Source organism: Empidonax traillii, unplaced genomic scaffold (assembly GCF_003031625.1).
Source record: "Empidonax traillii isolate 1590-97213 ecotype Southwest subspecies unplaced genomic scaffold, ASM303162v1 scaffold836:size348770, whole genome shotgun sequence".
Taxonomy (NCBI): domain Eukaryota; kingdom Metazoa; phylum Chordata; class Aves; order Passeriformes; family Tyrannidae; genus Empidonax; species Empidonax traillii.
Genome location: NW_020956029.1, coordinates 206,293 through 269,263, shown reverse-complemented (window position 1 = coordinate 269,263; position 62,971 = coordinate 206,293). Strand labels below are relative to the sequence as shown.

Genomic DNA, 62,971 nt, shown 5'->3' with positions numbered 1-62,971 from the left:
TTTATCTGCTGATAAAGGGACATTCCTTCAAATGCTTGGAACCACTGGATCTGTAAACTGCTTGTTATCCTACTGCAGGGAAATGGGGTTGGTGAGGCATGGAATATCATGGAAAAAATGGAATATGTGTGTGAAACAGGAACTGCTTTCAGCCCCCCCAAAAGGCCTAGTTAGTGTCTGCCCTCGGGCTAGTAACCTGCCTGTGCTATGGGAAAGGAATTCCAGAACATGGATAGTTGTGAGATTTTCTGAAGAAATGCTGGCACTCATGAGAAAGTCCTGTTGTCATATTTAAAGTCATATTCTTTGAGATTGGGTTTGAGGAGAGAAGCCTGGGCTGATTTTTACACTATCTGGCCACCTCTGTGCCCCAACGTGGATTTAAGAGAGAATCCTGCTCTCTCCTTCCCCCACTGGTCGTATTTTTCCATCTCCTCCAGGCTGTATGACTGGTCACCCACCCTTTCAGTGAAGGAGGATTAGTGAGGATGACTTTGAAATCTACTGGAAGTGCTGGGGAGTATAGGGCAGCTTTTGAAAGCCAAGATTTGTGAAGCCCTTTGGAGAACACTCCTCAAGGTACAAGACATGAGTGTAGGAAAGATGCCCACATAGACTGGGAAGGCCCATGCTGGGCAAAGCCCTGAGGTGTGACTTTAACCAGCAGTGAAAGGACCTCTCAGTGATTTATGATGTGCCCCGATGACGGAGCACACACCAATCAGAGAGTGATTAATATTCTTGTCATAAACGGAAAGAAATGGGCAGCCTGCCAGGGAGATTTGTCCGTGAAAGCAGAAGACCAATTCAGTGCCCCAGGAGTGACTTGGTAATATGAGACTGATTGAACGCAGGGAGATTTTTATTAAAGATAAGATCCCTCCAGGGAAAGGTGTTTTCATAAGCCAGGCAGGCCTCAGAGTAAAGAAGAATTTGGATGTGAAGAAGACACGACTGACAGAATGGATTTTTAGGGAGCACTTGCTTTCCAGCCACTCAGTGTGGGGATTTGTATTTATTTCAGAGCTTTGGTTATTATATGATTATTCCTAACAGAAAGCCAAAAAAATCATGAACCCTGTTGTTCTAAGGGCACCACATCTGACCTTTGTAATGCTTCTGATGTGTTCAGCCCATCAGAAGGCAGAAGATATCTAGAAAAAAAAGGAAATATATATATATATATATATATATAACATCATGGTAGGTGTGAATGCATTGGCAGTCTCAGACCAATTACTGGACACATTAAACCAAAACAAAAGTAGGGGCAACTAGTTCCTTCCTTATTAAATTAAATTTCAATCTATGATGGTAAGGAGGAAAAAAGGATCTGCATAAAAAAAACCCCATTCAGATCACTGTAAAAAAATTTAGGTCCTTTGTTATGGAAATAGGCCCAGTGTTTCCATTGGAATTATATGCAAAGGAAGACCTACAGTGTGGAACTGTAGGAAAATATTAGGTGAGAGAGAACAAGAAAACAAACAACTAAATTTAACAAGTTATGTGTTGCAGACAACAATTACCTGGCTGCAGCCCCCAGGGTGTGAGCTCAGGACATCTGGCAAACAGCAAGAGAACTGTGCTTGCAGCCCTCCCTTTCCTTACATATTTACACACATCTCAGTCTTTAATCTTTGCTTGGCTGTAGCATAGTGGACGTTTTTCATGGAAAAAAAGCAGGCTTAATAGCTAAGAAATGCCTATTTCTCAACAGGGCTTCGGAACAAACAAATGGTAAGACAATTTTTCAGAAACCGGCATCAGTTCTGAAAGGAGAGGGTGTGAAACGTGCATGGAATGTTTCTCAGCTGGTAAAACGCCACGTGCACATTAAAATCAGTTCCATACAGAAGGGCAAATCCTGGATTCCTTTCTTGATATTCTGCAGAGATTTGCCTCTTGCTGAGTTAGGTGGGAACGCAGCCCAAGCAGAGACTTTGGCATTTGTCTCTCTCCTCCTTTCAGCTGTTATTTTTCTGATAGATTGAGAAGTTTCTGTAGCACTAAAACAGAATAAATAGCATTGTCTTACAGGAGCTTTCTATCTACCCTTTAGTATTTGGCTTGGGCAAACAGAGTGGGATTCCTAGATCATACACCACAGCATGCAGAGACAGCACTGATGGTAATAGTGATCACTTCCCACAGCACACAGAGGCAGCACTAGTGGCAATACTGACCACTTCTCCAGCTCTGAAAAAAAAAAAAAAAAAAATCCAGGTAAAACTGCCCATAAAAATCACCCTTTGGGTATAAAAAGGAAACAGCCAGCAAATCTTTGCCACAAGGGGAGCCAGAAAGTTATTCAGCTGCAGAATGAGTTGTAATAATCAGACAACTGCTAAGATGAGGGCTGTTGGAAAGAAAACCAAAAGACAGAAAAGCTTGTCCTGGCTTTCATGATGAAAATGCCTGTTTAAGAGGCAGACAAGGAAGCTCTGAGCCTGGTAAGGGCAGAAGGTTCAGCGTAAGCCTTTTGAACTCTTTGAACTTCCAAGTCTTGCAAATAGACCACCAGTTATGTAATTAAAATTCACCTTCCCCCAGTAAGAGAAACCCTGGAATAGCTAAAGACTTCAGAACTGGTCACACAGAGACTGAGTCAGGCACTGGCTCAGTTTGGTGCAGATGGAACTGAGTAAGCCAGAGGCATTCCTGACAAGCTACACTACGTGGCACTGCATCATCCCGTGGTGATGCACAATGCATTTGGGGCCACAGCTTCCTCTACTGGAACCAATCAGCTGATCCACCAGATCTGCGATGATTTATTTACAACAAACAATAAGGAAAATATATATATATATTATATATATATATATACACTTAAGCACCGGATTCTAAAATGAAACGAAGCCTAAGCTCGGTGATGTTCCCTGTGGAATAGAAAAGGGATCTGAATCAAGAACTTGATATTTTTAGTTGCATTTAGAGATCACAGATATATTTTAATGGGTAGGTTGAGCTGAGTGCTTTGGCCCGAAGTGATCTACCTATGTGATATGCTGCTCTTCCCCCCTCCCCTGTGGAACACAACTCAATCACCATCAAGATCATTGGCAGTGCCCTAAAATAAAGCAGGGATTCTCCTGTCATCTTAAATTATGTGCTACTCTAGTATTTCCAGGGGAGAAGGAACATCTAATGTATTCCACAAATTAACAAGAATAGCATTTCTGTCTTTTGATTCCCTCAAAACCTTTTACAGTCTTTGGTTTTCCTTTGCATCTTGTGGTGAGAACAAGAATATTTTTCTACCTTCAAACCCATGGAGATGTTATCCAAAAAAGTGTCTAGCACTTCTTAAGTATTTAAAAAAGAAGGAAGACCTTTGTGGTTTATAAAAGGCAGAGAAATTGTTTCTCAAAAGGTGCAGTAGTGTTAAAGATAACTTCTGCCATTAATGAAACAAGAGATCAACACAACCAACAACATCTAGCACTGATTGTTTCAGTGTTTTCTAACAAAATGAGGTTTATGTTTCTTTGTGTGTGTGTTCATTTCCCTTTACAGTCACTTTTGAACCCATTTTGGTCCAATTTGGAGGAAACTTAAACGTGCTGGAGTTACAAATTCCCCAAAATATTAAAAAAAAAACAGTTTACCAAAATCAGTTTTGCAAAGGAAAATAAATGAGGCACAATAAGGAAGAAGGAAAAGGCATGACAGGAACTAAGGATGCTGGCAGGAAAGCATGAGAGAACACCCTGACCAAGACCTGGTGTAAGGAGAGGGTAGTAGAAAATTAGGGTCACTCAGAACAGGAAGCATCGGGGAGTCAGATGCATTCATTAAAAAATGGGCTCAATTACCTTAGAGGTCTTTTCCAACCCTTATGATTGTATGATTCTATGTTTCTGATGCTCACAGAACAAGCAATATTTGATTTTATATTATAAATAAACTTCTGGGAGTATTTTGATTGAAATACTAGTCTTTTGAGGGCACACCAGCTTTGCTAGCTTGGATTAGTGCCACCTGATGCAGATACAGATGTATGACACAAGAAACCTGCCCAGATTCCTTATTTTTCTATTTTGGATCCATGCTGGAGACAATGTTACTAAGTTAATTCCAAGGAAATTTAAGACATTAAATGGACTACATTCAATCTTGAATTCACATGGTGGTTGTCAGCTTGTCAAGAAATGAAACTATAGGACTGTAGGATGAATGGAAACCTCCCCCAGTGCAAAGCAAGGTCCTGTCTTGGGAAAGCACAAGAATCACATTCTACAGATTTCTGTAGATTTTTTAATCCCAAACATCAACTAAACGCAGGCTTCCTCCTTATTTACTTCTGGTTAGAGCTATAATAACTATCTCAGTAGCCTCCTACACAGAAAAGCAATGGTGCAGCACTTGAAAATATCAAATATCAATACACAAATATCCTTATATTATCCTGGAACCTGTTCTGGCAGAGTAGTGGTGAAGGCACAGTGTCTTGGGTCTTCATATCACTAGTAAATTATGCTTTGTGGAGGTAGATTCTAATTGCAATTTTAAGTGTATTTTTCTCCTTAGGGAAACCACTTTACACATGATAGGATCTGCCTTCAGCATTTAAGGTATTTTGTGTTAATTTGGTCTGTTGAAAAATCAACATTTGTCCTAAAGATGGATAATTCTCTCTCTTTCATAACCGAAAATCTGAGGCATATTAAAACTGAGTGACAAATTTAGGCTGTAATGTCAATCCCAGACCTGATACTGTAGTCCAAGAGCCCACACCACCAATTCAGATGTCAGTTTGCTGCTGTGCTAAGAACAACTATTTCCCAAATATCTGTTATGAGTCATGTTGGGTTGTTTTTCTCCCCACCAGGAATAGTTTCCTGATCAAATGACCTACCTGATGTTACTTCTGGTCCCTCTTTAAGTGTTCTCCCAGCAAATGAATGCCTGTAACAGATTAAACCCCCCTTCAAATCAGTGCAACTTGTGCTCTGAATCAACAGAAATTCCTCCCCGAACTTCTCTTAATATATTTTAAAATAATGCCAAGAGACAAGTCAACAGAAAATAAATGACCACTGCAGCTTCATAAAATCAGCTTCCAATTTTCTAATTCTGGCAATAAAAAGGCTCCACAGCACAGTCTTCATTTTCTACATTTCTCACAAGGTTTCTCATGCAGTGAAAAGAGACCTGACTGCCACTAAGACCAAACTGCCTCTTCTGTAAAAACCTTTTGTAAGCTGTTAAACAATCCAGTGCTGGACATCCTGGAATAATAGAGTAATGACAGATTAATGATGCACAAAAGATCATTAATCACCATGTTAGTAACAGATAGGATGATGTGCTGCAGTCACAAATCCTTGGCTAAATTTCGTTATGGGTAATTGCATCCCACTCACCAAGTGTTGCTTGGCTGTCCTGGGCACTGAGAGGATTGTCCCTCTGTCACAGCCCCAGAGGTGGGTGCATTTGTGCCTGTGCAACGTGACAGATGGCTTCAAGTCCTTTGGGACACGTTGCATGTAACTCATGGAGCAGCACTGGAATTCAAAGGAACAGATGTTCCTGTAATATCTGGGAAGAATATGAGCATCTCCATTTACCTTTAATATAAATGTATTCAAGGTTTTTAAATTTCCCCACATATATTAAAAAAATAAAATTAATATCATTGCTGTCATGATTTAAAAGGCATTTGCCATTGGGTGAATTTTTAATATTTGGTTTGTGGGGTTTTTTGCTTTTTTTTTAATCTGCCTGCTAGTATTAAAAACAAACTAGATTTTAGACAGGAAAGGGAGCATGGAAGAAATAAATAAATCTTTCTGTAACACAGCAGGAAAATTTCCAGCCATGGAGTAGTCCTACATAGTGACTGCAAATCATCTAGTCATTTGGGTTGTTTTCACAGTGAAATCCGCAATATCAATAGAACATAAAGATTAACTGCAATTCTAGTGCTTTGGTGGCTTTTACCACTAGAGGGCTGAAGGAACAGCTTCAACAGGAGCTGGATTATCTGAAAATTAGGCATTGACATCAGAGTTAATAACAAGAATTTACGTGCTTAAAAAAAAGGTATTCCTCCATTTAAAAAAAAAAAAAAAGTGCAGTTTTCAGATAATTCTACGCTGTTTTGTTTTGTTTTGTTTTTTAAATTACTCTTGTTACCCTCTCAGAAAGCAATAGCAGCTCTCCAAAATGGACAGATCCCTGAGCAAATTACCTCCAGTTCGGCCTAAAACTAGAAATCACCCTGAAAAACGAGTGTGCAACTTCCGTCCTCAACCACATTTCACTCCTTGTGCTTTATTAGGCTGTTGGCAGAGCAGTGCAATAACATTCTGGCAACTGAATGATGGCATCTGAAAGAGCAGCCCAATTTTACAAGCTCTGAGCTGCCATACATCCCACTTAGCTGAAGCAGTGGAAAAGCTGCACGACTCTGCTTGACAAAATCCACAGGCACAGTTGAAACTGTGGCCAGCTTCCCTGCTAGGTTTTTCCATTTGCCCCTGTGATCTCGGCCCAGAGTTCCAAATCCCTGTTTCCAAAAAGCGCAAGCCGGTTGAGAGGGGGATCGTGTGGATGTGTGTGTTGTGCCTGGACAGATGCCCTCCTCAGCTTCAGCTGGAGCACGTTCTCCTGGGGACACAAAAGGAGGAGGATGAGCAGTTTTTGTGGTGTTGTGGAGATGCAGAGCCGAGATCTGATCCAACCCATTCGACTCCCGCCGCGCTTGTTTCGTAACGTATAAATTACCTTGCACAGCAAAGAGCAAAGGGCATTTCATAAAATACGTGTTTGGACACTGCTGGACAGACCTCCAAAGGGCAAAATAATCTGTAAAGCACCATTGACCCAGCTCTGTGTAGTTTGACCTGGGACTGAGGAATCTTTGAGTGCTGGTGGGCAGAATTTGGCAGGGACACATCTTTAGTTTGTGTCTACACGTGGACACTGCACCTAAATCCTCAGATGGATGGATTGTGTGAATTTTTTTCAGGAGAATCGTCGAGTTGTTGCTGTGAATCATCACGGCTCTGGGGGAATAAATCAAAACCTAAGCTTTTCAGGAAGTGACCCTTGCAAACTCTCAGAGGGAACGAGGAATTTTGTCACATATTTCTGCCTCTTAAGCCAAGGCATGGCACAAAGTTTTATTTAAACAATTTTTTTTAATTATGGAATAATTTTTCAATAGTTTACTGAGAAAAAAAAAAAAAAAAAAAAGTTTACTCTTTTACTCTTTTACATTGCTTCTTCCAGACAGCCTTATTCCTGGTGGCTTGGCAAGGAGATCATTATTTTGGCATTGCTGTGTGATTTTGCAGTTTCATAGTCCCAAAGAAGGTAAAAAATTGCTTTGTTCTTAATGTGACACCAAATTACTTTGGATTTAATGGACAGCTACCACAAATAGGAGTGAGAATTAGATCACAATTTCTGTGGCATATTTATGCTGTCCTCAGTCCCAAAAGACTCTGTATTACAGACATGCATTTCATGGCATAGCTAAGATTTTAAGCACATTTTTTTTTCCTGAAGATGATTAAGAGCATTGAGAGCAGTATTTTGTCACCTTCGAGTAGATAATAAAGGAATATTAAATATTATATATTATATAATATATATATGTATGATATTTGTGTATTATATATATTAAATAGATAATAAGTAGATAAAACAGGGATAATAAAATGTCTTCGATTCTATATGCATGATCATATGAATTTAAAGCAACACATATGATTATTTTTCAAAATGGATCACAAAATACATATTCATTTTGTAAGTTTTGCATGCACGACACTTGGGAAGGGGAAAATCCATTTTTTGCAGTCTATCAGCAGCAAAGATAAGATCAAAAATGGAATTTAAATAATTAGTATTCTTAAACCACTGGTATGTACCACGGTGAAAATTTTAGGTTTTTCTTCATAAAGACTAAAACTTTGAGAAAAAGAAATTTACACTGGTGTATTGACTTTGTAGTCCTTTAAAAGAATGATAGTATATTTAGGCACTCTTCTGAGAGTAATTGTGGAAGATTTTGAGATTAGATATACAGCAATAATTAAAAAATGAGCTAAGAAGCACATCTGTAATTCTTCATCTCTGAAAGAGATGTTGAAATATCTCAATTAGAGGTTTGTAAAAAGGAGCTATTTATAGAAATAAAAGGGCAGGTAAGGACTCAATCCTTTAGCCCTCACATGAGCAAAAGGAAAAGAAAATCTTGTGAGGTGAAGAAAATGGTATTTAACCACAAGATTTCAGGATGAAACAATAAGCTTTCTGCTCCCTGTGAGAAAACCCCAGAGTCATCTGCAGCATCCTGCATCACACCATGTCACCCCCCAGATATTGTCAGAGCCTTTTCAGAACTGCATTTTTTTAGTGGGCAACTTTGGGCTGAATCTCCTTCCTCCTGGTCAATCCCTTCAGCAGTGATTATCTGGGCTGGAACATTCTGCACAACTTCCTATTTCCCCTGACACCAGTGGAAAGAGCTCACAGTGATTTCACTCGAGTTTGAATTAGGCCTTCTGTGAGTGAAGTCTGTCTGTGACAGGTATTTTCTTATAAAAATAATTATTGATCGTTTTAATTAATGTTATGTGTTGTTTCTTCCAGAAATGGCTCATTCTACCAACATTAAGTGCTTAATGTCAAAAAAACCTAACAAGACTGCAGATATTTTGTAATACTAATGAGATTAGCTTTCTGCTCCTCCTATTAGTGCCTCATGTGAAACCAAACCAGCTGAGCTTGATCAGGGTGTGACTCAGTAATGTCTGGATATAACATCTGATAGACATAGAATTTCTATTTCAGAGAGCTACAGCAGCAGCTTAGTCACTCTAGGATTTTACTGTACCAGGGTTGTTTGCACATTTGCATATTCTATCCCATTAAGGACTAACTAATTCTAGCAAGAGCCTGCAACCAGGAATGTCTCACCTGGACTTTTGGTCCATTTTCGTGTGATGTGATATGATAAATTATTTCTCTTTCCCAAATCCATCACCACTTATTTCTTAAATGCCATTGTTTTACTAATAATTATTGCTGCTATTTAGTGGCCACAGCATCAGTGCTGAGCTTTCTTGAAAAAGGGGCCAGAGCTCCCTGCACAGAGCATTTAAATAAACAAGTCACCCTTGCCCTGCAGGCTTTACAGTCTCAAATTCCAGCTCAGGAAAGAGCTCAGTACCTTTTTGAAAGGCTTGAGTTACAGAATCCAATCCCATTTCATCCATCCCTGCAAAACAATATTCTGTTCCTGCTGCCTCTCAGAAAAAAAAAATCTATTAATATGGGTTTCCTTTGAGCATCTGCAATGGCACACTGGAGCCATGAAACACTGGGAAGACGGGCTTATATAACTGTGCAGCTTTTCTTCTTCTGGGAAAAATTCCTTTCGGGTTTGTGATGGCAGTGAAGATCCTGTAAACCACAATCAGTGCCTACCATGATTTATAAATCAGGTCTGTGATATGATGCTAATTAGCAACACTTCAATTACGCATTGTTTTAATTTATTTTCTATTTGTCGTTCTTCTACAGCTTTGAAAGGGAACACTGAAATTCTACATGGATCAGTCATGATGGGAATTTCAATATTAAAATAATTGGTCAGGCGTAGATGTGCTTTGGCGCCGTGAAGCTTCATTAACCCTCCAGCAGAGGGCAACATGTGAAAAAAATATTTATATAAATCCAAAGAGCAGTTGCTTTTAGGCTATTGCAGCTACCACACACCTTTTCATCAGGGAATCCTACTTTGGAAAAACACCATTTACATTTAGTCACCAACTAGGCGAGTGAAGGATCTTAATAATTCTGGAAGGATTTGTCTGGAGCACAAGTTATAATTTTTAAGTAACACAGGAACTTTAGGATTAGCAGGAAACATAAGAGAAATATAATGGCTACGACTTAAAAAAGAAATACCACGTTTCGCATCCTCAGTTTGCTCCGGTGTGATAAAAGGTGGGAAATTACGTTCATTGCAGTGCTGTAAATACCACAAATCAAGGCCGAGCTGCACTGGCCTGCTCAGAGGGCACGAAAGAGATGGGAAACACAAAACGCTTAAGAGAAAGCGGTCACTAATGGGTCCTTAGCATGACACAAAAACAAGAAGCTGCGCGGGTAAACGCGGACCTGGAGGATAAACACACCTATAGAAAGGATGTTCTCCGTTCATCAGCGCTGCTGCAGCAGCGTTACCCGCAGTTCTGCCCCGTTTCGCCGGGAAGCGGGACCGGCCTGCACCCACCCCCTGGGGGCCACATCCTTCCTCCCGCACCCGCGGGTCTGCGGGCACCGCGTGGGGCTGGGCCGGAGCCCCGGGGCTTGGAGGGAGCGAATCCTCCCGGTGTTTAAAGGCGCGGCCGCTGCGGGCTTGGGGGCGCGGCGCTGGCCGCGGTGCTGAAGGGCCGCATCGCCCGGGGCTCCGCGCCGCCCGTGGGGGGTTCTCCCGTGGCGGGGGGGAGGTTCTCCCGTGGAGGGGGGAGGTTATCCCGTGGGGAGCTCCGTGTGTGCCCGCCGCGCCACCCCCCGCCACCCCCACCCCGCGCCAGCGCAGAGCCCGCACCGCCTCCGAGCGCTCCGCACGGGGCTCCTCCGTCCCCTCCCTCCTCCTCCCAGCCGGGCATGGCTCTGCCTCCGCCACCCGCCGCCCCCGCCGGAGCCCGGGGGGACGGGGAGGCTCGGTGACCGTGCCCGGCTCCCCCGCGCTGCCCTGCGGCGCGCTCGGGCTCCGCGCACACGGGCGCGCTCCCTGCGCCCTCTCCGCCACCACCACCCCTCCCTCCCTCCCTCCTCGCTCCCCGCGGCTCCCCCCCGCTCACACACGCGCGCACGATTCCTCCCCGGTCCGCCTTCTCCCCGTGTGAGCCGCTGGATGAGGGAGAAAAGTTAAGGGATTAAACCAACATGAACCGCCGCCGCTCGTAGCGGTGCCCTGCGCAGAGCCGAGCGGAACCCAGCGAGCATCCCCCCGCAGGGATGGAGTCGGTAAAACAAAGGATTTTGACCCCCGGCAAGGAGGGATTGAAGAATTTCGCCGGTAAATCGCTCGGTCAGCTCTACAGGTAAGACTGAGGTCTCTTACAAGGGCTCTACTTCCTGGAAAAAAAAATCGGAAGGTTTTATTAAGCACCCGCTGCTGAAGGAGGTCGAATGGTTTGGGGGGGTTAGGGTGGGAGCTGCTGAGATACTGCTGGATATGATCTGGATCCTGGAAACTAGTGCTGAAACTGCTCAATATGGCACCCTCGTAACTTCTCTATCTGATTCGTAGATGGTGTCAGCAAATATGTAGCGAAAGATTACCCTATCTTTCTCCCAAAAACAGGATCCCATCTTGAAATCATAATCGGGAGAGGGCAGCAACCTGTATTTTTGTTCTGTCTTAATTTTGTAATGCAGTCACAGGATCTTCCCCCTGCCCTTAACAAAGCTTAAAACAAAAACAATTCTGGTTTTGATTAATATTGTCTTTTGTGTAATTCGTCGTCAGAGGAAGATGGAGATATATAAATAATTGATATCTGAACGATTTTTTTTTCTCCTGGAGCTGAAACATATAGAAGAATGTGTTTAATTATTTATCCATCTGCCCTGAGAAGCATCTGCTTATCCTATAAGCGATACAGAACTGCAATTGCTAAACTCAAAAGCATCACTTCTGTGTGTAAGGAACATTTCTACCGTCTTCGAGCCCTGTGCAGGCAGATAAACAAGCCCAAATTCTTGCATACCTGAGAAGTGTATGCACTAAAGTTCACACGAGTGCTCCGTCCAATCTAGCGACTTTAGTGACCTCCAGAACGTTTGAGACTGGTCTGAGAAATTCCGATATATTTTCAAATTGTACCGTCTGCTAGAAATTACCACGAAGTGTTGCTTTTGGTTTGTTTGCTTTGGTGTTTTGCTTTTTTTTTTTTTCCCCTCGAATTACAGTTATAAGGTAACTGCGGATTTGTCTGCCCAGGGTAGGTCACGTAAATTTTTTTTTTTTTTTCCATACCTATGCGGCAGTGCTGGGCACAGGCACAAGGCTGTTTCACAGCATGAGTCACAACTTCTGCTGCCATTTTAAGGAAAGGGGACATATCAGCGAATTGATAAAGACAAGATTGAGATTTCAATTTTTGTAAGAAGTGTACCATTAAGAAAAGGCAAAAGCAAAATTAAGGTCATCAACAACACAGAGAATTCCCTACAGTTTTTGGTCGTGTTTAAGTCATTTTCCATGGTCGAAAAATAATATTTTTTTAAAAAGGATAATCCAGAATAACCGTTTCAATATAATTAAGGAAATAAACCTCTTTTTTTTCCCCCTTTGTCCTAAAAAAGTCCACATCGTATGAATAAAACGATTATTTCTACTGCTTCTTATATGATCACACAGTGAATAATGGAGAAACGGTGTTTGTATTTTCCAGCAAAACTCCGTTTCAATTCACGCCTCTGTTAACAAACTCGCGATTTGCTGATCTTTTTCAGCGCAGGGGAATTAAGTACTTTGTTTTCGATTCTTAGAATTAAAACACTTTTCTCGTCCCTTACACATTGATTTCCAGTTCTTCCCGAAGACAAGACACCCATTCAGGGAGAAAACACTTCTACATTATCCTTTATCCGCACGAACGAATTTTGAGCACAAAACCAGGGTGGTTTATTTTATTCACAGTTTTAAAACCTTTCTTAGAGCCGCGGTCTTTAAGCATGGAAATAATTCATCAAAAAAAAAGGAAAAATCAGGAGAATTTCGGCTGCATAGCTTCTGGAGAAAATCCCCGTATTTTCCGCAAAACACGGGTAATCTTTTGAGCCTTATTCTGCTAATTGTTACTGCCCCATCAGCCGGATGAATTAACCTGAAAGAGATGCTCCTCCGAGGAGAATTTCTGACGTGAGAAAACACTCCTAGAGCAGGGGTGAGGGCAGCCGTAGGAGATTCCAGAGTATCGGGAAATGGTCGCATACTTGCTTCTCAAGACGATATAATTGGTTCGTTTTCCTGTCTTTTAAATATCTCAGTGACTACAGAAGAAGATTTAGGGATTCAGCGTGGGACACTTGCTCGATAAATCTGATTTTTCTTAATTCCGACACAGCATTTTAAAAGCTTCTCCAAAAAAAAAAAAAAAAAAAAAAAAAAAAAAAAAAAAAAAAAAAAAAAAAAAAAAAAAAAAAAAAAAAAAAAAAAAAAAAAAAAGTTCCAAACCACCTTTCGAGGTACCTTTATGTTGATTCGAAATAGCCACAAATAACCATTTCCCTTCAGATTCCTGCAGATCGTTTTCTAGGAGACAGGATTTTTCAGGTAAAACCTAAAACCAAGCGAGTGGAGGCAAATGAGACAGGGCTTAAAGCTGCACCGGGCTGTACCTGCTGGGTGATCACACGCTCGCAACGTGTAGCTGAGATCTTTGGGAAAGCCTTCTCGGGAGATGCCAGTTCTCTGAAGACGGTCATGTTTTCTTTCACTGCATGTGACAGCCATTTTGCAAATCTAAAATAAGTAGCAATATCGCCCTCTCCTCCTTCTCCTCCTCCTCCTCCTTCCCCACCCTCTCCAACCCCCACCCCCCAGCCCCCCTTTCTGTTAACATTCCTTTTGTTCCCAAGACCTTAAGCACACCAAGATCATCCCCCACCCCTTGGTGCTTCTAACACGGCAAGGAAGGAATAAAAAACCTCCGAAATAAATTTTTTTTTTTTTCTGTTTCCACACCACGCGTCTTGGGCTGCCCAACATGGCGCCTCTGCAGTGGTTACAGATGATGCCTTCTTGGAGCGTCCTACATATTTAAGCAGAAGTCTTTAATGATAGATGAGCAATTCTCAGCTAGAGCTCCTCCCTGGGCCGCTGCGGCGGGGTGGGGGAGTTGGGGATGACTAATCGTGACTCCCACAGGTCATTGCTAAAGAACAGTTGAAGGTGACTGGGAAACAAGGAATAAATCCTCCAATCCAACCCAAACCAAGCCGGAGGAGCGGGGGCGAGCGGTCAGGTTTAAGCCTTCAGCTATGCGAAATGGTTGTGCCTTCAGGCGGCCGGGGCTTGATTTTCCCTTCTTGTGTCGGGCAGAGTCCTAGAGAAGAGGCAGAAGCCCGGGGACACCATCGAGCTGACGGAAGATGGAAAGCCCATGGAAGTGCACGAAAAGAAAGCCCCGCTGTGCGACTGTACCTGCTTCGGGCTGCCCCGGAGGTACATCATTGCCATCATGAGCGGACTGGGATTCTGCATTTCCTTCGGAATCCGATGTAACTTGGGAGTGGCCATCGTGGATATGGTCAATAACAGCACCATACACCGAGGAGGAAAAATTATTAAAGAGGTGGGAACCCTTCCCTCGTTAATCCCATGTCCCCCCAGTACAGCTCCCAGGTCAAGCACCTCAGCTCAGGGTGGGACGGGCTCCTGATGATTTCACGGCATTCCCTGAGCCCCGACGATGCCCGGCCCCGGGGCGGGCCGTCCCCTCGCCCTGCCCTGCCCTGCCCGGCCACTGCCATGTCTAGGACAGAAATCCCGTTCTTGAAGTAGAAACATTTTTTCTATCAATTATTTCTACAATTTCTTTTCAATTCCCAGCCCCAGTTTGCTGTACTAATTTGCGGACACTTCGCCCCCCTTCCTCCCTTTTTCCACACAACCTTGAAAAACGCGGATATCTCGTTAAAATAAACGCAGGGGAAGGAGGGCGTCGAATAAGGAGCTGCCAGCGGGTGCCCTTCTCAGCGAAGGAGGCAGGAAGGTTTGGCAGGAGGGTTTGAAAGCACCGGGGTGAATCTGCTTTGATAAAAGGCGTTAAACGATAAAAGCCGTTTCAAAGCGAGTTATAAGGTGGAGAGAAAGAGGCGAACGATAAGTAGAGATGAGTATTGAACACCCAGGTCCAGAGACAAACCCCTCACGGCTTTGCTGCCTGCACAGGCAAGAGGTAAGTGCGGGCAGGGATGGCGAGCCACGCCTCCGGACCTGGCAGGGCTGTGTCTGTGACCGAGGGTCCCGCGGTCCCCTCTGCCCGGGGGTCCCGTGCCTCGGGGGAGCACACGGGGCTCCGGTCACTCAGGGAGACCCTGCCCCTCTCTCGTGTCCTTGGGAGGCACGGGTGGTGCTATTTCCACAGCTATTATTGATTTTGTTTTGCTGTTTATTTATCTGGCGCTGAGGGCATTAGAACCCCCTCAATCGCCCCGTGTGAAGCCGCTGCGGGTGAGAGCTCCAAAGCGGCACAATTACAAACCTCCCTCTTCTCTTTATCTCCTTCTCTCCCGCTCCCTTGCGCTGGAAGAAAGCGAAGTTTAACTGGGATCCCGAAACAGTTGGCATGATCCACGGCTCCTTTTTCTGGGGGTACATAATCACCCAGATCCCCGGCGGGTACATCTCATCCCGGCTGGCAGCGAACAGGTAACCACGGCCTAAAACAGCCCGGGGGAGCCCTGGACGAGCCCGAGCGGGGCCGGTTTGGCCGGGGGGTGGTCGGGATGGGGGGTAAAGCCCCCAGGCAGCCGGAGCCGGGGTCTCCCCTGCACCTCAGCTTCAAATGCAGAGCCTCAAAAAAAGAAAAAAAAAAAAAAAATGAAGGACCTCCTGTATGCGACCCGCGAACGCGGCTGCGACGGTGCATTGCTCACCCTCCTCCAGACTACCCTCAGGTTTCGCAGGGGGTATCCCACGCTGGCTTCCCTTTCCTTTTAAAACAGTCACTTAGGGAGGTAGCGGCAATGATATTCAAACAACACCTATTCAGAGGCAAATTCAAAGATTCATTATTTCGTCAAAGCTTGAGAGATTTTTTTCTTTTCTTTTTTTTTTTTTTTTTTTTTTTTTTTTTTTTTTTTTTTTTTTTTTTTTTTTTTTTTTTTGTCGTGATGGAACAGAAGAATTTTATGATTTTTTTTTAATGAGGAGGGAAACCATCAGCAGGAATTTTTCATTAGCGCACAAATGAATTTAGAATGGTCGAAAAACATGCTTCAATGAGACTTCCGCAGTGAAAAGAAAGTGCAGATGGTCCAGGGACTTAAGGACTCGTTTCTATGGTGTCTGGCAATTTTTCAAGCACCCAGGGTGCGATTCTACCTGTTAATTAGATCCACTGAGTATTGGAGACACATGAGGCTTTCACACGCGCGCTTAATGCCACAGGCTCATCGTTTGCAGAAGGAGCAAAGGTCCTAGTGCCACTCTTCAAACCAGTACTATACTGAGTGCAAATGGGTACTAAACTCAGCAAGGCAACATCAGAGGCAGGGCTGCATGGCCAGAGAGGCTTTGCCTTTAGGGCAAGATGACTTGTGGGTGAAAGAGAGGGGAGCTACTGCGAAAATGCTCTCCTCAAGGTCCTTTTAGACAGAGAGCTGCACTAGAAATGAGTATTTATGAATGGAGAGATGCTCTATAACTGAGAAAAAACCTAAAATCCCACACTTTGGAGCAGATAAATCAAAATACATTTTTTTAAAATGAGGTATCCATTGCCTCTCTGTTTACTAAGTGCCATCTTTCTGATAACGGTTTAGCAATGTAAAAGGTTATTTGAAATAACAATTAACAGCCGTTTAAAGGATTCCCTTTTCTTCCTCTTCTGATCATCAGTTACAGAATCTGCAACTCCTCAGGATTAATTGGAGTTTTGCTTGAGTAAAGGCTGCAGAATTTGACTCAGAGAATCTGTCTTCATTCACCCAAACAACATCAGTAAAGACAGTTGAATCAATTCAGATTTAAAGTGATGCAACTACAAAGATTTGCAAGACAATGGCAAGGACATTGCCAAGAAAACTCAATAGGAAAATACACAAGCTGGCACGTGTGAATGAAATTCTCCTCCTCTTCACAAACATTTACATTTATGGCTGCAAATGAGGACTAGCTCGAATTAAGCTTTGTGTATTTTAGTTACTACTCTTGTGGAAGTGCTTCATTCCTCAGGTGTGTTGTGTCATTCCCACAATATTAATCTCTCCACCCGTGTATCCTACAGGGACCCCAGGTATTTGCCCTGGTCATCACACAGTGTGATGAAACCCCTTCTTCTTGTGGGTCTGCACAACCAGGGGAGTGCCTGGAACTGGAACCAGGGATATTTATCTCTCTGGGATGATCAACCACTTTGGGAATATGAATAAATGCTGATAAAATTGTGGGTGCAAAAAAAGGTCCTGTCAGTCAGATGGTATATTAAACATTTGGTAGACTGAATTCTGTTCAATATGTGTGACATTGAAGTGCAAAGTGACGTCAGAGATTGGTTCCCCACTCTGGAAATCAGTCACACTGAAAGGAACCTGAAGCCATGCTGGACTAGAAACACATCACAAGCTTCCAGTGTGATGCTCTACTAAGGGAGTTGGGGTAATCCTAGGCTATTTATTTTTCTTTATTTAGTGCAGTGAGTTTATTCAGGTCGATGACATAGACTTTGGATTGTTGTGGTCAATTTGGACACGTACATATTAATATGAGTGCTGAAAAAATTAGAGATTGATTTAGAGGTCTTTCATTGCTTCAGAAATGATAGTGTAAAATGATGCCTAGTGAAAGAAATAGCAAGAGCTATGTATTGAGGATATAAATATATAAAGAGGCTGACTAGGAGGCAATCTGATAACTAAGTATGCCCAAAATTCCACTGAAAAAAATTGCTGGGTATAAGTGTGTGTTTTAGTCCTCTGGAAAGCTGTAACAAGAATCAGCACAAAAGCTTAAATATTAACAATGCTGACAGCCTATCACTAGTCCAATCAGAGAAATGATGGTAGATTCTTTCTCATTGGGTTTTAAATTCCTGTACTGGAAGTTATGTTTTAGTTGCAGTAGAGGGATATTTGAACAAAATATAAGTCATAAAAGGGTTAATGCCATTGTGAATTTCAGGCTAGATGGCCCTATAACTAAGCAGATTTTGTTTTAGATCTAAAAATAAAATAACTTTATTCAAATTAATATTCCCTTTTCCATATTCATGCTACTGCAGCTGTCTCTGAATAAACTACCTGCTGTGCTGTCACACACATATGGAAAGGTGTGAAACTGTACTGGTTTTTACCACCTCATCTCAAGATAATTTAAATATCATTATATTTTAAACTTCTGATACACTCTTTAAATATTCTTTTATGTTGGAAATCTTTAACCAAGCCCTTGCCCTACCAAAAGCATTACCAAGATGCTGTGGCAGCATTTCCTCACTGATTTCCTAAGTGAGCAGTTTAAATATTTACTGTAAATCAGGAAAAATTCTTTGAAATTAATAGGGTATTTTTAGATTACACAATGGGGAATTAATTCTCAGTTTTGCAGTTAAATATTTAAAATAGAGATGCAGGTTTAGACTGTATGTGCCAAGCACTCTTTCAAAAATAGATCTGCAACAATCACAGACTTTTTTTTTTTTTTAATAAATCAAAGCTGAGTGACCATTTTAGTTCATCTGTATCTGTTCAAACATTAGAACTTTCTTACACAAAGAAACACAAAGGACAGGATAGAGTGACAATTTTTTAAAATATTAAAGCCACCTTACAGTTCTATGGTGATGTTTCCTATTTCTGTGAAACTTCAAATCCTGGGACTACTCACATTAAAAATTGGAACGACGTAACTATACTACATTTCTCTACAATGCAATTATCTCTCATCTATGTCGAACCCTTAGTCATTGTCATTCTAATCTGAATGAAAACATACAAATCAACCTTTCACTTCAAATCCATCTTTGTTTTTCGAGTGCCATTCTTCTTGTCATTATGGGACTAAATCCCTCTTCCCAGCAAGTAATCCAATAGGATTATTTGCATGAATAAACTGAATGATATTTCAGACAACTGTCTGTCAGCGCATCTTTTCTCAGAGTCCCACAGATTTTCCCTAGAACTGTCAGTGAAATCAGAATGCTTCTCTGTAATTCAGCCCTAATGACAACAACCACAGAGGTGTAAGGGAAAGGATTGGTTTAGGAACACAAGTAGAAAGATTTCCTACAGGTTTACATCTTTTTTGTTTTTCTGTTTTCAAAAGAGAATTTATTCCATTCCCTTAGCAGGCAGACACATTGAGTTTTCTGATTTGCAAACAATGATTAACTCCCAGCACGAGCAGGGGATTTGTGGATGTTTAGACAAGAGCCAACTTCTGAACCTCTGAGAACATGAGCTGACCTCGCACTGAGAGAGAACCCCACCCCGAAGCTGCACTTTGCCATCCACACCTTTCGTGTTCAATTCCAAACCCTGCAGATTGAGCTGGGCTCTGATCCCGGGCGCTGGTGTCGGGCTCATCTGTTTCCAGGCCAAGAAGCCAATATTGCACGAAGAAAACCCCAAAACGATTTTGTCACCCTACTGCATTGCAGGCTCTGAGAAGTACCAGCCACCACAAGAAGGAGGCTGGAGGAGCTGGTGGCTGGTGCTGCTGCTCCCTCTGCCATATGGCTCAGGCTCCTTCCATTTTTCTGTCATGAGTGATGAAGCTGTTTTCACAATTTAATGATGCAACAAGGGATTTAGATGGGGGTTTTGGCTGGTAAAAGGGGGCCTCAGATGTGTGACAAAAATTAATAATGTACCCAAGCCCTTATTAAACTAGATTAGGTGGCGGGAGGTCGACTTTTACATATTAATGCTTCATGAAGGGCTTATAATAGGATTTAGTATGAAGAGCACAGAGACACATCCCCCTCCTCCCTTATACACATATGAATGAAAATAACCTGTTTTATCACGATTTTAAAAAGCCAAATAAAGCTGTTATACTGCAGCTTCTGGCCACAGACTATTACTAAATAGGATTGGGTTTAGGTGATCCTGTCATGAAGCACATTCAGCCTAAGACTGTGTTTGGGAATAAGTGTTTCTCTCTCTAATGGCAAAGGTGGATTATTCTCTGTGTTTTGCTGGGCAGATGAGTTCGTCTGCCACTCTAATATTCATGGCATAATCCCAGCTTTGTTAGCCCTGTGCCATGTTATGCAAATTAAGGGCCCAATTCAGAAAAAAAAAACCCAAACCACTACATTCTGTCAATCATTTATGAAGCCATAAATCGTCAGGGCCAGCATTTCACAGGAATATGTTTACAGTAGAGGGGTCATCAGGGTCATCAGGAAACTAGCCTGTAGTAGATAAAAATCTGAATGATTATATATGTCACTGAATATCTAAACAGTGTCTCCCCATACTGGATTCATTTCCAGTTAGTCCATTAACATATAAGCATAAATAAAAGCTATCCTAAGAAGGGGTTATTAGTGTGATTGCAGGTTGAAAAGACAACTAAACTAAGACAAATATTTAGGTTACAAAGGAGATGAACAGGTGACATGATAGGTGTATAATTAAAAAAAAAAAATCAGTATAGATAACGTAAATATTCCAGATGAGTGGTGAGTCACAGTTTGCAGTCAAGGAGGTGGATATGGGGAACAGCTGAAAAAAATTTAAAAAAATAAAAGTTACACTATATTACTGAGCAAAAATAATCTTTTCAGCGTCATTAAGGGCACTGCTTATATTGACATAAATTAGGAGCAAATAAACCATCATTAATGGTGTTTAATTTTTATCTTCCAAGGCAGCTCAAGCAACAACATTATAGGGTAAAATACTATTTTCTCTGTTGCTGCGAAGCATCTGTATAGCTCTATGTTGACAAACATGGAATTTTGGAACTATATGAATACAGAATGGCAGTAATCCTTAGGATACTAAATGCAGAGAACTACATTTATTATTGACTAATTATTTCAGGAATAAATATAAAAAAATTCAGAATTTGGACCTGTTTGTTCGGATATGACTGCAAGAGTAGTATTATGTCTGAAGTTTGGACTTGTTTTTGCATTCCATCCTCCACTGATCCAAACCCTTTAAATCTGTATCTGTACAAAATTTGCTACACAGTTTACATAAAATTACAGCAGATGCTTTCATAGAATCCTATACTGACCTGGTTTGGAAGAGACCTCCAAGATCATCCAATTCCAACCCCACTGCCATGACATCCCTTTTAGAACAAACTGATAAAGAAGCTTCTTATTTATTGGGATTTTATCATCCAGATATCTCAATGCTGTCAAACATCTTTGCTCCCCACTCTCTCCTGAGCCCCCAGGAGCCCTTGCTGCACAAGCAGTGATACCTAATAAAAACCCCACTCTCTGAAACAAAACCCGTGTGTGCTTCCAGCACGGTTAATTCCAGGCACTCTGCCCAACAGGTATCCCTAATCACCTCTACCTGCCTCGATACCTCACCCCAAAGCAATCTGTGCCACTGTCACTTTGCTCTGAAGGAATCTGCCTGTGCTCTGAGCAGTCCTGATACAATCAGTTGGAACATATGTCAGAAAACACTCCAAAAAAGCAGTGCAGCTGTAGCCTTTGAGTCCAACACATAGTAGCTATCCTCCCAAACAGCTCCACAAAACATTTTAAAATTAAACCCACAGATGATTCCTCTGATAAGTGTATTATATAGCTCTAAATCAACAGAGACAGTTGAATCTCATTGAAGCCCTGGATGTTGGTAAGGTAATTTGAATGAGACAGTCTTGGTTTGAAACATTATCTAGCAGATTACATATTTAAAAAGCAAGCTGTCCCAGAGCTAATGAGCTAGAAGGAATGAGTCAGAGCTTTATCTAGACATATATGGGTATAATGAGTTGTAAAAACGAAACCGCAGGTTGGAGAGATTCCCCAGCTGAATTCAAACAGGAAAGAGGGAGGACTGGGAGAGTGAGCTAATGAATGAAGCAAAAAAAAAAAAAAAAAAAATAAGCAGACAAGGTGAAGAGGGCCTGGCTTGCTTAATTGTGCAAAAGAAAGAAGGTAGGATTGCTGTTGGGGTAAACTGCAGAGATGAAAACCCTTAAAATAAAACAGCATGGGTGGAAGAGATATACTGGATATATGAGGTGAAAAGCTGGAAAGGCAAAACTGCCACTAAGTAGGGCAAATGCTTGTTACTTCTGAGGTGGAACTTGATCTGCTTGTGAAAGGATGATGTAATGCACTTGCTGAATTTAATGACCCAGGAGTCTTTTGCATTCAGCATCATTTACAATGATACTGATACCCAGCAGTGCCCAAGTTCTCCATGAAATACACACTGACATATCAAAAATGGGTCTGTGGACAAGCAGTGGAAAGTGAAGCCCGAAAACTGTTCGGGGTCCTGGTATCAATCAGTGGCATTAGTGGGGTTTGAAGAGGGCAGAAAGCTCAAGGGACTTGGAGCTGCTGATACACTTTGAATTAGCCTCTGCTTGGAATTACACACCAGTGCTTGATCCAGACCTTGTATGGTCTGTTTTGCTAAAAGACTCAGGAATATTTGGGATTTATTTATCTTCAGACCTGGGAGATCAAATCACAGCAAATTCAGGTGGCTGAAATGTTTTCTGCATCAGAGTCTGAGAAGGCCCTCATCACACCTGGTGTGGGCAGAGATGGGCTTGGTAAGAAGGGAAGTGTTAACTGGCAGCTGAATCTATGAGATTTCTATACATTCAAAGAAAAAATTAAGTTAAAAGGTTGATCACAAACTGTCACTGCCAGGAACAATTTGCTGAAGAAAGGGTTCTGAAAAGCTGCTGTATGACCACAGCCAGCTCCTGTCCTGTTCCTCCCTAGATATTATGTCTCACTGGAAAAAAAAATAAACTTTTAGTCCAGCACTGAGCCCTGCAGCTCTCAGACAATAAATTCTTTAGGCTGTATAAAAATACATCATAATCAATTCTGTGTCGTGTTGCTGGCCCTTTGCAGGAGGAGGTGTGTCAGAGATGAAAGATAGTTGGCAGAGTCAAAGACAGTAAATTTTAGAGATCTTGTGCTGACAGAATGGTCTAAAAAGTCACACTGTGCAATACCCGCTCAGCTGCTCAGAGCTGCTGCTGCATTAGGACTCTTCCAAGCAAGCACTGTTCAAGGAAGAGCACCAAAGGAGGGTCAAAACCCAGTTTAAATTTTTTCAAATACGATTTATAAAATAAGTCTCTGTTCAACGTATTTTATATGGTTTCTGTAAGGAAAAGGAGTGGCAAACCAGCTCACCAACTGGAATCCCAATAAATTTATTTTTTTTTTTTATCATGACAAATCTTTTTTTGGCCATTACACTTAAACTAGGTTGGGAAAACTTCACAAGAAAACTCATGTTTTTCACTCCTCTTTGGTTTCCACCCTTACCTAACAGACTGTTATCTAAGACTAGGAAAAAAATGTTTTATCACTGCTTAGAAATAAAGTACCTGCTCAATACACACACTTTATCTAATGAAAATAATGTTCTCTAGAATATTATAAGTATTACTGTAAAATTGTCAAATGCAGAGGTTGTATATCAGCATTGGGCTACATTTTCCATAGGTTCCTGTTTACAGTCAGAATAAACTGCCTTATAATATTATGATTTAATTTACTGTAGGGATGTGAAATGCTTTCACACCCCCCCCCCCATGATTTCCAAGAAAAATGGCAAAAAAATCAAACTTTCCTATTCAGTAAATAGATCTTCCATGAATTGATGATCAGTAAAAACTATTCAGTTAGAGTTCTGAACTAATTTTCTGTGCAAGCCATTGAATACTTTCTATGCCCTCACATTTCTTAATGCAAATTCATTACAATATATGCAATATTGTAGCTATCAGTGACCAAGACTCACTAGCCTTTAATTATTTTGGATTTTAATTAAACAGCATTCCTAATTCACTGATGCAGCATCTTAAAAATGCAGCATTTTCTTGTTTAAATAAGAATTTAAAAATTCTTGTTTTGAACATAGAGAGTTACTTGTTATTTTTACTTTTTTTAATACAGAAGAAATTTAGTTAAGGTATTTAGAAAAACCACATTATTTGGCATCCAGACCAGTTTCATTTCCTCGAGGTGGGATCACTCCTTCAGGGAACAGAGACATCGATAATCGCGGAGTTTTTGTCAATCACATCAAAAATTTTCAGGGTAATTTCCTCCCTCTGCTCCCATCCCCAGCTTCTCGTAGTCAAATATGGCTTTGCTGTCGTTACTACTTGTACTACAGGAGGACAAAATCAGAGTTCATGACCCTCCTGCAAGGCCAATGTCAGCAAAACACTAAAGAGCAGTGTTAGATTCTGCCTTTTGGGACTGAGTCTACTGAATCTAGAAACAGAAGTAGATAAGTAAAGCATAATTTTTTGTTTCAGGACTGCTTCTGGTCACCTATGAGGGAGGACCAGAGAGGATCTATCCTTTTTCCATCCCCTCACATTAGCGTATTACTGCTGTATTTATTAATTTGTCTTCTGTATATGGCTTTTTTTCTTCTAGGTATAGTTGCACAGTTGCTGATTTTGGGTCAGAAAGGATTTTTCCCGCAAGACTAGGGGCTCCTGAAGGCACATCAGGGCATTTTAATTCCATCCTCATGCCAGGGCCAAGAGTGATGGCAATCTCTTTATCCTCTTCTGCTTATTCTCTGTGATTTACTGTAGTTTCTCCAGAGTTTACCTTCTGATCCTTTAAAGCTCCTAATTTTTGCCATGGTGTTAAAATACGTAAGCACAAAAAACAAAACAAAAAAAAAATATGGAATTTGAGGGTTTGACATGCAGGTCAGTCAGCTAAGTGTTTTAGAAATGCCTTGGGAACAACCAGAATGTTCCATTTCCCAATTAAATATATTCAAATGCGTGCTGCATTCAAATATATTTTGTTTGACTGTAGCTCAAGATCATTCTCATCTGATCCAAAGCATTATAAATACTATTGGCTGAGATATTTAGAGCAATTAAACAGGAAGTTTAGACAAAAAACAGCACTTTGTCACAATATTCTGTTGGGTAGAATTTCGTGTTTATGGAGGTGATATAAATATAACAAGATAAAAGAGCACAAAGGAGAAATATTGATGATATTTATGAAGGTGCATCGACAGATACAAAGCAAACATAGGAAGATTTATGTGCTCTTGATTAAGAGTTATAGAGGAAATGAACTCACCAAAATAGCCTTGCACCAAGTACATGGTGCCACTTTTAATATATATTGAAGAGAAAGGATAAAAAAAGCCATTACTTGGAAGAATCATAATTTATTCTACCTTTAAATCGTTAGATTTAAGGGAGAAATATTTCTATTTTTGAAAAGATTGTTTTCTATAAAGCATAGTTCCAGAGAACTGACTCACAAGTGACACTGTGGAATTATTTCATCATCTGTTCCCTGATGTAACTAAATATTCACTGGTACTTGTATGTCTAAATACAGGCAAGAGTTTAACCTGGAAGAAGCCTGTCTCTGATCATTCCCTCAACTTTCAGCTGTGGCAAACAGAAGCTGATTTCAGATACAAAATTAACAAACTAGAGTAAGTTTCCCTGAAGAAACAGTTACCTCCCTAAAATTTCTGTAAATCTCATCCTTATCCACAGACAGCATTTTTTAACGTTCTATCTTAGCATGATTTTGATTATCAGTGGAATAAATTCCATTGACAAATAGATAGAATGTTGATTTGGAATGGTTGCATTGATTCACGCTTTCACAGTTGCTCCAACAATCAAAAAAATTAAAACCTTATCATTGAACTAGGCATTTAGTTAAATAGCTATTCAGAAAATAAAGGGAAGGCTAAAACCCAAACAGTCCTTTCTTTCCCCTTACAACCCAATAGGGATTTTCTCCATGAACTTTTAGAACAGTTACAGACTGTGGAGCTTCAAAAACTGCTAACAGGAACATCTCTAACTTTTTAAAAAGGATTTGTAAAAATCACAAGCAAAACTCCTATAAATCCCAACTTCATGTCATTAATAAATAAAGAAAAAAAAAAGCAAAGAAAAGCCAAGACACCACTGAGGTTGATGTGAACATATGGAGGTATTAGATTGTAAGGAAGAGAACTGAATGTACCTCTGGAGTAGAAACTTCCACATAAAGAAACAGAGACAGAACTCAGGTCAAAATATCCCCCACAGTGCAACACAAACAGGTGCTTCAGCCTGTTCCCAGCGAGTGCACTGAAGGTGCTGACAAAGCAAAGCCAGAAATGGGCTGCACATGCTGTTTCACTCGAGATGGAGATCATGGGGAACAAAACGAGGAGACCAGATCTGGAGCTATTTAACAAAGCTCCCTCTTTGATGTATGTCAAATAGAAGCAGCACATACTCAGTTTGGTGTTTAAAGACCTGCTTCAGACCGTAATTCTAAATGCAGAATGTGGAACAAAATGTCTTTGAGGAAAATTTTCATCCTGTTCCTTTAGCCCGAGGTCTGTTTCTCTCCAGCTTATGGCACTGTACCAATTTCTGAAGAACACATGCTGAGGTTAAAGGTTTCTGTCAGATCAGTTCCACATCAGATACTGTGATGTTCCACGTTGAGACATCTCCAGGATTTATCTTTGCATTACATGGCTTTTTCCAAAGTGGCCAGTTGGTGCTGCTGCCTTCATTCCTTTGCATAGTTCCACTGGAAGGAAAATGGGAGGAAGAGAGGGTTATTTCCACAATAAAGGAATGAATGAACATCCAAATAAAATATAATAATATTAGAGAAAAGGTTTCCTCCTATAAGGGGTGGATATTAATTGAATCAAATCAAAATTCAGTCAAAGCAGTGGAATTTTGAAAATGAGTCACCACTTCACACATTTGCTTAGACTTTGAAATGTACTTTATTTCAAGCAGCTCCTAGGACACTGTGGAATCAAAATGAGCAATGTTCCATGAGTAGCCTCTGAAAAAAACAGCAGCAAGAATGATCTGTTTTCTGTGGAGATGTGTTTCCAGATTGATTAAGTCCTGTGTCTAAGAAAATCCCAGCTCTGTCTGAAATTCTTTCCGCTGATTTTGGCATCTACAAAAGTGGATTCACTTCTGCTTTATAAGGAGTGAATGCATGGTGTCACAATTTCAGCACTAATGAGAAACTCTCTTTATTGGCCACCTATTTTAGCAAACCATTTGCAGACAATTTCTAACTTTGTTTCCAGAGGGTGAGAATTGAATCAGATTTTGTTGAAATAAATGTGAAAGTTTAAGGGAAGTGTGGGGTTATAAGGAAAGTAAGATCTTTACCTGGGCTTGCATAAGATTTATTTCCTTAGGAAATTATGCTAAATAGACACATAAACTCATGTTTGGCTTGAGTCTCATCAGACAGGTTATTACACTAGGTGGAAGCAGACATTAATCTATCCACTTAGCATATTCCTCACATAAAGAACACAAGGAGGGAACATCTGTATCAATATATGAGCATATGTGGGACAAGTCAACTGGAACCACACAGAATTTACTTACTTTCCCCCTTTTTTGTCCCCCCCTTGCAGAGTATTTGGTGCTGCTATACTGCTGACGTCCTCCCTCAACATGCTCATACCCTCTGCAGCCAGGGTGCACTACGGATGTGTCATCTTCGTGAGGATCTTGCAGGGCCTTGTAGAGGTATGGAAAAAATTCTAAAATAATTAGTAAATGTGATAGGTGGCTGTTAGCCTTTAACTAGCAATTGTGGCTTTAGAAGGAAAATAAAAACTGGTTTTGATGTATTACTGATTTTCAGCGTAATAGATTTCAACACGTGAATTGCAGCTGTTTGATTTTCCTCCAGCTATAAACCCCTATCCTGCATAAGGTTTATACTGGTGATTCTCAACAGCTAGTTGCTGGCCAGCCTCACAGAATAAATATATTAAAAAAAAATAAGGTTCTGTCATAAGTCCTGATTATGTTTTATTGGAATGAATGAGAGACTTACTGTAATTTTAAAAAGAAAAAAAAGTAGCCTTTCCTTCTTTCTTTCTCTTTCTTTCTCTTTCTTTCTCTTTCTTTCTTTCTTTTCTTCCTTCCCTCCCTCCCTCCCTCCCTCCCTCCCTCCTTCCTTCCTTCCTTCCTTCCTTCCTTCCTTCCTTCCCTCCCTCCTTCCTTCCTTCCTTCCTTCCTTCCTTCCTTCCTTCCTTCCTTCCTTCCTTCCTTCCTTCCTCCCTCCCTCCCTCCTTCCTTCCTTCCTTCCTTCCCTCCTTCCCTCCTTCCTTCCTTTCTTTCTTTTCTTCCTCCTTTCTTCCCTCCTTTTAGTCCTGTGACGGCTGGTTCTTTGTTTCTCAGGGCTACACACTTCTGTTGCATGAGATGCTTTTAACTAGTGAATTTTATTGTATAAAAAGACTCCAAAAGAGGGTGAAGAATATGTCTGAAAGTCAGGTGGCTGTCACTCAGGTTCCTAAAATATTTGTGCATAACCCTGGAACCATTCCTGGGGAGTGAGCTGAGTGCACAGGATGAGAGGAAGAGGAGCGAGTGGGTAATTACAAAATACAACAGCTATTTTGGACTCACACATTTCTCTGATAATTGTTCAAAGGAAATGTGAACACAAACATTCCAGACAAGACTGTCTGAAGAAGGTTTGTGGTGAATCATGACAATCTGAAGATTGTCTTTATATTTAAAAAATGGATAAAGCACTGAAATGAGTATGAAATTGGATACAGGATCTCCTTCCAAAACAGAAGAAGGTGTTTTACAACCTTCTGCTTATTGAAGTTGATCATCTCAACATTTATGATACCCTTAATATTTGTAAAAAGTGATTAAATTTTGTCTAGTTTTTGCACAGGAAACAAAATACCAGATTAAGAGAAAAGACACACACACACACACACACACACACACACACACACACAAACATATATATATATATATATATATATATAATTATGCATACATCACAGTTCTTCATCAAGAATTTATTGTACACTTCATATTACATTTTCTAAAATTTCAACACTTCAGATTTAGCTTTTCTGTTGCTGGTTAAAGGCTGATTTTGAAGAGAGACTTGAAAGGTGGCTGGTTTAAAATCAAGTCAAATAATATCATTCAATGATTTTCTTTATATGCTCAAGAAGACAAAGAGAGTGGAAAAACTTCTCTCTTAAAATTATATTTCTGAGCGTTTATTTTCTAGTCTTAAAGCAGTGGAACTTTAATCTGTATTTCCTAAATTGTATTTTAAATATTTGATTTTAAAAGTGAGGGTTGGAGAAATCAACCCACCATCAGAAAGACTCTGTGTTTTCATCCTTCCTTTGACTTTGGTTCTTGTGCACTAATATCCTTTCTCTTTAATTATTTGCAATTATGTCCTGGGAGGGGGAGGGGGAGCAAAAGGAGACCTGTTTGCTATCTTATGTTTCATGAGGCCTCTTTAATGATTCGAAGTGACATGCAAACCCCATTTCAACCTGAACCCGTGTTGAAGTTTTTCTGTGGCTTGCCGTAGAAGCGCAGAGCGCTCTCGAGGTCTTGCTTATAGCAATTTAAAAAAAGTAAAAGACTCGTAAAAGACAATGAACTGAGTGACTGATCAGCACCAGCTAACTTGTGGCACACCCATTCCCCAGGGGGTCACCTACCCTGCCTGCCACGGTATTTGGAGCAAGTGGGCCCCCCCATTAGAAAGAAGTAGGTTAGCAACCACTTCCTTTTGTGGTAAGTAACTCTGCACCTTTATCTTCCTTTCCTTTGTCGCGTACAAGTGTTTTGAAACTGATTTTTGTTTTTGTTTTGTTTTGTTTTGTTTTTTAACAACTCCCCTTTTCATCCGCCGCGTGTCTTGTTTTTGTAGGTTCCTATGCAGGAGCTGTCATTGCAATGCCTTTAGCTGGGATTCTAGTGCAATATACTGGGTGGTCATCTGTGTTCTATGTGTATGGTAGGCATTTTTGCTCCTTTTCACCCCACTATGGTATCACCTTACTCTGCCCCTCCTAAAAAAATGTAAAAGCCACTGTCAAGAGGCCAACCCTCCCCCCCCCCAAAAAAAAAAAAAAGAAACCCAGGGAAGTGGGACTGCCAGTCTAAAAATATGGATTTTTTTTAACAATGAAAGAACAGAACAAGGAAAGAACAGAGTTTAAAGGGAAGAATAAGTAGGAAAGCAACATTCTTGATAAGAAGACAAGCTAGTTCATGGTGAAACCTTCATCACTTTTAGCACAAGCAGATCTATAGGATCTCTGCTCGCAGTAACGTTGCTCTTAACATTTATAAAACTGCAGATTTAGGATGCCTGCCCTGAATAAGCTGTCCTGACTTTTTTCGTCTGAAGACCTACAAAACTTTATTCACGCTAGTTGTGCCACCTTATCTTGCACTGATGGAACAGTATGTCCACATCGATGTGGATTAGGGGGGGAACCTTAGAGAAATTTGATAAACTATTCAGGAAGTGCATTGTTATGCTGAAAAAAATGCCCCATTTTGCAGGTAGAAGATTTATTTCAGTAGTCAAACAGCAGGGGCTTAAAGCAGAATGGAACTTCCATTTGCAGTTTGGTGAAATGAAATGAAATTAAAGCCTTTTCATTGCATTGCATGGTACAAACTGACGTTAAGATCAGTGAATATTCTCTCACAGTGAAATCATTCTGTAAATGAAGCAAAGACTACTTCATTGTGCTCCAGCTCTGCATGTATTTTTCCCAAATATTATTTAAAGGATCCAACTTTCTGTTGGAGAGCTATCTCTACTGAGATAACTCAGTAAAGAAGCACTAACAACGATTGCCATTTAAATTTGTTATAAATCTTCACAGATTCATTTATTTATTTCTTCCCTTGTTTGCTGCTTTACTGTGCATTTCTTTTTAAAGTCTCTCTTTCCATTCCAAAGGGAGCTTTGGTATAGTCTGGTACATGTTTTGGCTTTTGGTTTCATATGAGAGTCCTGCAAAGCATCCTACGATCACAGATGAAGAAAGGAGATACATAGAAGAGAGCATTGGAGAGAGTGCCAACCTCCTAGGTGCAATGGAAGTAAGAATATTACTCACACACTGGTTTCCTATGAGATAGCAGGAAAAATAAACAATCCCCCCCCCACCACCCAAATGAAGACAACAACAACAAAAAAAAATCAAAAGACACAAAAGCGCATTTCGAATAATTGCATTTTTTTGAGGGGGGTTGGGGTGGGTGGAAAGATCCCAAATATGCTGGTGGACTTCTGGGTGGACATTGCTTTTACACTGAGAGAACACAGGTTGCATTTCCTAGCAGGTGACTCATGGAATTTGTGCCTCTTTTTTCTACTCCAAAGCGTAAAAGAGAGATACAGAGCTGCCACATTTGAAATGGTGGCTTTATTTTGAATTTCATACCATCTTGAGTTCAAGCAGTAAGTTCCCTTCTTGTGCAGTAATTTCTGGAAGGGTTTTCCTCTTCCTGAAAGTAAACTGGGGGAAAAACACTCCTGGGTGACTCTTAAGGTCCCCAAAACATGAGAAAATACAAATCATGACTATTCTATGTTTGGTTTGCCAGAAAGACTGCAAGTTACAACAGTGTCCTAGGAGACTCTAAAGAACATCCCCATTATTGTGATAATATTGCTGGACATGTGTTATCAAGCCTCTCCTAGTCTTAGTTTTGTACTGCTTTATGTTTCAAGAACTGCTAAAATTCAGAGAATTTTCCAACCACTTCATACGCCTATCGTGCTAAATAAGAATTTTCTTATTTCTGGAACTGCTGAAAAGCTTTAGAGTGTTTACTCACTCAAGAAAATAAAAATAATAACTGTTTAAGCCTCACTTCATCTGCTCAAATTTTTATACCATCCATTCCCAGTAAACCCTCACTACCACTCTTCATTATTTTTTCTGTTTGGTCAGAACACTGGTTATTGATTGAACTCAGGGATAAATCATTTTAATCTTAGTAAAAAAACCACTTTGTAATATTTTCAGTTCCTTATTTAATCTGGAACAGAGTAATTTCTTTGATAGGTGACATTTTTAGGTGTTCTTGAGGCACTGTCTGAGCTGATATTCAATAACATTCAGTAGTATTCATGGTTTTGAAAATCTGATGTGAAATGAGCTGCTTCAGAGGATGTCCATGCAGTTCCAATTTGGCCTGTATAATTTCTATTGTCTATTTTCCATTGTTGCTTTTTAATTAAACATTTTTTTTGGAGGCCATCATCTTGTATCAGTAATTTGCTTCTAAAATATTCAATCCAAAATTTTCCCCATAGCATCAAGTTATAGATTTTCTGGTGGGCTTCTCATTAATTAAGTCCCACTTAATCCTTAGCTCTGACTTAAGTGTAGTTTAATAGGTGTACAAGGCGTTGCACATGCTCATCTATGGACTGCTTTTCTTTGAAGAAAAGCCATTACTTAAATCAATAATAGTCTAAATTCAGCGTGGAGTGATATTCAAGCACTTATCTGGGTCTGGATCCTGTATTTGCATCAACACAGATGGGCAGAACCCTGGACTCATGGAGAGGTGCTGGGACTCAGCAGGATTGTACTTCTGTCCATCTGTCTTTTTTTTTTTTTTTTTTTTGGTCATTATGCAATTCATTTTAAAAACACAATAAAACAGACAAACAAACAAAATATATTGAGCAAGCAGTTTCAACTGAGGCTTTGTAAAAAAAAAACAAAAAAAATTACTTAGAATGATGGAATTAAGATTTAAATGCTAAAATACGTGCTTACCAAAAAATCGGGATGAAACTGTGTAGTTACGGTGTAAAATCTGACTGTTGCCTTAGAAAGAGCAACACTGTCTGTTAAAGACATATTATTTTTATTGTTTTGGGCTTATTATGTTCATGTTTACATGACTGAGATAATAACACTTGTACACGAGGGTGGTGATAAGATTAAAGCATCGCTGAGCTTCTCTGCCTGTGCATTTTGTAGTAATTTTTACTTATGTTTTTAAACATAAATGCTTGCCCTTTATGGCAAATGGAGTCACTGGAATTCAGAGACACAAAGCTGTGCTTATGGGCACTTGTTGGAGTGAGTGTAGGTGAAGCCAGGGTAAGAAAAGGGAAGATGGGTAGTTGGTAACGATCAACACGGTAACTGGATCCCCCTTTTTCTACGTTTCAGAAATACAAAACTCCATGGAGAAAATTTTTTACATCTATGCCAGTCTATGCAATAATAGTTGCAAACTTCTGTAGAAGCTGGACTTTTTATTTGCTGCTCATTAGTCAGCCTGCTTACTTTGAGGAAGTGTTTGGATTTGAAATAAGCAAGGTATGTGAAAAGAACGTGAAGCTTTTATCTGAACTGAGTAAATGCCAGAGCTGCATCTGTGGTATTTATTAGGAGGAGGCAAGATAAGTGTTCTGCATCTTTATCATGGATTTAAGTGTTAAATCTTATTCCTCCCTGTTCCTGCTTCCTTGACCAGCACAAATAAGTGAAGTAACACCAAGGACAAAGGATGGGGTTGGGGAAGGGGGAGGCAGGATGAGATTTAGTGATGATCCACTTGGGGCTTCATTGTGAGTTAAGTGCTCAAACCCAGACCATGCTTGATTAGACAGGTATTAGAAAAGTATCAATAAGGACTTTTGTCCCTGCAGCCCCAGGGGTGCAGAGTCCCACTGAAGCTGTAAAAGAAAGCACTGACAAGTGGTTTCTTCTTGCACTTTAAAAAGCAGAACCACCTAATTCTAGGAAGGACAGTGCAATTCATCACTTTTCTATATCCCCCTTTAATGTGGTGAGAACTTCTCCCCCCTTTTCACTTGGAAAGCAGAAGAGATAGTGAGAAAATGTGAGATATAGGGATGATCAAGGGTTCCACACGATTCATACGAAGTTTGGCTCAGACCTGTAAGGTAAATATGAATACATGCAAACAAGCCTTCAGCATGTGTAGTGAGCTTTCCACCAACACAGGTTTGCTGCTTGTGAAAATGCTGGGGGCTTGTGATTCTTAGAGAACTTTGTTCTTCTGATGTTGTTCCATGAGGTATTGTCACCCTAAAGTGTGGTTCAAGTGACAATGAGAAGAGCATCTTCTAAAGTGGTGCCAGATTATGGAATATTGTCAAAATTGCACAATGCCATCCTGCATTTGAAGATGGGCTTCCCTTTTTAGCTGGAGTTACTTTAAAACGCTTTGCTGTGCTTGAAACTGTCCTGCATGCAATAAGAATGCTACCATTCTATAGAATCAATCGTTTTGTTCCAAAAGATTTTTCTTGGAGGGGATTCAAAGCTGAAGCTCTGTAAACAATGAGGGGGAAAGCCAGTTTTCTGACATCTGCTGTGGATATGGATGCTCATAAATGAACAGTTATAATTTAGTCAGCAGCACCTCAAAACAGTAACTGTAGCACCACAGTTAATATCTGGATTATTGAGAGAAGCATTTATTCAGAGGAAGAAAGCACTTTGAATATCAGTAGTGGATATTTAGTATTTTATCTTCCACAGCCTACAGAGTTTTTCAGATGTGTATTTTGCCCATGTGAACTTTGAAGCTTGAGGAGTGGTCAGAAATCAAGTGGCAGCTGTGCATGTGATGATGATCCATAAGGAATCTGTCTTAAGCATGTGAGGTTCGCTGCAAAGCTGTGCTAAACACCAACAGAAATGCAGCAATTCAATTTAGCAATTTAATTGATGATAACTTTTCTGAAATGAAAGGACAGAGGAACTAAAAGTGAGGGGGAGAAAAGCCTTTAGCTTAAATATAAATTGTGAGAACAATTATAAAAAAGAATCATCAGACATTCTTAACATCTCTCACTGTACTTTATAAAATAAAATTATTTTAGGTCACCAGTTTTGTTCAGTTGATAAACCAAGTTAAAACTTTTTTTAGCACATAGTCTGACATTTAAAAAAAAATAATAGCTAATTAGTTGCTGAATGCTTCAGAAAATGAAGAATCAATGTGTTTTTATGGTTTATACTTTGCTAATTCTGATTATTATTTTAGGTGGGTATCTTATCTGCTGTGCCACATTTAGTGATGACAATTATTGTTCCTATTGGGGGACAAATTGCAGACTTTTTAAGAACCAGGCAGATTCTTTCAACCACTAATGTGAGAAAGATAATGAACTGTGGAGGTGAGTCTTCTTATTTTATTTGAAATTTGTACAGATTTGATGTCCATATTGTGTCCTGTATAGAAAAAAACCAAACAAACTGTACAGTTTTATGTACTTAGGAAGCAATATTTTATGCATTTTTTTAATGTAGGGTAGATGCTGTTACTAAACAAAAGAAAACACGGTTGTCCCTATTCCCAGTTTCGATGTAGTTATTTGGTGTTTGAAAGAGCATTTGGAGGGTAATTTGCCTACCCTGAGCTACTTACTCAGTCTTAGCTCCTCATCTCAACACCCCCTGCAGTAAAACAGCCCAGCCCACCTGAGGTTACACCCCTGACTCCTGAGATGTTAAAGCCACATGAGCTGGAAAATTCATTCAAGCAGGTTTGGTGTATATTCCCGTGAGAGGTGGCTGGAATGACCCAACCACATCACAGGTATTTATTTTCATTTCAAAACTGACAGGAAGTAACGATAAATTAGCATGCAAAGGGTCAAATAAGGATTATTTGAGATAGGAAGGACATGTGCTTTTTAGGGATGAAAGGAATACCTATGAAATGTCACCATATCCTAAGGCCTGCAGTACTTGAGAGGGAATTAAAACTGATGCCTGCTTTTAATTTATTATTTCCCCAGGTTTTGGGATGGAAGCAACTCTTCTTCTCGTGGTGGGATATTCACACAGCAAAGGAGTGGCTATTTCATTCTTAGTTCTTGCTGTGGGCTTTAGTGGATTTGCCATATCTGGTAAGATTTTATTACTGTATGATTTTGTCCTAAGGGATAGAACCTCCTTGCTTTTATTTATGGATAGTAATTACAAAGCCCCCTCTCTTTGGAATTCCCAAAGGGCATTACTTGTGATCCCTACAAAGCAAAGTACATTCAGTATTACATTTTTTTACATCACATTATTTCTGTATGAACACTTCAGTCTTTTCCATATTCATAGCAGCAAATTAGACTTTCTTCTCATTAAGATGCTAATGTGTACTATAGATTTTTCTTGAAATCAAACATAGAAGACAAATGGACTGGGATTACATAGTGATACCTGAATTTACACATCTTTGTTTAAATATAGGTCTTTTACTGTTTTTTCTGCTGTATATTGGTTAATACTTTGTTGGTTTTGTATAATTTTATTGATTTGGGGCCTAACTACTGGAATTTTTCTTTTTTCCTGAATTAAAACTCAGCTATTCCCCTTTCCTGCTGATTCATCACCCCTTTGCCTTTCCCAAACACGAGTCACCTGACCTTCCCTTGTTTTCCCACTGTGATCTTGGTATCCTCTCCCATGCTGGTTCCTTATGTCTCAAATGGGCCCTCTTTCATTTTTGTGCCAAACATCTAAACTCTCCTTAATCAAACCTGTCCCTAATTCCACGTATTCTGCAAAGTATCATGCCTGTTTTTCCCAACTTGGGAAGTGTGTTTGGCTTTCTCCAAGCTGTCCATTATCATACTGCCTGCCTTTTCCCTTTTGCTTCCTTTCTGTATCCAAAGGTTTGTTTTCTGTTTGCACTTGCTTTGGTACCTATTTAGGGAACAGTTAGTTCTGTCTCTTTAGCTTATTTAAAAACTTACTGCTTACATTACCCTGCTGGAGATGAAAGAGAACAAACAAATATTTATAAAAATTAATTAATAATTCAGTTATAGATACTGTCTTTTTACTCCATTTTACCACTGAAGAACAGACCTGTGTGACTGGTCTGTGTGACTCTCAAGGAGTATTTAAGTATTAATTTAAGCATTGTAAGTCTTGTGGAGAAAAAGAAATGCAATTAAGCACATAGTTAAGTTGTCAAGTGATAGCACTACTTTCCACAGCTGAAATAATGCTCTGCTCTTGGTGTGAGTGTTCACTGACCTTTCTATTGCAGGATTCAATGTCAACCATTTAGACATTGCCCCAAGGTATGCCAGCATCTTAATGGGGATTTCTAATGGAGTCGGGACCTTGTCTGGAATGGTCTGCCCTATAATTGTTGGAGCAATGACAAAGAACAAGGTAAATGGAAATACAGTTTTCAAATCTGGTTTAATACAACTGGTTTCAAGAAAAAGACCTTTCTATAATCCAGCTTGCCAGGATATCCATGTTAAACTCTGGGACTTGCATCCAGGGATGCAAATTTGGAGGATGCTCAGCAGGCCGATGCTTTGGTGGACTAACAGGTTTTTCAAAGAAAGGTGGATATAAACAATGGGAATGCAGGCACTAAAATGCTTTAGCCGTGCTGAGCAGCACAGTCTCAGTCCCTAACTTAAATCTTTCAGCTCAGAAGAGCTAAATAGATCCATGTGCTGATCTAATGTAGCGAATTTTGCTCTTTACAGACGCGTGAAGAGTGGCAGTACGTCTTCCTCATCGCCGCTTTAGTCCATTACGGAGGTGTAATCTTCTATGGCATATTTGCTTCGGGAGAGAAACAGCCCTGGGCAGACCCTGAGCAGACAAGCGAAGAGAAATGTGGCTTTATCCACGAGGATGAACTTGCTGAAGAGACAGGGGACATTACCCAGAATTATGTAAATTATGGTACCACCAAGTCTTACGGTGCTACGACCCAAGTCAACGGTGGTTGGCCTAATGGTTGGGAGAAGAGAGAGGAATTTGTACAGGAGGAAGTACAAGACTCATACAACTACAAGGAAGGAGATTATTCATAACAAACCTAAATATTTGGTATATTTTGTAGTGTTTGTGATTAAATTCATTGTGATTGTTTGCACACGGAAATAAAATGTGGTATAAACATGTAAACACATATCAAACAGGAAGGTCTTACTGTAAAAAAAAAAAATACATCAAAGTGCAATCTGTATGAGTTGTGACATGCTATCACTTTCATTAGGTTATATTTGTTCTATAAACATTAGAGTTTTAAGGGTTTACTGGTCAAAAATATAGAGGCAATTAGATACTTACAGTATACAAGAGCTAAAACTCATAACTAAAGATTAAAGCACAACTAAGCAACCGAGTTGGCACATCTAATGCTCTTTCAGCAAGCCAAAATTACTTGATCATTAAAAATGCACTTATATATTTGTTACACTGTATTGAAAGAGATTGTGTTAAAAGACACACATTTACTCAGTGCAATGTAGGAATTGTGTGTTTTAGCCTAAGACAGGGGCTTTCTCAGAGAAGAAAGGTTGAGTCCTAGGCATTTACAAGGATTGATCCAGTTCCCTTCGTGGTAATTGCATCAAGCCGAAAGAACAAATAGGGCATATTGTATGTTTATCGTGATTACATGCTGCAGGCTACTCTGTGATGAATAAAGGAACTATTTAGGAGTTTTATACTGAATGTTTGGGCACAAATTCTTATTTCTATTATTTACAGAACCTTGTGAAATTATAGATATTGTCATGTTCTTCCCTGCATATATCAACTAATATAAAACCAATATATAATGTTAAGTCTGACTTTTCAGGCAGACTGTCAAATCCCTCTGTCAAAAAACAAGCTTTATTATTCTGTTCTTTGCAGTATATTCCAAATTTGTACTGGTGTCTTTAGAGAGAGAGAGAGAAAAAAAAAATCAATATAACATAGAAAAAGATATAGTCTTTTACAAAATTCCAAAGAGAAATTTACTATGAGCAAGTAACCCTATGGATGCATTTGTTTTGCAGAATATTTTGAAGCCAATAGAAGAAATAGAGAATAATTTAACCCTTATCCTTCCCTTAATAGCTTTCATATTTTTACACATCGTGCCACAGTTGTATACATAGATATAAGTTTATTGAAGATACTGTAATTATAGAAAATGTTCTTATTTTAGAAAATCCCTGAAATAAAAGATGTATTTGTCTTTCGATTAAACCTAATAATAATGGGCACTGAATACGAGTAACCTATAAACTCACAATAAACCAAAGTGGTAAATAACTAGTGTTGGGTTGAAAGAAGCCAACAAGCATCACGCTTGTGTTTTTATCATAACTCAACAGTGACTGCAACATTAGTGTACCAAGCAATAAGTGCAATGCATTCTGAAGTGCATAATCTTCTAGACTATATATTAACCTTCATTTAGCTTGTTGTATATATTTGGGGTTGTTGGGATTGAACCAAACCGAACCAACTGAAGTTAGCAACACCAGACCACTTCTTAATACTCTAAAAAAATGACGACAGCGATCCATCTCTCAATTCAATCAAACGATTATTATTGTATGTAATAATCCATTCTGGATTCTTGGTCTGTTCATTGTATTGTGCTAGTGATTGGAAACCCTGCTGCCGCAATATACAACTTGAGGATTGTTTCTTCTCCTTTTTCTTTTTTTTTTTTTCCCTTTTTTTTTTTTTTTTTTTTTTTTTTTTAAATGCAAACCATACCTTGACCTTAAGAGGAACAAAAAAAAAAAAAATTAAAAAAAAAGTATTTTGCTTTGTGCCTCAAAGTGATGTAAAACGTGACCATAGCTTCTGCTGTGTTTAATGAAAAAGATGTGGACTGTGTCACTTTCGTTGCTGCAAAAAGTGTCAATAAAATGCTCTATTTATCCTTTTATATAAAAAGGACCGCTGCAGTTTCTGTCATTTTTGGATGTGTGTTAATGTAGATGATCAAAATTATAGTGACTGCAAAAAACCCACAAAAAACTCAAAAATCTATCTGCATGGACGTAACGTCTCCCATCTGGGATCTGTGCTTTTCTTGGTCATGCAACAAGAGTCCTTGACTTAAAAATGTTGCTTTCCATCCATTTTTAGAAAAAGCCTGCAGCACCCAGTGACTAAGAAATCCTATAGCAAAAGTAAGTATTTTTCTGCCAAAATTTCTTCTTTTCAGTGATTTTCTTTCACCAAGTAGGATAATGCAAAAACACCAAACTGAACAAAAGGCTTCAAAACACCAACCAGAGCCAGGCCCAGTGTTTTTTATCAATATCAGGAGATGCTGAGTCAGTCAACAGGCAAAGTTACTGCTAATTCTTTTGCTGGGCTGGTGTGGTGTTGCCATGGAGATTCCTGAAAGATTCAAAAGTGGGATAAATAGGGGCTGTAAAATCACTGTTGTATTTCTTGTGGTGAGTGGACGGCTCAGAAAATGCAAACTAAATTAAAATCAATTCTTCTTAATTCTCAGTCTAACCTTACAGGTTAGAATTGCTAATTTGAACTTCATCTTAGAGTCTTAAAATTTAATTGATGTTAATCTTAGAATTGTTTCAATAATTTCCTTTCATTAAATGTAGCTATTTTCTTTTTTATTAGTCTGACACCTTTTAATTACTTAGAGCAAAGGAGAGACTTTAACCCAGGCATCAGACACTGCACTGTTCAGCCATCTGCAACTCAGTGAGAACTCAACACTTGCCTGTAAATGCCAGGTAGGAACCTCCAGATCCTCTTTTTACCTCTCTGCTTCTGCTTTTATGCTTTCCACTCCTCTTTTAATGGCAGAGCAGAAGAATCCATTCTTCTGGGAAGGAATAGGAGCATGATAGGTTTTAAGTTTTTTGCTTTTTCACTGACTCCTGTTCGTGTGAAAACACAGCAAGCAGTCAAGAGGAACAGGACTGAGAAAGAGGGAGGGGGAAATGAAGAAAATAATTGGGTTCTTCAAAGACAAGACACAACAGCTGGATTCTGCTTTAGGGAAAAGGAGAGCTGAGAGGATGTGACCCTTCATCTGAACTGCTATGTTTCTCCTCAGTAAATAGGTTTATGATTCTGCCTTGCTTCTTCATTTTTATAAAGCAGCTTTGCTAAAATGTACCCGCTCAGCCTCTTCTGAGCTGTGCCCTTTCTGCTCAGAGGTTTCTCTTCTGCACTCAGATTCAAAGCCTTGCTCTGCAGGCAGGTTGCACTTGTGGGGTGCAGTGTTCCCTTTTTGGAACTCTCAGCAGCTCAAATTGCCTCCTTTTATCAGACTGTGTTCCCAGGCACTTGATGGTTTTGTCCTGTCACCAATTTCTGTCCAGTTCCTCTGTCTGGTACTCCCTACCCACTTTAAAAAAAAAAAAAAAAAAAAAAGAGAATTGTTACTCACATTTTTATTTATCAGTTAGTTATCAGTTAGTTTATTTATCAGTTATCTTTTCAGTGAAGAACAATAGGCAAAAGGAAGGAGCAGAATCCAAGCTCTACTAAAACAGTTAGAAAAGCTTTGCAGTTAGATGGGCCAGAATAACACCTCAGATGTTCACCTTCATGTCCTCAAATGATTCCATATGGACAGTACCAGTCAAATGGTGACAATCTTTAAAATATTTGAGTCTCCATCAGTGGGATCCCTTCTGCTAACACATAGTCTTTGTTGCAGAGATAAAGCCATCACAAAGTGCTCTTTGCTTTCAGAGGTGATCATGAAAATTCAATTGACCAAATTTCATAAAAACACACTTTTCTATGGGGAAAAAAAGAAAGCCTCAAGGTAAAGGCTTGAATAAAAGTTACAAAAGAATATCTGCAAATATGAATGAAGTTCTATTTCAGCATGAGGCTAGGAATAGGAATGAAAGTGGAAGTCAGAATAAATGTCACAGTTCAAAAGCTGTACTGTAAGAAAGATAACATCACAGTCTCAGTTGCTGCCTCTGAAAGATGAAACGTTTTGTTCTTTTCATGACAAGCTGTGAAAGAATTTAAAGGCTAGTCTCAGTCCAGATTAACTACTTAACAACAGCAGCTTTTTTTGTACTTCTTTGGAATTTGTCTATGTTTTTTTTTTTTGGTTGAATAATTTTCACCACACTGGGAGATTTAAGAGTAAATAATCAAAAGACCTAGAAGTACAGTCAGATATTTTAATTAGATATCTATGCATATCCTCTCTAGCCAGCTAGTGTGTCTGATGTCTATTCTAGCTTTGCTTAACACCTCTTCACTCAGCTGTAAACCAAAACCTAGCAAAGAATTAAATATATTTGCTTATGAACCACTACAGAAGCCTGTGTACTCAGTTATACTGAGGTCAAGTACTTGGGCAGCATCTTTCAGGTTTGGGAATTAATGTCACAAAATTATATGGCTAAGTTAAAAATTATAGGAAATAAAGCATTTTAAGAAATCTGAGGAAGAGCTTACAGAAGAGCTGACAAATCTTCTGACTTTTGAATGTAGTGTGGTTTGGATTGGAACAAAAAAACTTCAGTATGAGGTCCTAAATATCTGGTCACATCATGCTGAGTCTGAGGTGGGGTCAGAAGTTGGCTCCAAAGCTGATTACCACGTTCTGGCTGCTCCCTGCCTTGGAGGGACACTCCCAGAGTGTGTGACACGTGCCTCTCCCAGGGCCACAGGGACACTTTCAGGCCTGCTCTGGGACCCCCACTTGTACCCCCAACAAAAAAAATGATGCTTGGAAGCAGCAAATGAACCAGATAAGAAAGCATTTAAACAATAAAGTGTTGCATTGTTAGAATTGGAAGGCTGCCATTTAATCAGAGTTCGCGTTGTGTAATCAATTAAACGTGCCAACCCTGGCTGGATGCCACTGGTGGCCCTGACTAAATGAGTTGGTGAGGAAGGCATGATAATTTTCTTCAAGGTAAACCTCAGAACAACCAACAGAACTGTTAAGTGCTTTCGGTTTTAATCTGGAAAGTTCCAGTGTCGTGTTCTCCTTTTTTGTAAATTTTGCTGCGCGGAATTAAAACTGAATCGAACAAAGAAAACCTCAACTCTTTTTCTCAGGCGTGTTTTTCTGTGTGATTGTGGCTGGTCATGGGGTCAATAAAGCACAGACTGTTTACCCTGCATAGATGAAGCACCAAATTAAAAGTGATGCCTGAAAAGGTGCTGGTTGGCATGTACAAGTCTCACTGACCGTCTAACCCTGCTTTAGGAGTCCTGAAGGTGACGGCTTACAATGGTTGTTCCATTGACTGGAAACACGATGGGACTGGGGTGAAGTGGGTTTTCTGTGCTTTGTGAGTCTGTATCCTCCAGCCAATTCATATAGCCTGTTGGAATACATCCTCCAAAAACTTTTCAGCTCGTTTTAAAGAACCTGAAAATTAAATACATTAAAAAATTATTTACATATATTAAAAGTTATTTTTAAATCTGTGTTTCAGGAAATATGCTTTTGATTTTTCCCCCCCACATTTCTCAGTATATCTCAATCATACTTCTCAGCTAAAACCATTTCTCTCCTGTTTTTATATACTGAACCCATCCAGTAGTGAATGGGACTAATTAAAATCTAAGAAATCAGAATTACATTTTGGGGCGAATTTCTTCAAAGGTCATTTTGTGTCTGTGTCTGTATTTCATGACTGAAAAGAAAAGGTTTGGGTTTTTTAAAGCAGTACATTTATTTTCTGGCCTTGGAAGACCTTTATTAGCCTAGAAACTTGTTTAGACAATGCCAGCCTTATTGCAACCATCTTTGTATCACTAAATGTAGATACCCCATGATTTATTTAGAATTTAGAATAAAATCCTCTGGGATATCTCCGGTTTATTTGTTCTTGTGCATCAATTTGACTTGAGAGGACCTAAAAACCACTTAGCAGAAAACACACAAGCTGAAATAATGCTTGTGGTGTTGAAATACCAGCACTATTTAGCCTTTTACAACTGGCACTCGTTTGAGATCCATTCCCTAAGTGATGCTTCGATGCACAGACCGTGATACTTTGGGGGATCCTGTGCCATCCTCCATGAAAACACCCAGTTCTGCTGCCCATGTATTGTGAAGACACTGATGTCACTACAACAAAGACAAACCAAGTTCCTCAGAAATTGTCCCTGTCATGCCTGTGGTAGATGTTCCAGATGTTTTGGCTCCAGCATCAGCAGAGTAATCCACCTGAATGCTCATCTAAGTTGCTGTCAGTCGTAAAAAAGGTGTGTCACACAAGAAAGACAATCCCATGAAGTAATTAAACGGCCTTAGAGGCACGTGAGGAAAAAAAAAAAACCTGAGATGACTAATAAGTGAACCTGGAGGCACTGCTTAGAAATGATTATTTTCTTTTTTTTACCACTGATTGATTTAATCTTTTGAATATATCACTTTCAATTGCGTTATAAAAATAAAACAGTGTATCAAGGTGATTTACAGCAGTATGCTGGTGGCAAAGTTTAACCATTCCCTGGGGGATTGCTGTTTCCTCCTTTGCTTCTTCCATCTCGAGCAACTTTGGCTTGCTTTTCTCTGCAATGAAATCACAAATCATGTGATTCATCCTGGAATAATCTCATGGAAACAATCACAAAGGCATACAGAAAAAGAAAGGTGTGAGAAAGAATGAGACGGGAGAGAATCCTCCAGCTGACTGTGGGGAGAGATTTAAAGGTCACCATCAACACAGGCTGCAAAACCAAACATCAGAAAATACAATAAAATTAATTAGCAAAATTGCTGATGTGTGAAAGTTAACTATCTTAATAACAGAGTATAAACATGTTAAGTCGTCAGACACTTTTGGGCAACTTCATTCACTTCCAAAGTAAAAGGTCTATTCAATTTTCTTTAGGAGTCAACGTTTCTTTAAAAAATTTTTTTTTTAAAGTAAATATTTTACAGTTTATATGGACAAAAAAGTGTTTGCCGACTGGCCTGAAGCCTGACATCCCATGAAGTGTGGCTTTGCTTCTGTTGCCTGAATAAGACAGTGCAGGAGCCACGGAGAGCTTGTGTCATCTAACGTGAAATGGTGTTGATCTCCCAGGGAAAAATGCTGGAGTCCATCATTTCATTTGCTGTGTATGGCCATTAATTTGAGATTAATAACAAAGTCCGGGAAGAAATGGAGATAAATTATTGATCTGCTTTTGGGCACTATTTAGAACAGGTTTACAGTTAATCTCTAAAGCACTCTTTATCTTGCATGCAATAAGGAAAACAAATTTAATTAGTCTTCTGTTGTTCTCTTGATTTATTGAGTGTATGACAACAAATCAGCCTTCTATTCCTAATAAGGCATTTATGAATGGACATTTTGGGTTGCAGGCATCCTCCTCCTTAGTCTGTATCTGTAGAAAGAGCAGAGGTTGTCAGCAACAACTTTGACAGTAGGCAGGGTTTGGGACAAATTTAACAATATGCTAATATTAGATTTGCAGTAGACAAAATGCTTTACTAAGAAAATACAGTCACACTTTACCATCAGGATTTGATCTCAGGTGTTGAGTCACCTGTAACAGTGCCACATTACCCTGGAGGTGCTTAAGGAAAGACTGGATGTGGCACTAAGTGCCATGGTCTAGCTGACATGGTGCTACTCAGTCAAAGGTTGGACTCAGTGACCTCAGAGATCTTTTCCAGCTGAATTGATTCTGTGATCCTGTAATTCATTTATATATTGTTTTTAAAAGCAGCATGTTTTAGATGATCCTCCACTCTGAAGTTTGCAAAAACAAGTACTAACAGTTAGGAGATGTCATAATTAAAATCAGCATGGACAACCTTGATCAGCTCCTTCTCCACACACTTTGTGAAACAATGCACAATGAATTAATGTATTTTTCCATGAGATCTCCATGCCAGTACACAAATTAATAACATAACCCAGTAAGCAGCTGTTGAACATGCTGCTTTCTCCTCCTTCTTCGGTCTTATCACCTCATTTAAATCCTGATTGGAAAATAGAATGATTATTTTCCTTGATTGCTCTTCAGTAGGACTCATCATTGCAGTGTTCTAGTGCTTCAGACATTGATCCCCATGCCCTCAGCACCTGTGCAACATGAGGACTTTGATTGCACACTTAATAGAAAACAAGATCAAACCCTGAAAATGATAATTCATTTATAGGGCACTAATTGGGGAGGTTTTAATCCTGATTTTTAAGAGCAATTGGTGATAAATAAAACTACCCATGTTTATAATTTGGGCCCCATATCAGCTGCAGTTACAAACTCTCTAATGCCATCAGTCAGATGCATCATCTGAGCATAATCAGACTGCATCTTCTCTATCCAACTAGAACACTTAATATCTGTAATATGTTCTGCCTTTTTTGTTTAATGGCTTGTTTATTTTCAGCCTGGCAGTTTTGGAATAAGAAAGAAGGAAATCACTTCACTGGAGTGGCATTCAATAGCCACAAGTAAAACATCATCTCCCTTTCATTAGTAAGTGGCTAACAGTCCTCTGCCTCATTCACCCCACATTTTTCAACTAATGCAACAAGTTGGGTTTTTTTTTCATCTACAGAAACTATTTTCTGTGTCATCAATCAAGTAATGATTGATCTTATGAGAACAGCAGCCCCCAACACCCAGCCTGTGTTCCTGGACTCGCTATCCATCAGCCCAAATCTGCAAACTGCAGTTACCAGTCCAAATCTATGACCTTAATTTCATTTGATTCCTTAACCCAGAGGTTAAGGACAGCAAAATTGTTGTCTCTTATCCACCCACCCACCAATCTTCCCATGTTCTTGGAAAGAGCAGCCTTAATGGTCCTGCATCACCACCCATGGAGTTTTTTTCACAGGGATTCCGCATGAGGTGGAACTCTGCAAGTTTGAGTACAAACTTTAGCCCAAATATTTCGAAGCCTGCTTTCAAAAGCTTCAAGGTTTTACGTATTGCATGTTGATTTCATTGTCTGAATCAGTAATTATCAATTTCTGGAAGGTTTGCTTCTTACTCCGTGAAAGAATATTTTCGGTTTTTTCACGTGTGTTGCAGAAACGGACAAAACAGGATGGGATAATATTGACAGAAACAAAGCAACAGGGTTGCAAAGAGACAGTCACACAACACTGGGAGAGCAGCTCTACTGTCTTCAGCTGATTCAGACCAGTTCAATAAAAAGTAAGTGTGTCCCCTGTACATCTGCCATTTAAATTTTGGAAGATTTCATTTACGCCCATTTTTTCATGAGTTAACACACACTGAATAAAAGGTCAGGCATAAAACCACGAGTAACAAATCAGTTAGAAAATACATATAGTGAAACTGCCAAACTACTTTATGAAAGACTTCTGTCTTCAAATATTTGGGAGATTTTTCCCAGCTATTTACTTAGAAATCAAAACCTTTATGCACATTAAAGCAAATGTAGGGGGGGAAAAAAAACCTTGAACAAACAGTGAATCATGTGCAGTTCAGTCTAAAAAAGGCAACTCCACAAGGAGCCACTAGAGTATAAGAAATTTCAGTTATTTGTAAATTCATGAGAAATATAGTTAGTCAAATCCAGGCAGTGAGCAAAAAAAGGGGAAAACTGCACAAACTGTACAGCTGACAAAGAACAGTTTGGCATCCAAACACTGAGAAAAATACCGAATATAAAATAAACAGCAACGGAGAATATAAAAATATTTTTCTGTCTCGCAGCCACCAATCTAGTGGTGAAGTACATAGTCTGAAGTTGTTGTCCTTTATTTACATAGAGAATGAAACGCTTGCTAGAGGCATGAATTATGTCATCTATCTCTCTTTGGTGTTTCTGAGTTGCCCCCCGCCAGTCTTTTAGTTAATAATATGTCTTTCTCCAAACAGCTACTTTTAAGGAGAAAATGAGCTCGAGTATACAAAAACTAGCAGTGTGGCCACTGTATTAGACAACAGCAAAAACGAGCTGGCAATATGACATGCCAAGTTCTTCAAGCTCTGCCTACTCCTGCTGTTGCCTGCTGACACTCCTGACACGTGTCTCACAGCCTTTCTCTCTCTTTCCCCAAAGTGGCCAGTCCACCCACCCCACATCACGTTGACTGGATATAGAATCATGTACACTAAGAACAGGTACCATGGGAGGGGGCTTGGAACTAGATGATATTTAGGGTCCCTTCCAGTCCACCCTGCCATTCTGTGGTAGGAGCTTGGTGTGACAGCTGTTAGGATGTTCCCTTTCAGCGAGACGAAATTACTTCCAAGGTTTTCAGGCGGGCCACGTTGCTGTGAAGAGAAATGAGAATTGCCTGACCAAAAATTCCAAACACCATTCAGCATCAAATACAGCAGCTGTGCTGAGTTTCACTTTTGTCCTCTCACAAGCACCCATTTCCCTTGTATTGCAAAAAGTCTTGAAACTGAATCTTTCTCCCTTTCCTCCATTTCCAAATCTTGCTGTCAGGACTCCCGGCGTAAAAAAAGACCTCGCGAATAGACAGCAACCTATTTTTTGATCTTCCCCATCAAAATTAAGTATGCATGCTTGACTTCCTCTCCATCCCACCAATCATATGCTCTGCTAACAAACTTGGCATTTGGAGGGGAAAGGATTAGTCACTGGAGCAGCCAGGGAGAAGCAAGGATTGCTCGGAAAAGAGGTGCCTTCAAACCTCGTGTCTGCTGCTCATCGCTCCCTTCACAGGAGAATTCAAAAATACCTGGCGTGTTTAATGGCAAGTTGCCTCTTTAAAAATAAAATTTTGATAATAGGGCCTCTCTGCCAGCTGCCCCGTGGTTTGGAATTTGAATGCTGGCCCCAGGGGAGGCAGATGAGAGGCCAAAGTGCAGATGAAATGGGACAGAGGTGACAGGTTATTAGCTCGAGATGTGTCTCCAAAATGTATCTTCACAGATCTTCACCACATAGCTGTGCTGTTGTGTGAATACCACTGTTTTAGTGGGGTGCCATTTAATGCAGAGTATATACATAAAAATACAGATAACAAAGTATTCATATACGTGAGAGACCTGAAATAGCATTTAGAAATCTTTGAAATACAGTAAAGAAAATGTCATTAATATTAAGTATTGTAATTGGGTCGGGGGTTAATTACATGGAGAGGGAAATCTTTGGACAAATTTTCTTTCTTTTGTTCATAAATTATTTTCATGTATGGGAGATATATTAGTTATAGATGCTTCTGAAATTTCAATTTGTGTATCTTTCTGTAGCTTTTTTCAAGGATCAGTTGATACATTTTGCACTTATTTTGTACACAAAATGTACAGAAGGACACCAACATTGCTAAGAGCTCAAAAGCTATTTCAAATCCTGCTTTTTTTCAAATATTTGGAGACCTAACTTATTTTCTACTTAAACAGCATTTTAAATACATTTTCCATGATTTTTTTTTTGCTGTATTTTATACTGATATTCAGCAAAAGCTTTTACACCCAGAGAACCATGCTTTTATCACCCTGAGCCTGCCAAGAGGTCCCTGCAGCACTCAGAAGATGATCAATACTGTAGAAAACATCAGACACATCTCACTTGCTTCTCCTTAAAGCACTAGCACATGGTGTATGTAACCTGATGCTTGAGAACTTCCCTCAATGTCACGATTTCTGACAGTTCTTGAGGTGGAGGAGAAGATAAATAATAATTAATAAGTAGTAATATCTTTTTCTCTAGATAAAATTCAATGCAAGTTTGTAAAAAGAAATACATGTTAGAGAAATACATGGAAAGGAATACATATTAGAGACTCCTGAGTAGAGGCAGCTACTATGTGCAGTGGGCACTGTCAGCATAGCTCACTTCCTTACTGGAATTAACTCCAGAGAAAACTCAGTTGATTGTGGTCTTATATAAGGAGTGACATCAGACCATGTCTCAGTTCTGGAAAATAATGCAGCCTTTTAAATCTAGCAGGTGGCAGACTGGGATGCTGACAAGAAGGAAGACTTGAAGTAAAAGCTAGTTTATTTTTAAAGTCAAAATTCTCTGTTCAGATTCAGGGGAGATAAAATATTTTCTTAATTTATTTTCTTTGCCCTCAGTCAGTTTGGAATTTACACAGAGGACACTGTTCCAGGTTTGGGTGTGGCAACTCCAGAGCCTGGGAAATTCAAGGTTTCCTGTTGTAATTTCTTCCAAATTGCAAACATGAAATTGTCTTAAATTAACCCTCTTACAGGTAGGAAAATCCAAATGCAGCAAACTGAAAGGACCAGGACATGTTTGCTCAGGAGCCTCCTGGCAGAGCCGGGAACAGAACCCAATTTCTCTCTCTCATGTGCTATTGAACCATGCTCTTTTTTGGTGAAGAATTAAAAACAGGCACACATCTTGGATTAATTGCATTGGACTTTTATTAATTTCAGCACAATTTAATTATTGATTCTGATCCTGACTCATCAGAGTCTGGGAATTGTGGCTGAGCTGCTGGGAATTACACTTAAACAGCTCTCCACAACTCATTTCTGCAAATGGGACTCCTGCAACGTCAGGCTGCGAGTGATGACGACGTTCAGCAACCCACAGGATTTAAAACCAGTTCTAAATAATTTGTGTGGGGGAAAAATGTTTCTCTATCTCGCTTTTGAAGGCTCCCTTCAAGGGCACAGACCTGTTTTTCTACTTCTTTTCCACTGTTCCCCTCCAAGCAGCGAATTGAGAGAAACAAAAGTTTACCGGGCACTTCAATAAACCACTTTGAGCTTCTTAGCTTTGCACACACGCAGTGAATGAGTAACAAATGCTCCTTGAAGGATCAGAGCCAGTGCCAGGGAGTGAGATTACAAACTGCTGCTGTCTGTCTTGGAAGCACTCAAACAAAAGGAGTCCAGAGAAAGATACTAAAATTACATTACTGGGGCCATATACATTTCTAAATACAACTATTACCTCCTAAAAAACCCCAACATCTGCATTTCAGGTTGTCCACCTTTCAAAATGTAGCATTTCAAAGAAAAAAGCATTAACAAGCCCAGTAATCCTATGTGAGGAAATGCATTTTTACTGGATTTTCTGCATTCATATTCCTTAAAAAGCATTAAACAGGAATTGTATATTTTCCTCAAGGAGTATCAGCCTGTGAATTTCTTTCTCAGAGAAATATGTTCCTTTCTACACAAACATGAAAGAAGAATGCAGAATGCCCAATACTTTATCCTTGAGATAAATGAGCAAAAGGGTTCTTTACCTTCTGTCCTAAGTGCAAGCAAATGTATTTCTCTGTGCCATAATTCCCAAATATACAAGGGATCAAATGAATTTTCCAGTATAACGTGCCTCCTTTGGATTTAGTGTATAAAATACATTTAATCCTAAGACAAGGACAATGCTTTTATCACAGTGAGTGACTGAGCTACACAAACCAAGTGCAACTTGTGCTGCCAACAACTTTCACAGCTCCTCTTACCTTTTCATTGTGCTGTTCAATAAAAAGATGCACACAGGTAGTTACCATGGCAATTCCTGCATCACATGATGGTCATAAACTGTTGCAGAGATGTAGAGCATCTTCTTAAAGAAGCATGCATAAGTGCACATAGGTAACAGATAATAATTTTTAGGTAAATGGTCTTGTGTGGCACATCTTAAATTAGTTCAGGTGTGAAAATGTTAGCACAGAAAAAAACATTAAAAATCAAGATTTCCCAAGCTACACAGCTGTAACAGTCAAGACACATTTGCTCATAACTAGTTCAATGGGCACAGATGAATGATTAGATTTTATAACTTTAGGACAGAAAATTTTTCTTCAACACTGCAAACAGTGTTGCATACACCTTGAAAATAAATGTGGCAAAAAACCCCAGTTATTTCCTTTGTAAAATAGTCCTGGAAGCACTTGGTAGGCACGGTAAGAAGGTCTCTGCATATGTTAAATTAAAGTCATTCAGTCACAGAGAGGAAGCAGAATAAATCTGATTTTGAAATTCTGGTGGGTTTTTTTTTTTTTTTTCAAATATGGAAGTAATAATTTCCATTAGTTAACATATATTTTAGTCTTTGGGCACAACCGAAAGGGCAATGTCTGAGGAAAACATCACAATTACTCAAACAGAAAAATAAGCATTTCAATCTTAGGATTATGCCTTTGCCTTATCTTCAACACCTGAGAACAGAGCTCTTGTGGCTTTTGAAGCAGCTCTAAAATTCTCATTTGGGTTCATGTGAGGCAATGCCTGGTGTGGGAAGGACATGAAAGGATGGAAAAAATACAAAAAAGGCTTCATTATAAGGTTTGCTTACAGGTGTGGGGGTGGCAAGGGGGAGGAGATGAAGGAGGCCATGTGCTCATCCCTGCCATCCCTTTTCCTGCTTCGCTGATGCAAACTCTGGGTTTCTGTGTGACTCACAACACGTGGAGCAGCAAAGCCCATCAGGCAGCCTTGTTGCTGTTCTCTGCACCACAGAGGCAAACAGGGCTGCTTCTTTTTTCTACTTCACTTCAATTACAACCTGTGGTCGTGATGCTTCACAGAATCTTTCTGCACGTTGGGCCAGACACGCAACAAAGAGTAGAAAGATGTGCTTGGCAGAAAAGTCTGGCCTCTTCTCCGTTAGAAATGATACAGAAACTATTTAATACAGAACAGCTCAAGTGGTATTGCCACTCTCATTTGCCACCAGGATTGATCACAAGTTTAAAAGTACTAAAAAAGAGAGTAACCTGATGGATTTCTCTGGATGATCCAGTGGTTTGCCTTTTAATCCCAACGACACTGGCTCCTCAGGCAAATTATCTAAATATATCACATCTCTGCATCTGATGTCTGAACCCATCTCTTAATCTGCATCCTAGAGCATGTCAAGATCTAGTGGCATCTCTATAACATTTTAAGGAGGAAAATTACTGAAATTATTTTAAAAGCCACTAAAGTCTTACACACAACACTATAGACTGGATTTGTGCATTCCACGTGAATCTACTGTTACTGATCAGACTTCTGTCACCATAAAAGACTGCAAAAATTTTGGTTTTCTGCCTAAGTGGAACTAATATTTCATACCTAGTCTGTTAGACAACCCCCTTTGGACTCTTCAAGGCCACTTAAGTGAAAGTTAGCACCTGGATTTAAGCCAGTGCATGTAATGAACACAGGTGTAATAGGAATGATGTAAAAGCACTGATGAGTAACTAATTTTTTTCACTTTTCCTTAACTTTGAGTTAATTTTAAGGAAAAAATACTTATGAATCAGTGGAGTCCAGCTGAGAGAGTGCAGGTAATTTCAAAGCCAGCACTGGTTTGATACTCTTTGTCACATGAAGTTTGAGAGAGAAAAACAAAAAATTAGGGGTAATGACATTTGATTCTTTGTACAAGAAACAGAAGGGGGAACTTCAGCTTCTACCAGTATCTGAAGACAAGGAGGGGCCATAAGCACCTCACAAATGCTTTTCCCAGCAATTGAAACAGTTTTTTGGGCATATTTTCTTTTTCTACTTTCCATATCAGAGCAGGCCCCATCTCCCCTGCCGATCGCCATAAGGCGCTTGGAGCTACAAAATTTAGTCTCACGAAAAGGTCAAATATAACGAGAAAGAAAGAGGAGGAGCTATAAACAGAGAGAAAGCTGGCAACAAGTTCTCCAGAGGGTCACATTCTCACAGGTTTGGCAAGTTCTTCTGTTTCATCCTCAAAAAAAAACGTGCCACCACCTCAGCTGCTTCTGCTGCTGTCATCGCTGCTCTGGTGTGTGTCCCCAGGGCATTGCCCATAAAAAGAACACCTCCTAAAGCACTGCACCATGTCAGTGCCAGCTGACAGTGTGGAAAACCAGCTTTACTCTTGAAAAAACCACCAAAAATGAACCACTGGGGTTGGGGGGTTACCCCTTTCTTCCTTCACCATGAAGCAGATTGTGAAGGAAAAGGAATATAATAACGTCGATGAAGAAAGAGTAAGCTATTTATTATTGTAATGGCATGCTTGAGGATAATTTTGAAGGTATTAGAATAAATGGTGGGTCTAAAACCCGTGCAGAGTCTAAAAAAAAAAGCTTCAGAGGTCCTGCAATGTGAACTCCAACACTAAGAACCCTGCAGAAAGAGGAAAAGCCACTGATCTGTCAGATATCATCAGTACTTCATTCCAACTCTTTGAAAGATAGAGAGACACAGCTTACCAGAATAAAAAAAAAAATAAGGTTATGATTAAACTACAAGCCAGTGGGAAAGTGATAAAAACTAACAGAAGGCATGTCAGAAAGTTTAAAATATTTTTTTCTTAAATTGCCTGTTGATTCTCTATGGTGACAGTAACTGGTTTACACCTAAAGCAAAATGAAAACTTAAAAGAATGGAGGAAAAAAATCATATATCAGCCAGACCTCTACAGAGATATATTTGGGAATCTCCACAGAGATTCTGAAGACCCTCTAGATTAAAACTATCATATGAAGACTTTAAAATGAGACACAGTGAGCATTAAGGTACGACTGTGGGTGGAAAAGTGGTGAAATATTTATATTAAAAATGAGCAGAAATGGGACTGTCCATTTATCGCTTACTGATGTTTAGGAATATATTCTATTGTTTTAGAAACCTGCGAATCTGTCTTATTTCAATATCCTTTATTGATAACCAGAACATTACCTCACATCCACAATATGATGCTATTATTATTTTCTTTAGTAAAATGGATCGTGTTACAGAGACAACAACCTTTGGTTTTCTTTACTGTGAATTTCTGAGGCAGAATTGCTAAAAATCAATCTGCAGACTGATTAAAGGCTTGCTCTAACGTTACTGACCATCACTAAAATGCTGTTAAGTGGGTCTGATGGTGCTTGGGAGGTAACAGAGCTGTGTCTGTTTGGATTTCAGCTCCAGCTCAAGCGTGGTAACACCAGGCAGCTTCCCATAACTGCTGTTCCAGACTGACAGGTACAACATTATCTGTTCCCTTCTTCCCCCGTACGTTTTCTGGCTGAAAAAAAAAAAAAGAAAAAGAAAAAAAGAAAAAAGAAAAAGTTTTATCGTCTAAATAGCCAAATGCATCTTCTAACTTTCAAGAATATCAAAAGGTCTGTGAGGATCAAGATGAATCATTTGACACACACACACACATTTCAATGAACGTGTGGGTGGACGCCAGGAAGTTTCACTGCTGTTAACTTGCATGGCTATGAAATTAGCAGGTAACAAAATTAACCCCTTGATTCCACAGAATTTTCACTAAGGAAATCCAAGATTCCCAGATACCTCGAAGCAAGGAATTTCACAGGCCTAACACAACTTCCCTTTTGTTTTTTATGGTTTGGTTTTGAGTGAAGGGGTTTTTTTATTGAATTTTTTTCTTTTTATTTTGGTTTGGTTTGGTTTTTCTGTCAGCCCCTACAACCCTAATTTGATAGTCCTGACTTCTTGTGCTGGATATGACAAACTCACTATCCTAGTGATGATTTTGAAGACTTCTGTCTTGATTAAGTTGTCTCTAAGTCCATGTTGAAGACTGGTAGCCTATTCCATCTTTCTCTGTGTAACAGTCACTCCATTCTTTTGAATTCATTGTCTCTGAAAGTTTTCTACTACCACTGTATATTTTGTGAGGTCAGAGAACCATCACTGTCCATGACATTCCTGGTGGCAGCAAATTATGGATGTATTCGATGGCACAATGCAGTTTTCTTTCATTTTCTCTTCCTGTTCCAGTAATTCCTAATGTTTTATTTTCTTTTTGACCTTTGCTGAGTGCTGGACCCAGCATGCATCTCCCTGCTATGATTCCAATGCCTTGTTCCTAAATAATAACGCTCATCTCAGAGCCCACCATGTTCCCCACGGTGGACAAGGTAGGACAATCTTCCCCTGTGCAACCCGTTACACACAAACAAAACCTCACAAATAGCTTAGACATAAATAATTGACTCCACAAATGAGAACCAGAAATGGTAACACATCAGTGCCACGTGGAGGAGAGAGATCAGATTCCTAATATCCACTCCACTAAATAATTAAGTTCTTATATTACTTATTGATTGGAAAGAAGCAGCATCTTTCACCCTTCCCGAGTGAATGCTCTCGGTGGGCTGTACCCTCTCTCTGCCTTGTCTCAAACGTCCCTTCTCTCTTGCAGACCCCCACGAATATTTAATTGTTCAGCACAGTGTGGGGCAGCTTAGGCAGGAGGGACTGACAGTGTGTTATTCCACAGTATTTTACTGCCTGGTGACTCAAACCAGAAGGAAGGGAGGGAGAGAGAAACAAAAAGTGGGCAGGAGAGGAGAGGAGGGGAGGGAAGGGAGGGAGGGAAAAGGAAGAGAAGGGAGAAGTTAATATTTATTAGACAGAAGAGGGCACTGAATTAAAGTCTGTAAGCCCACGTTAGCCCTTTTACTGCTAAGCTATTGGAGAAATTTTGGAGCACCTGCTCCTGCTCTCTCTTGAAAGAAGAGAAAAAAAGCTGAAATGCTTGATTGCCAGGGAGAGTTGGGGGCTGAGCTGAGAGAAGCAGTGGATCAGTGTGAGTGCCAGCTTTTTAATTCCTGGAAAGGAGGATGAGTTTGAGCCATGCCTTTCTCCTAATGATTTCCTCTTGGCATTTTACAGTTCCTCGATCAGAATCCTGCCTTTGCACAACACATCATCACTGAGCCTGGCTTTGTTCGTGTTGTGCCAGGCCCAAGGGATTTGGTGTCCCCACAGTGGCAAAGCAAATGAGTTTGACCTGCCAGGTGTGGCACTGGGAGACCCAAGGTCCCCTTGCCACTGCAGTCTCTAAATGGAACTGAAAATCCTATGGATTTTGGTTGATCAGGGAAGTCAGAGTTATTAGACTCTTATTAAAAAGAAAAAAAAAAACAAAATCAGGCTCATTATTTTTAAAGGAAATAATTTTTTAACATGGCAAATTCCCAAATGAGGTAAATATTGGAACAAAGGATGAAGGCCCTAATAAGTACTTCAAACTCATAGTGTTTTAAGAGTGTCCACACCAGTCCATTCAGTTTCCCACATCTAAGGTGTATCATGGTGACACTTCCATTCATTTCTGCGCGGATTTTTTGGTTTTTCGGGGGATATGGATTATTTTGCACTGTATGTGCAATTAGGGTAGTGGAGTCCTAATGATGGTTATGGGCTGTAGAAACATTGGCAATGTAGTGACCACCTGTTCTATTTATATATGAGCTTTTTTAGGCACCATCACTTTTAGGATGTTTTTCTGACTTACAGAGGGAAAAATACTTTTCAAATTGTGGTGTTTCTGGGCACCACTGCTAGCATACTCACTTCAAATATTTTCTTCCACAAATGGGAAGAATAAACATGAATAAAATCAGCAGTCCCTCAAGGTGCTTTGAAAATCCAGGCCTGTGGCATTTATATGTTCATTTCCCATAATAAATAAAAAGGAAGTAGTCAAATACCCTGTGCAACTCTGAAAAATGTATCTTAAGATTTATGACAATGCCTAAAAAGCTGAAAAGGAAATTGTTTCCCCAGCAATAATATGCATTATTTATCTCTGTATTTAGCTGTATTTTCATTCCTCAGCAAAGGAAAAAATAAATATTGGTAAGCCTGGGGACTTTGTCTTTTAGCATTCCTGTCAAATATAGGATTATTTTCGTTAGTGGTAAAACTACTTTTGCTCAGCTATATGCTGTGGATTCTGTGCTAAGCTGCAATGCAAGCTAAAAGCTTTTTTTAGGTATTTAAAATAGTTCATTATTACCCACGGTTACACACAACCAGATTTAGTTAAAGAAACATGGTTGGATTTAAAGAGCACAAACCCTCCAAAGACCTAAAAATAATCAATTCTATAGGGAGTTCTGGAGCTTTTAAGTCTGTTTCTGTAGTGCAGAAATCTGATGTGGATTATAAACAGAAAACAGTGCCCTAATAGCTTCCAGTATTATTTTACATCATGAGATTGCACGATTCAATGTGCACACTCCGTAACAGGGTGCCAAAATCTGCCCTTCTATGTGTCCTCATTGGTGTCAACACTATATAAATAGTTCAAAACATTAAGAAAGCTGTTGTAAAAATTTTTGGGCCACAGGATACTTGAATGACAGGTCCAGTGTTAGTGTGTTCTGTGCAGCCCAGCAGGTTTTTCACGTGGGCCAAGTATACTTTCAGCTCCAAAGGAGTCTAGAGGCCTCCTGGAAGTGAACCAGGGCAGTCCTTACTAAATGAGGGATTACCACTCTAGAGAACCCCCAACAAACTAAGGATCACAACATTTTAGTGCAATGTTTGAACATGTGGAATGTGAGGACCCAGAATTTAATAACTCCTCCCTAAGCATTAGTCAAGCCTCAAAATACAGGAGATATGGAGGAGGGGGGGAAAGAAAAAAAAAGAGTAATAATTTTCACAAGCCAAAGATTAGTTTAATCTTTGCTTTTTATTTTCTGGATCATAACTGTGTTCTTACATTATGTTGACCAGCTTCATTCCAGATGCAGGAGGGCTTGAACTCAGAATTTTGTTTTCCACAGAAGTTTGTGATTCTCGCAGAAGTGCCTGAGTTAGGAGGGTGGGTCTGCAGCAAAGCTGCTGAGCGTGGTTACACCTTTGCTAAAATGCTGACAGTTCAAATAAAAATAATTCAAGTTACTTCAGTGTTGCCTCTTACAATCTGTTGGTTTTTTTACACACAGAGGGGACACAGAATAGAGTGTTTCAAAACATCTGTGTCTTGGGATTTTCGTTTTAGAAAATCCAAATTTTAGATGGTTTTCCCTTAAATGGAATAGGAATAACTGCTGAAATCTTAATTTTTCTACATATTTGTTCTCTCTTCTGTGTAGCATTTAAACTGTTCCACCTTCTCAAAAAAAGAACACCTTTGGTCTACAGCCTCACTGGACTGGTGTGCTGAGAAGCAATTAAAAACCTGTATTATTGACCTGCAACTTCCACCCTCCTGGGAGAATGAAAAAAAAAAAACCCACATTAAGGCAGTAACACATCCAATAAAGTCTTGATAATGCTTAAAAAATGCTATCACATTAGGCAGCCATAAGATCTTTGGCATGTTGTATTAGATGACTGCTTGTTGTTTGGCAGGGCCAAGCTCAGAGAATAAAAACAAACAAACAAACCTACAAACAAAGGGAATTACCAAGCAGTGATGTCTAGAGATACATTAAAAAAACAAGACAGGCTCGGCAACCTGAAGGGAATCATTATATATGGCCTCATGATAGTCTTGGAGTTAGCTCTTCTGTGTCTTCAGCTTGCTCACACCAATAAAGGCAGGTAGCACAGGGTGATGAAAGGAAATCTTTGTCTCACTGCATGAAGAAAACACAAAGAAAACAGTTATTTATTAAACCAGCTTGCCTGAGCACACCTATGGGTTCGTGCTACTTACTACAAATGCGAAACACGTGTAAGGAGAATAAAGACATACAGATTTGTACACACTGCGTGCTCCTACAGCGAATAAGAAGAGATTTGTGGTTCAACAGAACGGTCACACATTTCTCAAAAAGAAATACGGGTTAAAGCCCACAAACGTTTTCCACAAAACCGTAAATGATAGCCGGTTCCGGCATAAAAAAAAGGGTAAATGAATATTAAACAACTTTTTCTGCTGTTGAAAATTTAATGAGGTTTGTTTTCAGTTAGGCAGAGGGATTTTAGCAATAATTTACTTTATTTACTTCTCCCAAGCTCGCTGCTCCTGTGGAGGCAGGGTAGGTAAGAGGACTTAGAGCCCTCAGCACCTACTCTGCTGAATTCCTGGAGGCTGGCAAAGCCCTGCTCATTTGTCAGGGATCTCTTTGCTCTGTTTGACTGCACAGTAGCTGTGAAGCTGCTCTCCAAAGCCTCCACCCCAGACATTTATGCATATAAAGGGATGGAGGCAAGGGAAAGCTTGCAAAAGTGGGGGGGGAGAAGGGGGGAAGTGGGGCTGGTTGTTCCCATCTGGAGCTCGAAACGTGGAGCTTTAGCCTTGCTCTGGCCCACAGGGGACACTCACACCAGTGCAATAAGGTTTCCTATACGTCTTGTTAAGCCAGCATTAGATTGAAAAATGCCAGTTTTCATCCACACATCGCCATCTCCTGAGCCCTCGAGCTTGTCCTGAGATCTCATAAAATGCTTGCTTCCACCTGTTTCCACCAGTATCCCCCGGAGTTTGCCGTGAATTTAATTGCCTGCCAGTTTTTATGTCTGCTTAAGCTGCAAGACCTTTAAATAATTTATGTTCTAATTACCGTTCATCATTTTTTAACTAGAAGGCCCAATTTCATTCACGCAAAAGAAAATTCATGGGGTCCATTCTGAGGAAACACTTTCAAGGAGCCACATAAAAATAGCAAGTGTGACCGTGGTTTTGAGAAATGAACTTAAACTTACTCTAATAAAAAGTCATAAAAATATGAATCGTTCCCTCCTGATAGGGATCACGGTAATTTTAGCACAGATTCTATTAAATAATTTAATGTGAAATGTAATACCTCAGATTTTTGGGAGAGCTTACGTATTGATCATCTGACTCAGGGCTACCATTCTGCTTGCAATTTATATTCCTTTCTCCCAGGCAGCAGGATTAAACCCAACTGATGTTTCAATCAATCACAGCCAACACAACCCCAGGCTATGGAATTCATCTGCCATAATTCAGAGCAGAAGCCTGGGCCACAGTTCAGAATTAAATTTCTCTTTTTAGAAAGGGATTTTCAATGCTGCTTTTTTTTTTTTTTTTTCAGGGCTACAGTATTTTCATGTACCAGCAAGTAAAGCTCAAAGTTGCTCCAGGATTTGTGGCAGGGCATCTTAGGGAGAGGGGAAATCATTCTAATGGAGTGTTATAAGTTTCTTGAGTTCAACAAGTTAATAGAAGACACATGTCTGGAATGATTTCACTGTTAGCATTTTGTCTGAGAGATATACACAAAGGAAAACCAGAAGATGAAATTGTAGGACAAGGGTAGACTAAAGGCTTTTGAAGTTTTACTGTTGCTACCAGGAATAGCTGTAAGACTTTTACAGGTTTATGGTATTTCTGTTAAGCATAGCCTGGCCAATACTTTAAAAACCTGATTGTGTATCCATGCATGATTGCTTCTCTGCTTTTGCCCAACTGGGTCTATTTTAGAGAGTATGGGCCAAGAATTCCAATGGTCTATGCAACCAGAAGCTCTAAAAAAAAAAAAAAGAATTCCTTATGAATTTGAAAAAACCACGCCTTTGCAGACAGAATAAGGTGTTGCAGGAGGCATTTGGTTATTAAAACGTTTACTTAAGAAAAAAAACCCAAACTATTAGAAGTTGACCACTGTAGGAGGAAAAAAAAAAAAAAAGAAGAAAAAAATAATATCACTGCTCAGACATATGTTTGTGTAACTTTACTTAAGTTAGTAGCGCAACATTTATGAGTAAACTTGGCAATATATGGATATACACACTCTGTCTGCAAGCTGGATCTGACTCACCAGAGTAGTTCAATACCTGATCTCCAATTCCCTCCTCCCAGAAAACCCTTCAGGCACAACCTATCTGGCCTTCAGGGTCCTCAAGTGCCACATCCCTGACCAGAATAGGCGATATTAGCATCACTGATTGAGAATGTTTTACCCCATGTATTTATGAAAATAATTCTGTGTTTGCTGTCGGGTAGAACTGGAGTAGTTAAGCGAAAAAAAAAAAAGACAAAAAAAATCCAGTGAAGACTCAGTTCCTCTCAGTTGTGAAATCTTAGAAGATTAAAAAAAAATTTCCATCTGATTTTCTGCACACCTTTTGGAGCAAAGGTGCTGCACACCCACCAAAAAAAAAAAAAAAAAGACAAAAAAAAAAGCGGGGTTAAATTTTTCGTCTAATCCTGAAAAAAGTGTCCAAGACCTCCGAGCCAATTCCTTTTTCCCAGCCTTGCCCTAGAAGGCCTAGAAGATATATTGCCTTTTGCCTTCAGGAGAGGCAACGCATGGGGCAGGTACTGCCCCGAGCCAGTTCTGTGCTCTTTGAAACCCGGCTGCTCGAGGCAGTAAAAGTATTTCTTGACGTGACCGCTGTCAGCTACTACATTCTTGTTAAAGCAGCCACTCCCTGCCAGCCCAGATGGAACAAACACAGTGACCCACATACTCTCTGGCCCGACGGATCGATGTCTGCCCTTCTCCCCGGCCGTGGCATCTCGTGCCTCTGCGGGTGTCTGTGAGAAACCAGCGCTCAGCCACCCGGGGTAGCTCGATACAGGGCGATGTCTGGTGACACTGAAGTATTTTAAGGGTTGATCAATGTTTTCCACCTGCTGCCAGAGGAACACAGGTGTGATAGAGGCGTAACCAGACTCTCTCTTTCTGCCCAACCTTGGGAGGGTTCTGGCCAGCAGAAGTGCGCACTTTGTGGCTTCAAGCACACGGTGGGATTACTGGAGAGGTCTTGGAAGCTGGATAAAGAATTTTGTGCTTGGTTCAGGTGTACACTTCTGCTGTTTTATCATTAAAACTAAAAGGAAGTACGTTTATTGTCTGACTGCACCAAGTGCAAGGTTTTTGCGTCCACCATATCTTCGTTTCGAAATTGTTACTGAAATTACTTCTGTGGATCTCTAAAGGAAAAGTGAATATATGCAACGTGCTTAGCAATGCTAATTTTGCCTTGCCAAATGCTTCATACCAATTTTTTTTAAATTTTTTTTTTTTAATATCAATAAGGGAAGTTCGGAGGATGTTGGTGTAATAAATTATTTTTTCCTGAGGGAGATTAAAGTCCTCTGACGGTGCCCCATGTGCTGTAATAACCCTGGGCTGTAACAGTTTCATCATGCTGTGTATCCCTTGTTGATTTATTGCCTAGCTAATGGTCTTTAGAGGGGAGACTTGTTAATAATTTTAATTCACTCCACACACAGTTCAACACGGGGAGTGTTATGTGCACCATCACACTGTGAGCCTCTAACAGCCCAAAAGACTGACTGAGCAGTAGCTCCTTCTCAAGGAATTAATCAGTACTTAAAGGCAGGAATCCTGTTCAGGCAGAGGAATACCCTTCAGGATCTCTGACTTGTGTCTCTTCAAGCAACAGACTCTTTCAAAATCCTTTATTAGCTTTTTACAGGGCTTCTTATAAGACTGCATAGTATTTCTCACACGGCAGCAACAGCAAAAATCGAAATAACTAGTTAAAAAGGCAGAATCGTCTGTTGATTAGAACCTTAAAAATACATGGTATATGATGGAAAAAGTCATATTTGGTTTGTGCTGCATACTAAATATTTTTTTCTTTTCAACAGAATTGTTCATGGAACAGTTCATGAGTTGAAGAATCCCAGCACCAAAAAATTAGGTCTGTGCTCAGTGTTTATATTAAAAATACTGTTTCACCTTTGGAAAAAAAAATCAGTTAATTTGTACAACGCATCCATGGAAGATATAAGGATTTTTTAATTTTCCTTAGGTGAATTGTGTTTAATCACTGACTGAAAATGTGACAGTTCAATAGGAAAAGAACTCCACACACTTTGTAGGAGTTGCTCAGAAAGATATTCTTAGAAGTGATCCTGAATTCAGTGGCCCAACTGTTACAAGCAACCACTACAATCATGATG

At 39.8% G+C, this 62,971-nt stretch overlaps 1 protein-coding gene across 1 annotated transcript; it reads left to right on the top strand.

Annotated features, from left to right (window-relative positions):
* The first annotated feature begins 10,849 nt into the window (after positions 1 to 10,849).
* Positions 10,850 to 38,428, top strand: SLC17A6 (solute carrier family 17 member 6). The gene is made up of 12 exons (XM_027902076.1): positions 10,850 to 11,072; positions 14,081 to 14,333; positions 15,294 to 15,412; positions 27,331 to 27,445; positions 29,404 to 29,491; positions 29,628 to 29,714; positions 30,675 to 30,817; positions 32,914 to 33,063; positions 34,763 to 34,895; positions 35,520 to 35,630; positions 36,773 to 36,900; positions 37,230 to 38,428. The coding sequence occupies exons 1-12, from the start codon at positions 10,987 to 10,989 to the stop codon at positions 37,560 to 37,562; spliced, it is 1,746 nt and encodes a 581-aa protein (XP_027757877.1). The 5' UTR covers positions 10,850 to 10,986; the 3' UTR covers positions 37,563 to 38,428.
* The last annotated feature ends 24,543 nt before the right edge of the window (positions 38,429 to 62,971 follow it).

Bases quoted from the DNA above. Each gene is read 5' to 3' on its own strand.
- SLC17A6 (XM_027902076.1), top strand. From the start codon at position 10,987: ATGGAGTCGGTAAAACAAAGGATTTTGACCCCCGGCAAGGAGGGATTG. The intron at 29,715-30,674 runs GTAGGCATTTTT...TCCATTCCAAAG, and splicing joins ATCTGTGTTCTATGTGTATG to GGAGCTTTGGTATAGTCTGG. The intron at 30,818-32,913 runs GTAAGAATATTA...TCTACGTTTCAG, and splicing joins ACCTCCTAGGTGCAATGGAA to AAATACAAAACTCCATGGAG.